Source organism: Trachurus japonicus, chromosome 3, assembly GCF_045865225.1.
Source record: "Trachurus japonicus isolate A0001 chromosome 3, Traja_1.0".
Taxonomy (NCBI): domain Eukaryota; kingdom Metazoa; phylum Chordata; class Actinopteri; order Carangiformes; family Carangidae; genus Trachurus; species Trachurus japonicus.
In genome coordinates, this window is record NC_140909.1 from 3,398,650 (window position 1) to 3,470,557 (window position 71,908).

Sequence of the window (71,908 nt, forward strand, 5' to 3'; positions counted from 1 at the left end):
GTTCAAACACTGCTTTAGTTTCACTTGCACGTTACATAAATGTGTTTATGTCACGACCAAAAGCATTCCAATGGTGTATGGAGGGAAAGTACATCTTCTGTGAGACCGGAGAGAATATTATTGGGACCAATATGCATATGCGACACCAGTCATGGAGACGGTGAGTTGTTTCGGTCGGGACTCAGTGTCCACACTGACTGGGCAATAAGTGCCTGGTTGGTTTACTTTGTCCACTTGTCCACAGGTATTGTCACCTGACTCTGCATCACTTGCATCAGTCATCATCTAACATCATGTCCAAATCACATTGTCCATTTTGGATGATAACACTCACATCCAGCACACTGTACCAAGGATCTGTCCCTCTGAAATGGAAAAAATAAATGTGAAACAAAGGTTTATCTATAAATCATGCTTAGAACAGAATTGATTAAAATTTCTCCAAACCCGGATATATCATCTGGGGGTCCGAGGGGAGTCCAACGCAGAAGGTTTGGTTGAAATCGGGTCGGTGGTTTTGGAGAAAATGACCAAAAACCACACAGGCCTTTTTTTTTTTAAAAAGGCCACAGATTTATTTATTAATTCTATGACTCATGTTTTCGTGGAAAACAAAAGTTATAGTAGCCTTCATGTAGCCTATTTGTTAGAAATGTGAATAACTGTATTCATTAACATTTATATCTGATCCATATAGATAGCCTATGTTAATGTTCATGTTTCTACACATATGTTACATAAACATATCAACATGAATGTGGAAACAGTGATGTGCAGTCAGGGGCAGCAGGGCCAGCACTGCTAGCCCTGTCAAAAATGAAACAATATTTTTTTTCACAATTAAAAAGTGATTCTGAAATGTGTCTGGAGTCAATTACTTGTTCAGTTTGCAACTTTATCCAGAAAACGATTGGTTTTGTGGAACTCAAATCTCCTATGTCCTATAAACGCATCACAGCTCCGTTCCTCGGCTGGGGCCAGCAGTAGTTGCATTGCTACGTAGCCTTTGGTCGAAGCTGGACGCTGCTATTGGGTTAAAATGTCGAGTGACAGTATCATCAGCCAATCAGATTTTAGGCGCGTTTCCATTGCAGGAACTTGGGGGTAATTTTACGGGGCCGGCCCCGTTGGTGCGTGTTTCCACTGCAGGAACCTCCCCCACAGGGCCATTTACAGGAACTTTTACGGGGGCCATTGGAGTCCCTTCTCCAGGATAGGTACTCCGTTGCAGAGTCCTGCATCGGGTCGGATCCCCGCGGGTATCCGGCGGGTACCCCGCAAAAACGGTGTTCAACGGGTGGATCAGCTGTCTTGTGAAAATTCACGGGTCGGGCACGGGCGGAACTCAAATGAACGCGGGTGGGTAGCGGGTGAATGTGTAAGCCTACAGAGGAAAACTCACGCGCAGCTGCATGAACCAGCGTAGTGAATCTTTTTTTTTTTTTATCACTCACGGCAACAACAGAGCAGCATCTTGATGTAAATAAACGATCTTTGGCCGCTGGTGTGACCGCTCACAGCTTTCCCTGGAGTTTAGCCCGTCATGGCTTGACTGCTCGGCTTCTGGGTAAAAGCTACAAACACACCGATGGGATCAATGTAAAGGCTGAAGTGTCCTGCTTTCATTAAAAAAAGAATTACGTCTATGGAGCTATTATTGTTGCAATATTATTTGCAAATGCGTATCTCAATCTGTGTGTGCGTATTCAGATCTGTGTGTGCGTATTCAGATCTGTGTGTGTGTATTCAGATCTGTGTGTGTGTAATATGATCTGTGTGTGCGTATTCAGATCTGTGTGTGCGTATTCAGATCTGTGTGTGTGTATTCAGACCTGTGTGTGTGTAAAAAAAATATGTGTCCGTATTCAGATTTGCAAGTGAAGACAAATCTGCAAGTGCATGCAAAGATCTGTGAATGTGAACACAGATCTGTAAGTGTACATAGATCTGTAAATGTGTAAACCGATCTGTAAATGCGTACTTAGATCTGTAAATGTCTGTCATCACTTACAACTCAGGCAGGAGCTCTCCATTGGCTGTGTTTTTACACGTGAATTTTGCAACACTTCTGCCGCGGCAGATCTGTGATCTGCAAATGTGTAGAAATGAGATTTGTCTGTGACCTCGGTGTTCCTTTGCCCTGAGCTCAGGCTCACAGGCTCACGCTGCCTGGCTGCAGTAGCAGTACCGACCCGGTCCGTGTACGAAGTATAATTCAATTACGTTGTTCACTTTGTACCATGAGAAATGTCGTTTTTACCGGTATTTCCTGTTTGATTGACGTGAGACGTACAACGCAATTCAGCGCACCGAAGTGCCCGCTTGTTCCTTTCTCCAACTTGTACAATGAAAATTGAAAAAGGAAGTCGAGAGCCGGAACCAGCCTTCAAAGTAAAAGCTCCGCGTTTTGATGGCTACAGCAACGGACAATTTAAAAGAAAGAAGAAGAAAAACTCCGAAACGAATTAAATACTTAATTCACAACAAATCGCCTCCTAAACGATTACCATTTACCCCAGTAAAAACGACATTTCTCATGGTACAAAGTGAACGACGTAATTGAATTATACTTCGTACACGGACCGGGTCGGTACTGCTACTGCAGCCAGGCAGCGTGAGCCTGTGAGCCTGAGCTCAGGGCAAAGGAACACCGAGGTCACAGACAAATCTCATTTCTACACATTTGCAGATCACAGATCTGCCGCGGCAGAAGTGTTGCAAAATTCACGTGTAAAAACACAGCCAATGGAGAGCTCCTGCCTGAGTTGTAAGTGATGACAGACATTTACAGATCTAAGTACGCATTTACAGATCGGTTTACACATTTACAGATCTATGTACACTTACAGATCTGTGTTCACATTCACAGATCTTTGCATGCACTTGCAGATTTGTCTTCACTTGCAAATCTGAATACGGACACAGATTTTTTTTACACACACACAGGTCTGAATACGCACACACAGATCTGAATACGCACACACAGATCATATTACACACACACAGATCTGAATACACACACACAGATCTGAATACGCACACACAGATCTGAATACGCACACACAGATTGAGATACGCATTTGCAAATAATATTGCAACAATAATAGCTCCATATACGTCGCTATCATTCTCCGTTCCGGAAATAGCCGCGAAAGAGTACGGCCCCCCCCTCTCTCTTTTCTTTTTTCTTTTTTCTAAAGAGTACGGCTGTACCTCCGTTATCGCCGGTGATGACGGCGATCTCACGGGCAGCGGGTCTTAATATTGACGGGCGGGTCGGATCCGGGTTGTATTCAGAAATAATCACGGGTGATGGGTCGGGACACGGGCTTAAAAACCAACGGGTCGGGCGGGCGCGGGTTTCCAAAATTGGACCCGTGCAGGACTCTGCTCCGTTGGCCCTGAAAAGCTCCTGGGTGGGGCTCGAGGTTAACCCGACACTGATTGGCTAAAGCTAGAGCAGCTCTGACGCCACCAGAAAGCACCAAAACAACCGGCATTTTTAAAAGGGGGAGCAGAAGGGGAGCATTAGCCTAGCAGACACCGCTGTAAACAACAAGAAAACAGCAGGAAGATGTACACAAATGGACCGACGATGAGGTGCAGACATTGATTGCAGTCTACAGCACCGAGGAGATTCAGAGGGGGTTTGAGTCATCGCGGCCAAATGAAAATATCAGCGCACCTCGACACACTGGGGATCCATCACGCTGCAAAACAATGCCGTGAAAAGTTTTAAAAAACGGTCGAAACTGTCGCACAGCGATTAAGCGGTGATCAAAACTCATGACGTGGCCGCGGGGTCCGACTCTGCAGTGGAGACACGGCCACTGAGAGGACCGAGGGAGAGGACGGTTCCTGTAGAAGTTCCTACCCCCTCCCTTTGTGTTGTTGTGTGATTGTTATTGACAGAACGCCCTCGGGCCAGCGGAGTTTCTAGTGCTGGCCTTGGAGAGACGGACTCTTGATTGGTCCTGGTCCCCATCGTTGCAGGTACCAACAGTTTAGATGGTGAGAAACACGTTTGGCTGATCCACCAAGTCCAGAACCAGGACCAGGACCTTTACCAGTCTTACGGTGCGTTCACACCAAGGGGGCAGTTGTCGGTCTGAGAAGTGAAGTCACTTCCGCGTTCAACAAACTGCAATCCCCTCTTCTTCCTCTGGGGGCTGGTGTCAGAAAGCAGCATTCTCCATAGACCTCCATGTTAAAATAGCCGACTTTACAGCTTAAAAAAACATATTTACAGCCTGGTACATTTTATTTTTTTGGTCTCAACCGATAGTTTCTACCCCCGCACACACTCTGAGGGGGGTGAATTTTTTTTGAACTCTACCGTTTTACTATTATTAGGTTTCAAATTCTATAAATAATAATAATGGATTACATTTATATAGCGCTTTTCTATTGTTACCCAATACCCAAAGCGCGTACAGCAACCATTATTCATTCATACCACATTCACACCAGTGGTGGTAAACTACGTGTGTAGCCACAGCTGCCCTGGGGCATGCTGACAACGGCCCCTCCGACCACCACCATGATCATTCATACGCATTCACACGGTTAAGGTTTAAAGTTCTGGCCAATTAGGGCGCGGAAACGTTGAGTGACAGGTCCGGAGACCGCTGCTTCGAGGCCAGTGGGCGGGTTCTCGGCCGGCTAACGGCCGCACCGCTCCAAATATGGAAAGTAGAATCCAACATGGCGCGGCTCAAACCCCCGTAGTAGCGGCACAAAACAGACTCCCCCAAACCAACGGGTGACGTCACGGTGCTACGGCCATTCTCTTTACAGTCTATGGTTCACACCGGACGCGAAGCGAATTTTCGCATTCGCTTTGCTTCGTGTCCGGTGTGAACGCACCGTTAGCTGCCTGCACTAGAGCCAGAACCAGAACCAGTCTCTTCTCCAGTGGAAACTCCACCAGCACCAGGACCAGTATCATTTCTAACTGGACCAGTATTAGTAGTAGTATTAGTACCACTCACCGGCACCAACACCAGTTGTAGCAGAACCAGTACCCGGTACCAGAACAAGTACCGGTACTGTGATAGTGTGAATTCATGTGTGAGTGATTGTGTGATTAAAAGACAGAATAAACAGATAAATACTAATAAATATGTTAGTGAAATTAGATTTTTTTAAAAAGGTAAAACAGTTCATTACAATTATTTGATGTGTTAAAATGATATTAAAAAGGGTTAAAAACTCATAATTCATTTAAGGTATTAAAAATATGTGTTCATGGGTTAAAAATGGATTAAAATGTGTTTAAAAGTACATGTTCAAAGGCAGAAAACTCATAACAGTGCAGTGATGTTAACACACATTTTAAACCATGGGGGGACAAACTTTTGCATGATGCCTCTGTATATTTGTAAAAACATGAAGCTGTTCCATCTGTGTTCAGGTTGTTTTCTGCTTCTTGGAACAAAATTCTCTGCAGGTTCTTCAGATCTGGATCATGGACGGATGTGAGAAGAAGATCTTTCTTTTTTTTGGATTAAAACTAAAGTAGCAGAAGTTGGGAAACCTGTTTCTCTACGCATCTTAACCCTCCCTTTTTATTCTCTCGAGCTAACACTAAAGATTGCACTGTTAAAACTTTGTTTTGTTTTTTTCTACTGAAAACAATGATTAATGTGGATGAATGTATAAAAGTCGGCGACCAAAGGCTCCAACAGTTCCTTCCTCCTCCAAACGGTCTCTTGTCTCCTCTCAGTGGACCCACTAGTCGTCTACAGGCTGGTGATGTTCTCCCTCTCTCAGACAGATGTTTAACAGCTGCATGTGGTTGTGTGTTGTTCCTTAGCTCTTAGCGCCCTCTGGTGGCAGAGATGAAACACTGCAGCTGTCTGCAGTGAAGCCTTTAGGCCTCTCTCTCTCTCTCTCTTTCCCTCTCTCCATTAAGCACTTTTTCTTTCCTCCACACATTGTGTTTCTGAACCTGAAGACAAGTTTAATGAAATATATTCTTTGAAATACGGAGTCGTGTCACATATTTCTTCAGTTTGCAGAGGAATACAAACACATTAGTTTGGTTTTAAACACCACTTGTTTTTTGTTTTTTTTAAACAATATCTTTATTGGATTTTCATTTTTTAAAAAGGACATACAAGAACAAATAACAACAGAGAAGTATGTAAAATGGTACAATGAAACAGAAGTGTACAAACATACACCGTCAGATCTAAATTTTCATAGCTATACTATACACACTTTACAACTGTATATGAATACATTATCATATAGTCCAGACAACAGGAGAAGAAGAGACTGGGTTGTGCTTCCCGTCCATCAGATGCGACAAATCATTGTCCTTCATATAACTGATGAAACAACCCCATATATTTTGAAATACCTCCTGTTTGTCCTTAAAGGGATATTCCGGCGTAAGTTTAACCCATGGTCCAACGCACCGTAACACAGAGTTAGACCCCCCCTCAAGAGATGAAGTCTGCTAACCGCTAGCTTCTCCAGTTGTAGCAACGTTAGCAATGACCGCACGATAACAAACAGCGCAGTATACGGATCCACTAGCCACCGATCAAAAAGCCACTCATAGCCACAAATAATGCTCAGAACATCCATCCCATAATACGAGGCATCAAACATCTGTTAGCTTAGCCTGGTTTCTATTGAAAAGAGACAAAAACAACTCACCCACTCTGCTCCAGTTATACGCTATGCAGCAACTTTCCGTGTCCAGCACAGAGTCCAGGCACTGACAACACACACACGTACGAGGCCGACTGGCAGCATAAACATCTGGTTTTAGCATAAACATCTGGTTTCAGCACAGACATCTGGTTTCAGCACAGACATCTGGTTTCAGCACAGACATCTGGTTTCAGCACAAACATCTGGTTTCAGCACAGACATCTGGTTTCAGCACAAACATCTGGTTTCAGCACAAACATCTGGTTTCAGCACAAACATCTGGTTTCAGCACAAACATCTGGTTTCAGCACAGACATCTGGTTTCAGCACAAACATCTGGTTTCAGCACAAACATCTGGTTTCAGCACAAACATCTGGTTTCATTGGCCACCGACAGGCAGTGACCACCAGACTGACCATTGATTCCCCCATATCCTATCTGTGATGTCTGCTTGTTGTAGCCATGGTTACAGGTAGTCAGCTGTTGTAGCCATGGTTACAGGTAGTCAGCTGGCGTGGAGGCGATGACCGAGTGAGGTAGAGTCCTGCAGTTCAAGGATGAATGTGTGTGTATTACTCCATATAATGCAGCTAAGTTCCTGTGTATCTTGCCTGTCAGTTTATAAAAGTTATTATCGAGTGTTCACAGGGAAATGAACGGAGAGAATCACGTAAACAAGCGCGAGATTAGACGCGACGTCAGGACGCCGTTTGTTGCCGGAAGAGACTGTCTGTAATTTAGTGAAGGAGACATCACAGAGTTTGAGAACAATGACGACTGGTTTCATTTCGATGGGCGCCACTATCAGTTAGAGACCGAGTTTACTGAAGACGAGCTGAAGGAAATGGAGGAGAAAAGTGAAAGAGGGACAGCTGCGGTGGAGACTATGTGCTGGAAATGGAGGCTAAAAGTGACAGAAGGAGAGAGCTGGTGGAGTCTATGTGCTGGACCTGGGGGAATCAAGTGGTCAGTCTGGTGGTCAATGCCTGTCGGTGGCCGCTGAAACCAGATGTCTGTGCTGAAACCAGATGTTTGTGCTGAAACCAGATGTTTGTGCTGAAACCAGATGTCTGTGCTGAAACCAGATGTTTGTGCTGAAACCAGATGTTTGTGCTGAAACCAGATGTCTGTGCTGAAACCAGATGTTTGTGCTGAAACCAGATGTCTGTGCTGAAACCAGATGTTTGTGCTGAAACCAGATGTTTGTGCTGAAACCAGATGTCTGTGCTGAAACCAGATGTTTGTGCTGAAACCAGATGTCTGTGCTGAAACCAGATGTCTGTGCTGAAACCAGATGTTTGTGCTGCCAGTCGGCCTCGGTGTGTGTTGTCAGTGCCTGGACTCTATGCTGGACACGGAAAGTTGCTGCATAGCGTATAACTGGAGCAGAGTGGGTGAGTTGTTTTTGTCTCTTTTCAATAGAAACCAGGCTAAGCTAACAGATGTTTGATGCCTTGTATTATGGGCTGGGACCCTGTTTGTACTGTTGATGACGTTTGGTGCTGTTCTGAGCATTATTTGTGGCTGTAAGTGGCTTTTTGATCGGTGGATAGTGGATCCGTGTACTGTGCTGTTTGTTATGGTGCGGTCATTGCTAACGTTGCTACAACTGGAGAAGCTAGCGGTTAACTTATCTAATCTCCTAATAAACGACAGAGACGAGAATAAGAAGAACAGCGCAAAATTTTATTCATTCTTTATTTCAGGAAATCACAATTATTTATATTTAAATAGGAAAAATGACAAAAAGCTAAAATATACAGAAGCGTTGGGGGTTACAATCGTTGGTTTCACAAATTTTTCCTCCTAAACAGAACGTGTGGTGTGATAATATAGTAACATAATACATATTGAACCAGTGTAATGTGGAACAGGTAAACAGCTTCAGAGCAGTCAGTGTATCTTACACAGAGTGAACATCAAAAAAGTGGAAAAATGTCAAACTGTTAATCATTTATCAAAGGTTTTTTTTTTATTCATTATTGCTAAGAAAAAATGCACCAGTGAATTCAGACATCTAGGCTACCATACATACATTTATTTTACAATCGCAGCAGCAGCAGCTCGTTCACCACCGGACGGACGAGATTTAACTTTGTTCCAACCAGAATCCACTGGACTCACACGTAGAGACGGATTTTCTCTTTCTCTTCCCTTTAGTTTAACGTTTGGTGTCGTGTCAGTGAAACGTCTTCATGAAGCAGCAGCTCAGCTCGGACCGCACGAGGACGAGCTTTTATTTCATCTTTATCTGAGCTGGTTTCTCCTATTACTGCACTATCATGTGTGTGTGTGTTTGCATGTGTGGACGACGTGTTATAAATAGTTCTGGTTTGATTATTTGGAGCTCACGCTGCGCTGCTGTCGGTCTGGATACAGGCTTCTTTTGTGCGTTTTGTGAACACATCAAGGTTCATCTTTCTGTCGTTGCTCAGGAGTAGAAGGTCAGCACGCTCTTGTGGTTTCCTCTGATGAGCAGCGTGGGCGGCAGGTCCTTGGTCAGCGCGTCCAGCCAGGCCATGTAGAGGAAGTCGGACACCGAGCCTTTACGGGCGATGGGCATGCTCCTGCAGAGAGTTACACACTGTTACACATCTGTACATTCTTTTTTTATTTTTTTTTAGCCTTTATTTAACCAGGTAAAAGACCCGTTGAGATCGAGATCTCATTTTCAAGGGTGACCTGGCCAAGAGGGCAGCAGCACACGTCGTCAACATTATAAAAATACAAAATACATTACAATATTACATTATAATAAATAAATAGGGCCATAATACAGTAGAGGTTAAAACAAAGTGCAAGGAGCAAGGGAGTCATGGTGACAAGGTTGGTCAGCAAAGGCACCGCTCAATTGATTTTTGTTGTCGGACCTTTAGGAAGTGACGAAACACATTAAAAGATACAAGTTCAGACAATTTCAGTTCAGCCTGGAGGTTGTTCCATGTTGATGGAGCGGCGCAACGAAACGCTTTTTTCCCTGATTCAGTCCGCACTCGAGGGATGTTCAAACAATAAATACCACTGGACCTTTAGGCATATTGATTTTCTGTTCGACAGAGGAGTGAACAGAGGTAAGATTCTGTTCTACTTTTTACTATTTTTTAAAGACATGTTACGTATTATTGTTTGCCCCCCCCCTTTTTTGAGAAATTTTACCACATTTTTCTATAATATTTTGAAAAATTTTACCACTTTTTCTAGAATTCTTGAGTAATTTTACCAGTTTCTTCTCAATTAAAAAAACAAAACACTTTTTACTATTTACTATATACTATTTTTACTTTTACCACTTTTTTTTTTACAGTAGCTATTATTGTTTGACTTTTTTTTTCTTTTGACATTTTACCACTTTTCCTAGAATTTCTTTGAGCAGTTTCTTCTAAAATTTTTATAACATTTTTTTTTTTTAGAAATTTTACCACTTTTTCTGAGAAATTTCACCTGATTTTTCTAAAAAAAAAAAAAAAAAAAGCAAAATTTGTCCACTTTTTAAACATTTTTTAAAACTTTTTTGTAAGAATTTTTACCACTTCTTTTCTAGAAATGTTTTAACTTTTTTGGACAAATTGTACCAATTTTTTTCCAGAAATGTTTCTATAATCTTTCAAAAATGTAGCTACGCCTAATTTAAAGGTACATTGATTGTTTGTGTATTTCTGGTGTGTTGTCCAATGGGGGTCCGTGGTCTAGTTTGTGTCAGTTTTGGGTCCTTGATATAAAACAGTTAGAGAAGCAGCGTCTATGTGATACAAGTATGAACAGTTTACCACCTAGAAAGCAGTTTACCCACTACAACACATTAGTCTACACCACTGGTTGCTAGGTAACATTAGTCTACACCACTGGTTAACACTGCTTTGACAGATGTTTTACTTACACAATGATCAGGTTGGCCGATCTGGAGTTCTTCCTGAGCAGCTCGTTCAGTCGGACCTGCAGGTTGGTCTGTGGAACAGCAGCCATGGCATTGATTAATTGATTGATTTGTTCATTTAAGTGTCATGTACATTACTGTGCCCAGCCTCACATGGGCTGACAAGACACTAGACAACACAAACACAGACATTCAAACAAGTTTACTCATTAATACAGTATGTGTCCATAGACTCATGCAACTAAACTTTCTGCGAGTCCATCTATGTGTTTTCAATCAATCTGGCTACGACATGAAAAACCATCTCAGTTTGACTTGGAGGAAGCGTATTAAAGAGGAGATTTAGAAAACTTAGCCCAAACTCAGAAGCTATGTTCAATTTAAAGAGGATCACTCACTACACAGACCCTTACTTAAAGGGACAGTTCAACATTTAGTCAGATCCTCCTCTCACCATAACCCCTAGCCTATAAATGTCTCTGCCCCCTAGCAGCAGCAGATCTCTTTGCTCCGTAGGTGGGTCTAGAAACGAGCCATAGGAACTTTTTGAGTCTCGAACACCGATTGTGTTCACCAATCACAGCGCTCTATCTGTTTAGAGAGGCGTTGGGCGGGCTTAACGCCATGACGACATACATTTTAATTGGCTCGTCAGGCTAACGTCATCCTGCTCTTTGCTCTGATTGGTCGTAGCGCTACCCTATTGGTGCAGAGGCAGTTTGAAAGACAGCCTTCATCCCGCCCCTGGATTGAGCCGAGGTCTACCGCTCGTTTCCAGACCATACATTTTAGTGATATAGTCTGGCTCGTCAGGCTACATAACCCCTATAGTCACAGCAGTTGATTGATACGTTATTATCTCATAGCGTGGTGAATGTGCAGCTCACAACTTGTCCACCAGAGCGTTGTGGAGTTGTTGGATTGTGTATTTGATGAGTTTGATGAGGGACAGGGGACCTGTACCGTTCACTGAGCAGCTCACGTCTCTGCCCCGCCCATCTCAAAACAACATGCACCGATAACTAAAGGTGATGAACCTACTGCTGTGACTATAGGGATTATAGTGAGAGGAGGATCTGACTAAATGTTGAACTGTCCCTTTAAGTAAGCTTCAAAGCCCTCTGTTTAACCCTCCGGTCAAATTGACCCAATCCGTTCCCTTCCCTCTTTCCTTCCTTTCTCCCTTCCTTCTTTCCACAATCCTTTTTCATTTTCTTATTTCCTTCCTTCCTTCCTTCCTTCCTTCCTTCCTTCCTTCCTTCCTTCCTTCCTTCCTTCCTTCCTTCCTTCCTTCCTTCCCATCGTCCATCCTTCTGCTTCCTTCCTGGACCTAATCTGTTCCCTCCCTCCATCTATCTTTCCTTCATTTTTCCCTTTCTTCTTTCCCTTATAGGCTACTTCCTTCCTTCCTTCCTTCCTTCCTTCCTTCCTTCCTTCCTTCCTTCCTTCCTTCCTTCCTTCCTTCCTTCCTTCCCTCCGCCCTTCCCTCCTTGACCCAGGAGAACAACAGAAGGGTTTAGTTACAGTAAATGAACTGAGGAAATCCATGTTTCACAAAAAAAAGCACCCCGACTCATTCTGGGATGTCATGTCTGTCTGTGTGTGTGCGTGTGTGTTGCTGCGTCACCGTGGCGACGCTGCTGTCGTACCTTCTCCTCGAAGCTGCTGAGCTCCTGGTCGGTGATCTTCCACGGCTGCTCCTTCTGCATGGCCTCGGCCTGAGCCGGGTCCTTGGAGCTCTCGTGCAGACGGAACGGCTCGATCATGTCCTCTAAGTCCTGAAGGCTGCAGCACGGCAGAGGAGAGCATATATATATTTACATATATATTTACATATATAGGACGAATCTCCTTGTTGTTTACAACTACTTCCGGGTAGAAAACCAGCAACAATAGTGAGTAGTATATCTAATTTTTCATGTCACTATGTCACCGTTTAGACTAATCTGATGTTTGTAAAGTTTATAAAACCAATGATTGGACAAACATTACTATTTCTGTGTGCACATTTTTGTAATTAGTCATGGTTATCATCTAGCCGGGCTAACGGTTAGCTACCTGTTTAACTTTAATAACTCAGTGACTCAATAAACGCTCCATGAAAAAATATTTTCTCCAGCGGATATCTGAGTTCCAACATGACTGAGCTAACTGGAGTAGTTTCATGTGGTGTCCCACAACGGGAGGGTTTTAACAGCTGACGTCCTGCTGTTAGCTTAGCTACCGCCGTTAGCTTAGCTACCGTTAGCTTAGCTACCGTTAGCTTAGCTACCGCTGTTAGCTTAGCTACCGCCGTTAGCTTAGCTACCGTTAGCTTAGCTACCGTTAGCTTAGCTACCGTTAGCTTAGCTACCGTTATCTGTCCCTGTCAGCTGAGCCACTGATGCTTTCTAGACACTGTGATTCCCCCAAACTGAATAAATACAACACATAGCAACACAAAACACACACACAGAAATAGTAATGTTTCTTCAATCATTTCAGATTTGTCTAAACGGTGATAGGGCGTGAAAAATATGATATATAGCTAAACTCTGGTTCGTTACTATTGATCTCATTCACATTACAGCTGGTTTTCGACCCGGAAGTAGAATGTAAACAACAAGGAGAGTCGGTCTATACACATACTACATATACATATATTTACATCCTCAGGTCGTGTGTACACGTGAACGTGTCAGACTGTGGTTACCTGTGAGCGTTGGGACTGAGGTGGATGTCGTCGATCACCGTGATGTCGGAACATTTGATTCTGAATTTCTCCAACAGAGACTTCATCCTGCAGCACAGCACAGCACAGACAGTGGTTAAAGGGACAGTTCAACATCTTGTCAAATTGGCCCACTCCCATAATCCCTGTAGTCAAAACGCTCTGGTGGACAAGTTGTGAGCTGCACATTCACCACGCTATGAGATAATAACACAACGTTACCACACAGAGTTGTTTTAGAGGGAAATTCATGCAAAACCACTGATGCACGTTGCCTTCAGGGACAGTTTTTCATCAACAGTCTCTGCATTTCCCTCTAAAACAACTCTGTGTGGTAACGTTGTGTTATTATCTCATAGCGTGGTGAATGTGCAGCTCACAACTTGTCCACCAGAGCGTTGTGGAGTTGTTGGATTGTGTATTTGATGAGTTTGATGAGGGAAACCAACCAAGAAATCCCATAATGAGCCTCCTCTGTAGCGTAGCTCTGAGGAGCTCACGGCTCTGCTCTGCCGTTCTAAAAACAGCTTGCACCGACAATTAAAGGTAACAAACCTACTGCTATGACTATAGGGATTATGGCGATGGGCCAGTTTGTGTTCAAAATGTTGGACTATCCCTTTAACCTCCATGTAGAGGCTGGTTATTCATACTTTAGTTATGGTCTGTTCTGTTATTAAATCTAATAATTCACCGAGACTTTACAGCAGCTCTGTGTTTAATGTTTAATATCTGTGTTCTCTTCAGAAACAAAGGATTATTGATTGATTATGTGACATCATCTTATCATTAGTTTATCATCATCTTATCATTAGCTCGCTGTGTTTATGAGCGATAAAGACACCGGTTCTTATCATTCACTTGTTGCTGAGCCTCCTGCTCTATCTGACTTCGACACGTGAAGCTCTAACTCGTGTTGTTGAGTTGTGTATTTATGTGACTCACTCCTGCTTGTCCAGCTCGCTGCGGTCCGGCTGCCCCGCGATGAAGATCCTCAGTTTACTGTCCTTCCACTTCTTCCTGGTGGTGAGGATGTAGGGCAGCAGCAGCGTCAGACCTGAGGGAATCAATGCCTTCCTTTAGTTTCTGACTGTAGCTTTGATTTTAAAGATTAGTCACCCTTTAATTTACAGGCCGTTAATTACGTGATAATCAAGGTCAAGGTCAAGGTCAAGGTCAAGGTTTCTTTATTAATACCAGCTGGTAAATTTGTTGTGCAGACAGGCACTCAGCAATCTCAGTATAAAAAACAGCCACACACAGACATCATGACACACAAATCACAAACAGAAAAAGACAATATAATCAAAATACATGGTCAAAGTAATAGGAGTAGAAATAGAAAAGTGCTTCTACATAGAAAAGTGCTTCTACATGTCCCTACACTGCAAAAACTCAAAATCTTTCCAAGAATATTTGCCTTCTTTCTTGTCAAAATGTCTCAATTTTAGTCAAAACTAACCTCTTTCCACTTACATTACATTACATTACATTTACACATGCTTTATATTCTACAAAAAAAGTTCTGTAGAATTGCTACCAATAGCAACCACTTTGAACCCTCTGCCCCTCTCTTCAAACAGCTCAATATCTTACCAATTTTTAATATAAACATATATCAAACTTGTACTTTCATTTATAAAATTGTTTATATGCCTGTATCATTCTCCATGCCTTGTAAAGATTTTTTTCTGACTAATAGTGATGTTCATAAATATAATACTAGACATGCCAAAGATTTACACCTTCCTATGTTTCGTACCAAGCTTTGTCAATTTTCTGTTAGATATAAAGGGGCCCAGCTTTGGAACAGCCATATTCAAATTGTATTTCAATCCACCTCCCTGCAGAATTTCAAACAAAGGCTCCGGTCATATCTGATGAACCAAACTCATACCTGACTGCAATTGTCTGTTCTTCTTCCACTATAGGGATTTTTTGAGCACAAGTGCACACGCATGCACGCACACACACACTTACACATACACACTCACATTAATTTAGTTATGTTCTATATTGTGATTTTTGTAATTACTTTTGTTTTCTGATTTTATACTTTTTATATTTTGCTTGTTTTGTTTATTATTGTGGTCTCTTATTTTTTGTTTTTATGAGGTGAGATTTCTCTTATAAACCCATCTGGGTTTCTTTAATCTCACCTGCACAACTGGTTTGCTGTTTTTATGCTGTTTTTTCTTCTTTTGTCAATTGTGCAAATAAATAAAATCTAAAAAAAAATCTTAAAATAAGACTCATCACCTAAAAATGTATTTGTTTTTAGACAGTTTTCACTTGTTTCAAACTAATTTTCAATTGAAATAAGTAGAAAAATCTGCCAGTGAAAGCAAGTTTTTTATGCTTGTAATGAAAGAAAAACTTGATCCACTGTCAGATTTTTCTACTTATTTAAAGTGGAAAATTTGCTTGAAAAAAGTAAAAAGTGTCTAAAAACAAGCTACTTTTTAAATGCGATGAGTCTTATTTTAAGTATAATGAGATTTATTTTGACTAGAAACGACATTTTGACTAGAAATGAGGCAAATATTCTTGGTAAGATATTGAATTTTTGCAGTGTAGGGTCAGCTAGGTTCAATATGAACAAGATCACCTTGTGGCTTTACTATTCAGCATTACAGTTGCTGTGGGTATGAAGCTACTTCTGTCCCGTTCTGTCCTGCCCTTAGGGGCCACAAAACAGCAGCCAGAGCGAAGGAGCTGGAACTCGCCGTGCAAAGGATGTGAGCAGTCATTAGGAACAGCGCTGGCTTTACGCTGCAGCTGTGTGTCGTAGAGGGCTGCCATGGTAGGTTGAGGCTCACCAATTATCCTACCAGCCCATTTGATAATCTGATTCAGGGAATTTTTGTCCTGTAGTGACAGATTACCAAACCAGGAGACCAGGGCAAAAGATAACACGGACTCGATAAAAGCTCGATAAAATAGCCTGAGCAAAGTTTTGTCAATGTTAAAACTGGACAATTTCCGAAGATAAAACAAACGCTGATGTCCCCTCTAACACACTGCTTCACAGTTTAATGTCTTAATGTCAAGACACAGCCAAGAAATAACAAATAATTGCGTCATAATGTCTATCTGAGCTCTTTTTAAGAACTTTAAACTTGATCTATTTGATTTGATTTTACTTTTTTATTCTTCTTTGCTCCTGCTTTTAACTCTGTGTTTTTGTTTTTATGCTGTATAATGCTGGTAAAGCACATTGAATTTCCTTGGTATGAAATGCGCTATATACTGTAAATAAAGATGCCTTGCCTAGAAATAGCCCAGAAGTAACGGTCAATTTCAAAGACTAGGTGGGGAAAAATTTTCCTCCCCCAAAAATGAAAAGTATGAAAAGCATGTGTAATCTTTTTCCTTTATGAAAACCATGACATTACTGGGAAATTGATTTTTATTTCTTGGCATTATCACGTAGTTAACGGCCTGTAAATTAAAGAGTTACCAAAGATTCTCATGAAATCAAACCTCCTGCTTTCTGTGTTGATGTATTGATGCTACTGCAGGTGTGTGTGTGTGTGTGTGTGTGTGTGTGTGTGTGTGTGTGTGTGTGTGTGTGTGTGTGTGTGTGTGTGTGTGTGTGTGTGTGTGTGTGTGTGTGTGTGTGTGTGTGTGAGAATGGGACTTATACACTCACTGCTAAGTCTCCAGTGTCTCAGTCCATCACATCTACATCCATCCATCTATTCATGCACTTTATCTATTTAAACTTGCACTCGCACTTTAAAAACCGGGCCTTTATAGAACTCATGCTGACATTACTGCACTTTAGATTAGATTAGATTAGAAAACTTTATTGATCCCCAAGGGGAAACTGCTTTGCCACGCAATAAAAACACAAACATCCACTTAACAAACAATAAATGTGTCTACGTATGAATGTTTATATGATGTGAATCACTGTTTGACTCTTTGTGTATTTTTTTTTCTTCTTAACTCTACCTCTTATTCCTCTGTCTGTTTGTCTATTACCTGCCAAGGGACTGTGGATGCTGCTAACTCCGACACATTTACATTTGTATACTCGTACTGATGTTCATTAATGTGTATTGTCCCTTTAGAATAAATAAATGAATAAAGTTGAACCAACACTGACCTCCGTCGTCGAACAGCCACCACACGTCGATGGTTCCTTTAGGCTGCTTCTTCTTGAACTGAGCTCCGGCCTCGACCAGCCGCTCGTTCATCTGCATCACCTGGGGGGGAGGGGGGCCGCACACCGACACTGGGGGAGGAAGAGAGGGAAGAGAGGGAAGAGAGGGAAGAGAGGGAAGAGAGGGAAGAGAGGGAGGTGAGGAGGAAGAGTCGTTTCTAGACAGAACTGAAGAGTTCAGCTGCAGAAACCCCACACACTGCAAAATCTTTCCAAGAATATTTGTCTTATTTCTTGTCAAAATGTCTCATTTCTAGTCAAAACTAATCTCTTTCCACTTAAAACAAGACTCGTCGCCTAAAAATTAACTTAGATCATAGATCTTAGATCATTTTCACTTGTTTCAAACAAATTTTCACTTGAAATAAGTAGAAAAATCTGCCAGTGAAAGCAAGTTTTTTGTGTTTGTAATAAGAAAGAAAAACTTGCTCCACTATCAGATTTTTCTACTTATTTCAAATGAAAATCTGCTTGAAAGAAGTAAAAAGTGTCTAAAAACAAGCTGCTTTTAATGTGATGAGTCTTATTTTAAGTATAATTAGATTTATTTAGACATTTTGACTAGAAATAAGACAAATATTCTTTCTCCTTTAAAGGGACAGTATGTAGCTTATTAGGCTTTTCATTAGCAAAAATATTGCTTTCATAAATACGTATTTACCGAACTCTAATCACAACCGCACACAAATGAAAGTTGTCTCGTAGCTCAGAATGAGTTGTTTACAAAATTCATGTAAAACCTCTGATGCGTGTTGCCTTCAGGGACAGTTTTTCATCAAGCAGTCTCTGTATTTCCCTCTAAAACAACTCTGTGTGGTAACGTTGTGTTATTATCTCATAGCGTGGTGAATGTGCAGCTCACAACTTGTCCACCAGAGCGTTGTGGAGTTGTTGGATTGTGTATTTGATGAGTTTGATGAGGGAAACCAAAGAAATCCCATAATGAGCCTCCATAGCGTAGCTCTGAGCAGCTCGCGGCTCTGCTCCGCCGTTCTAAAAACAGCTTGCACCGACAATTAAAGGTAACGAACCTACTGCTATGACTATAGGGGTTATGGCAATGGGCCAATTTGACTAAATGTTGAACTATCCCTTTAAACTAGTGATCAGTGTGGTTTAGGAAGCATGGATGTTAATTTGACAGAAAAACCATAAGAACATTTGACAGGGAGTTATAGAGGAGGGTTGCAGACGCATCAACACACATCAACCAGTATAACGTGCAGTGTGTAGTCAGCAGTGTGTAGTGTGTAGTGTGTAGTTAGCAGTGTGTAGTGTGTAGTCACCAGTGTGTAGTGTGTAGTCAGCAGTGTGTAGTGTGTGTTTACCTCGGGTGGTGAGCACCTGCTGAGAAGAATTCCTGGACTTCCTGAACAGTCCTCTTCCCTTGGTGGGCATCATGTCTCCATCCAGAGCCTCCTGCTCCCTCGCTGCCTTCAGCATGTCCTCTACACACACACACAGAGACATTATGGTCTGCATCACTTCATCATCAATGTGCACTACAACATTTTGCACAACGACTTATTTAGTTGTATTTTGTATATATCTTTATTGTATTGTATTTATAGTATATGCATATTTCCTTTTTGCACACTGCAAAAACTCAAACTCTTTCCAAGAATATTTGTCTTATTTCTTGTCAAAATGTCTCATTTTTAGTCAAAACTAATCTCTTTCCACTTAAAATAAGACTCATCACCTAAAAATTAACTTGTTTTTAGATCATTTTCACTTGTTTCAAACACTTTTTCACTTGAAATAAGTAGAAAAATCTGCCAGTGAAAGCAAGTTTTTTGTGCTTGTAATAAGAAAGAAAAACTTGCTCCACTGTCAGATTTTTCTACTTATTTCAAGTGAAAATCTGCTTGAAAAAGGTAGAAAAGTGTCTAAAAACAAGCTGCTTTGTATGTGATGAGTCTTATTTTAAGTAGAATGAGATTTATTTTGACAATAAATGACATTTTGACTAGAGATAAGACAAATATTCTTTGTAAGATTTTGAGTTTTTGCAGTGTATACAGTTCATGCGTATCTTTTGCACTAGAATATTTCAATTCATTCTATTTTTATTTTTCATTTTTATGTTATTTAAATTCTTAATTCTCTAAATTCTCATTCTATTCTATTTTTTTGTACTTTTATGTTTTCACCTGACACCAAAACGAGTTCCTCGTGCTGTAAACTGACCTTTACTGCTCTGGGCAATAAAACAGTTCTGATTCTGATTCTGATTCTGATCATCAGTGTGTAGTCGTGTTGTGTAGTTGTTGTGTTGTTGTGTAGTTGTGTAGTTGTGAGTCTGTGTCTGACCTTCAGCCTCCACCAGGTGCGACAGATCGAGTCCCTCCTGCATCCGGAGGATCAAGGTGCCGTACTCGAAGTCGAAGGCGTCGCTGTGGGACAGAGGAGGACGACGTGTTCATGACACCGCAGCTCTGCACTGTAAAAACTCTAAACCTTTCCAAGAATATTTGTCTTATTTCTTGTCAAAATGTCTCATTTCTAGTCTAAACTAATCTCTTTCCACTTAAAATAAGACTCATCACCTAAAAATTAACTTGTTTTTAGATCATTTTCACTAGTTTCAAACTAATTTTCACTTGAAATAAGTAGAAAAATCTGCCAGTGAAAGCAAGTTTTTTGTGTTTGTAATAAGAAAGAAAAACTTGCTCCACTGTCAGATTTTTCTACTTATTTCAAGTGAAAATCTGCTTGAAAGAAGTAAAAAGTGTCTAAAAACAAGCTACTTTTAATATGATGAGTCTTATTTTAAGTGGAAAGAGATTAGTTTTGACTAGAAATGAGACATTTGGACAAGAAATAAGACAAATATTCTTGGTAAGATTTTGAGTTTTTGCAGTGAATGACAGTATGTTTTGATGTGTTAGTGACTTACTGCAGTATTTTAGTGACTTACTGCAGTATTCCCACGTAGCTCTCCACGGCCTCTCTTCCAGCCGTCTTCCAGTTCCTCTTGAATCCCATCATCAGGATGTTGGGCCTCATCCGGCCCAGACCGGACGCCTGCAGAGATCACAGTATAGATGAAAACACAGAAATATTAGAGATAAAATTACATTTAGAGCCAAAAATATATTTCTATTGGGTATTTATCTACCCAGTTAATTGTAACATAAGAAAGAAGCATCGAGTATTTATAGATACACTGCAAAAATGCAAAATCTTACCAAGAATATTTGTCTTATTTCTAGTCAAAATGTCTCATTTCTAGTCAAAATAAATCTAATTATACATAAAATAAGACTCATCACAAAAAATAGCTTGTTTTTAGACACTTTCTGAAAAGATTTTTCAAGCAAATTTTCCACTTTAAATAAGTAGAAAAATCTGATAGTGGAGCAAGTTTTTCTTTCTTATTACAAGCACAAACAACTTGCTTTCACTGACAGATTTTTCTACTTATTTCAAGTGAAAATCAGTTTGAAACAAGTGAAAATTATCTAAAAACAAGTTCATTTATAAAACGGAAAGGTGAAATCCAGCGATCTGATTGGTTGTTAACCGTGGTATAATGAGCATACCACGGCTACTATTCTAAAGCCTTATCACAGCGTAGGCTATCACTCCGCCTCAGGCACGTATCACTGGTATGAATGGAAGTTGTTGTCATGTATCCATGACAACGGACTGTTGCAGTCCGTAGCAAAAGACAGTTGATGTTTTTACGATGTTAAAAATGTAGTAAAGTATTGTAATTGGCATGTTGAAGGTGAACTTTGACCTCCAGAGGGTTAACAATGGTAGAGGGGACTGAGCAGTGACAGAGCTACTTGGAGCTAACGTCTGGAGAGGTGGGACTATTTTTTCACAGTGAGGCTATTTTATTTATTTCTGGTTGAATAAAACTACATGAAATTGATTGCGTATCCCTCTTTCATATTGCCTTTATTGGTAACCGTTTTATAAAAGCAATATATCACTCCAGTCCGTGGTATATGCTCATTATACCACTCCAAGGGGGAACAACGCCCCTTAGCCGTGGTAGAATGAGCATATACCACGGCTTGTCGTGATATATTGCTTAATTATAGGTGATGAGTCTTATTTTTAAGTGGAAAGAGATTAGTTTTGACTAGAAAAGAGACATTTTGACAAGAAATAAGACAAATATTCTTGGACAGATTTTGAGTTTTTGCAGTGTATAGGCCTGTAACTGTTGTTGGCCAAGAGACTCATTGCAGCTGCTTGGAAAGAGGTGGATGGACCAAGGATGGGTAAATGGCTTTCAGAATTAACAGCAACTCTGCCCTTAGAAAAGATCACATACGGTATGCAATCAGGGGTAAACAGCCTACATCTGATCACATCTGGGCCCTTTAGAAAGTTTCTGGAGAATAAAGACTTGTCTGGTTTGGTGGAAAAAGCCATAAGTCGCCATAAGACATGAGTTCTGCACGGTTTTGAGTCCCAGTGGTTATATGTAGGCTATGTGTTATTATTATGTCTGGGAATAAATAAAGATATTGTTGCAAAAAAAAAAGAAGATAAAAACCCAGAATCAGAATCAGAGTTCTTTAAAAGCTGCTCTCTTCATTAACTAAAGGAAGAAAAGAAAAGAAAAGAAACTCAATCTGCCAAATGTCGTCTGAGAGACGTTTTACTGCCACGAGTTAAATCTGAGCACACTGCAAAAACTCTAATCTTTCCAAGAATATTTGTCTTATTTCTTGTAAAAATGTCTCATTTCTAGTCAAAACTAATCTCTATAAGACTCATCACCTAAAAATTAACTTGTTTTTAGATCATTTTCACTTGTTTCAAACTAATTTTCACTTGAAATAAGTAGAAAAATCTGCCAGTGAAAGCAAGTTTTTTGTGCTTGTAATAAGAAAGAAAAACTTGCTCCACTATCAGATTTTTCTACTTATTTCAAGTGAAAATCTGCTTGAAAGAAGTAAAAAGTGTCTATAAACAAGCTGCTTTTAATGTGATGAGTCTTATTTTTAGTATAATTAGATTTGTTTTGACTAGAAATAAGACAAATATTCTTGGAAAGATTTTGAGTTTTTGCAGTGCAGATCTTCTTCCGTCTGCAGCGACGGCGACTGGTCGTCCAACGCAGCGTTAATCAGTTATAGCTTTTAATCTGCAGCGGTTTGAAGAGAGTCCAGCTCTTATCTGCACGCAGAGAAACGCAGAGAAACACGGCGCCATGAGACCGTTCCCTCATTAACCGCATCCTTATAGCAGCTCCCAGGTCAGTGTCATAACACAGCAATAGATACTCTGTGTGTGTCTATGTGTGTGTGTGTGTGTGTGTGTGTGGCAATAAAAGCTGTTTCTGATCAGAACTCCCCGGTTACACATTAATCTCAGTGTTAATGTGGGTCAGTCTCATCTTTTTACCGTCTTTGGTCAGTTAACTGCTGGTTTATGTATGTTTTGTGTAAGATGTCAAGGTGTGTTGTGTTGTCCTATAGTCCTGCCTCTTGCACTTTTTTACCTTTTGTACTTTTTATCGTCATTGTTTTTTATGTCTAACATCAACCTGCCAATGCACTGCAAAAACTCTAAATCTTTCCAAGAATATTTGTCTTAGCCTATTTCTTGTCTAAATGTCTCGTTTCTAGTCAAAACTAATCTCTTTCCACTTAAAATAAGACTCATCACCTAAAAATTAACTTGTTTTTAGATCATTTTCACTAGTTTCAAACTAATTTTCACTTGAAATAAGTAGAAAAATCTGCCAGTGAAAGCAAGTTTTTTGTGCTTGTAATAAGAAAGAAAAACTTGCTCCACTATCAGATTTTTCTACTTATTTCAAGTGAAAATCTGCTTGAAAGAAGTAAAAAGTGTCTAAAAACAAGTTGCTTTTTAATGTGATGAGTCTTATTTTAGGTAAAATGAGATTTATTTTGACTAGAAATAAGACAAATATTCTTGGTAAGATTTTGAGTTTTTGCAGTGTGGGACTTGGGATGGAAATTAGCCACTTGGCAACAATCCCACAGATTTACATGTCAATGTCCATCAATATGTAGCTACTGTTCCCATTTAAAAAATAAAAAATAAAAAAATAAATGTGAAAGACGTCGTTGCCACCGACCTGCAGCAGCGTCTCGGCTCCTTCCCTGAACTCGTCACACGCCACGGCAGCGTAGAACGCCTTGCGCTTGTTCTTCCTGAGCCACAGCTGGTTCTTCTCCATCCCAGCGTTCATCTGCTCCAGAGCCTCCGACCGCGGGCCCTGAACACACACACACACACTAAAATTTTAGTTTTTTTTTTACTTGAAAAATCTGGTAAAATTTCTCAGAAAAAGTGGTAAAATTTCTAAAAAAAAAAAAATAAAAAAAAAGTTTAAAAAATTTTAGAAGAAACTGGTAACATTGCTCTAAGAAATTCTAGGAAAAGTGGTAAAAAAATTCAAAAGAAAAAAGACAAACAATAATAACAAAAAAAGTGGTAAAAGTAATAGTAATAGTATATAGTAAACAGTACAAAGTTTTTTTTTTTTTAATGAGAAGAAACTGGTAAAATCACTCAAGAATTCTAGAAAAAGTGGCAAAATTTTTCAAAAAATTTGGTAAAATTTGGTCAAATTTCTCAAAAAGGGTGGGGGGGCAAATGATAACACAAAAAGGCGTAAAAAAAAAAAAAAATCTTTAAAAAATAGTAAAAAGTAGAACAGAAAATTTGAGAAGAAACCGGTAAAATTTCTCAAAGCAATTCTAGTAAAAAGTGGTAACATTTCCATAAAAAGTAGTGGAGCCTTGAAGCCTGTCAACCCTCCCACTTTGAGAACCATTGACATTTACTTTAGTTAGATAGTTTAGTTGTACTGGCTATACTGAAGTATTTATGTATTTTCAGTGAGTATACTGAGTAAACCTGAGTACCACATAGACTACACCACTGGTGTGTCTGATACTTCACAATGAACTTCTAGTCTCAGGTATCAGACGTCGACATTTCCCTCGTTTCTGTTATTTCCAGGTGACGAGCGGATGGTTGATATTTACATAAAGATTTAAGGACGATGAGTTGAGAGGATAGTGATCTCACCACGAACACTTCTGCGGTGAGACAGAGGCCGTAGGTCTTGGAGAAGGAGTGGGCCAAGTCCAGCAGCGCCGGGCGGCTGCGAGCCGAACCGGTTAGAGCCAGAATCTGAGGCCTGAGGCACAGACAGCAAGGTTCAGGTTAGAGCTGCAACCATTCATCAATTCATCCAACAATAATCCATTTTAAAATGAATCCTCAACTATTCTGATAATCTAATAATCAGTTTGAGTCGTTTTTATAAAGAAAAAAAGCTCCAGATTCTCTGATTCCAGCTTCTTCAATGTGAATATTTCTGGTTTCTTTGTTCCTTTATGACAATAAACTGAGTCTCTCTTTGGTTTGTGGACAAAAAAGACATTAGAGGACGATGTCGTCTGGTGGTTTGAGAAACACCGATTGATGTTTTTAGACATTTTTTACCATTTTATTATTATTATTAATGGTTTGAATAATAGACAGATAAATCGATAATGAAGATAACCGTTAGTTGCAGCTCTAGTTGAGGGTTTAGGACTTTACCTGAAGTTCTTGACGTGGTCCTCGACCCCGGACAGAGACAGAGCGTTGCTGACGGCGCTCACGAAGGTGACGGCCTGAGTGGACGAACCCCAGTTCACATCTGAGGGAGGAGCAGGGAGGACAGGTGAACGGGTGAACGGGTGAACAGGTGAACGGGTGAACAAAAACATTTAAACATTTCTAGAAAAAAGTGGTAAAAATTCTCAAAAATTGAAAAATAAAAATTGAAAAAGTGGTAAGATTTCTAAAAGAAAAAAATTCTAAAATTTCAAAAAAAAATAAAAAAATAAAAAATTCTAGACAAAGTTGGTAAAAATTTTCCTAAAAAAAAGAAACAAAATTCTAGAAAAAGTGGTAAAATTTCTAAAAAAAAAAAATTTGAAAAAGAAAAATTAAAAAAGTGGTAAGATTTCTAAAAAAAAAAAAATCTAAAATTTCTAAAAAAAAAAAAAAAAAAAAAAAAATTCTAGAAAAAGTTGGTAAAATTTTCCTTAAAAGGAAAAAAATAAATTCTAGAAAAAGTGGTAAAATTTCTTAAAAAAAAAAAAAAATCCCCCCCCCCCCCCAAAAAAAGTGATTTAGAAAGATAAAGAAAACTTTAAAAATTTTAGAAAAAGTGGTAAAATTTAAAGAAAAAGTTGAACCTTCTCAAGGACCCCACTTTGAGGACCATTGCCCTAGGGGATTAAATAAAGTAATCTATCTATCTATCTATCTATCTATCTATCTATCTATCTATCTATCTATCTATCTATCTATCTATCTAATAGAGAATAACTTTGGAACTGCTTCTGGTGTGCGGACCTCATGTTTGCCATTTTACAGGTGAACAGGTGAACAAAAACGTTTAAACATTTCTCAAATTTCTCAATTCTCAAAAAAAAAAAAAAAATGAAAAAGTGGTAAGATTTCTAAAAAAAAAAATTCTAAAATTACGAAAAAAAAAAAAGTTGAAAATTGTCTAGAAAAAGTTGGTAAAATAATAAAAAAAAGTGTTAAAGATTTCTTAAAAAAACTTTAAAAATTAGAGAAAAAGTGGTAAAATTCAAAGAAAAACCCCCCTTGAGCCTTCTCAAGGACCCCACTTGAGAACCATTGCCCTAGGCCTATCTATCTATCTATCTATCTATCTATCTATCTATCTATCTATCTATCTATCTATCTATCTATCTATCTATCTATCTATCTGTCTCACCTGGCTTCTTGACGGTGACGTAGATGTAGAGGAGGATCTCGATGACGTAGGTGAGCAGCGCCGCCCACCAGTTGATGACGAACATGACGGCGCAGCAGATGATCGCTCCGAACAGCGACAGCCACATGTTGTAGTATTTATACGCCGGTCTCCAACCTGGGAGGAGAAGGACGGATTAAACCAGAGCAGAGCGGGAGAAGGGACGACGGGAAACACAAGAAAGTCTAAATCTTTCATCAGACAAACTACAGTAAAAGAGCTGTGATGTCCATGTTTGCTGGAACCTACTCCCCAAACGCTTTGAACAAACTATTAGCATCAGAAAATTCTAATTGTTAGTGAAAAAACATCTCTTAAATAGATACATACACTTTATAATACAGTAAGTGCACACTATTACACTGCAAAAACTCAAAATCTTTCCAAGAATATTTGTCTTATTTCTTGTCAAAATGTCTCATTTCTAGTCAAAACTAATCTCTATAAGACTCATCACCTAAAAATTAACTTGTTTTCAGATCATTTTCACTTGTTTCAAACTCATTTTCACTTGAAATAAGTAGAAAAATCTGCCAGAGCAGGTTTTTTGTGCTTGTAATAAGAAAGAAAAACTTGCTCCACTATCAGATTTTTCTACTTATTTCAAGTGAAAATCTGCTTAAAAGAAGTAAAAAATGTCTAAAAACAAGCTGCTTTTTAATGTGATGAGTCTTATTTTATGTATAATTAGATTTGTTTTGACTAGAAATTAGACATTTTGACTAGAAATAAGACAAATATTCTTGGAAACATTTTGAGTTTTTGCAGTGTAAGCATTAGTTAGACATTAAATACTGAGTTCATCATTTATAACACATGAATACTCATTAGTATGCGGTTTATAAACACAGTTAGAAATGTTTTACTCATCATTGATCAGCACTAACTCTATTTATAAACTACATACTAATGAGTATTCATGAGTTATAAATGAAGAATTCAGTATTTATTAATGCTTAACTAATGCTTAGTAATATAGTGTAATATAGTAATAGTGTGTACTTATTAGTGTTACCGAAGTTATGGAATTATTATTAATAAATGAATTACGTTAAAGAATAATATTATTCAGTGAGGAATACTCGTCTAGCTAGTGCGGACTAGTGAGACTTTCCAGTTCCAGTTGCCTACGACTCAATTTGCCCAGAAAAGTAAGGAATAATATCTATATAGATATAGATTATTAGAATATATTATAGAATATCCATCTTAAAATAATGGATATTAAATATAAAGATATACAAATGAAATAATAAAAGAGAATGATGCAGAATGAGTGAATTGGTGAGATTTTGAAGCATTGTTGTATCTCATTTTCATCTTTTTTTTTGTTTTTTGTTTCTCTATTCTCAACGCTAACTCTTCACATTTGCTTTTAATTTTTTGTTGTGATGTACTGGACCCGGGAAGAAAGCTGCAGCTGATGGAGATCCAAATAAAACCAAATTAAACAATGAAACAATGAAAGCTAAAGGCTGAAACCCACCTGGAGACTTGGCCCAGGAGGCGTGGAAGCAGGAGAAGTTGATGAGAGCGTAAGACGCCAAGAAGAAGTTGGAGATGATGGGAGCGATGACGTTGAGGTCTCCTACAAAACAACAAAACAACCACAAGACGCGTTCATTTAACACCTGAGAAGAACTGAAGCAGCTACACTGTAAAAACTCTACATCTTACCAAGAATATTTGTCTTATTTCTAGTCAAAACTAATCTAATTCTACTTAAAGTAAGACTCATCACATTAAAAGTAGCTTGTTTTTAGACACTTTTTACTTCTTTCAAGCAGATTTTCACTTGAAATAAGTAGAAAAATCTGATAGTGGAGAAAGTTTTTCTTCCTTATTACAAACACAAAAAACTTGCTTTGACTGGCAGATTTTTCTATTTATTTCAAGTGAAAATTAGTTTGAAACAAGTGAAAATGATCTAAACACAAGTTAATTTATAGGTGATGAGTCTTATTTTAAGTGTAAAGAGTTTAGTTTTGACTAGAAATGAGACATTTTGACAAGAAATAAGAGAAATATTCTTGGAAAGATGTAGAGTTTTTGCAGTGCAGAAGAGGATGATGATGAAGATGAAGAGGATGATGATGATGGAGCGTTGAACCGACCGATGAGGATGAAGCCCACAGAGATGATGAAGGTGAGGACGTAGCCGCGGAGCGGCTCGTCGTTCTTGCCGTGTCCTTTGGCGAAGAAGTGCAGAGCTTTGTAGATGTTGTCTTTACACAGAGCCTGAGGAGATGGATGATGATGTAATGTCACGTTGATGTTGCCATGGGCAACCTTCATTATGACACAATACTTTAGAATAGAATATCTCAGTCAAAGTAATATCCATAAACCGTAGTAGTACTGAGTAAACATGTTAACATTCAGTTGTTGCTGTGCAAATTTACACTTTGGGAATTACTTTGTTTCAGCGTTAATCTCCTAATAGATAGATAGATAGATAGATAGATAGATAGATAGACAGACAGACAGACAGACAGACAGACAGACAGACAGACAGACAGACAGACAGACAGACAGACAGACAGACAGACAGACAGACAGACAGATAGATAGATAGATAGATAGATAGATAGACAGACATAACCTTATTCATCTCGAAGGAAATTATTGGGCCATGAATAAAGTTATATCTATCTATCTATCTATCTATCTATCTATCTATCTATCTATCTATCTATCTATCTATCTATCTATCTATCTATCTATCTATCTATCTATCTGTCTATCTATCTATCTATCTATTATCTTTGTTGTGTATATTGTCTAGACATTGCAGGATATATTTTTGTCATATATTTTCCTCCTTGTATCCTATCTATTTCTTTAATTAAGTATTTTCTCTGGAGCGGCCTGGCCAAATAATTTCCTTCGGGATGAATAAAGTTCTATCTATCTATCTATCTATCTATCTATCTATCTATCTATCTATCTATCTATCTATCTATTAGGAGATTAACGCTGAAACAAAGTAATTCCCAAAGTGTAAATGAGATGGTTTAATTTTAGAGATCATCTTCCATGTTCAACAGTTTGAAGACTAAATAATGTTACTTTTTTAGTCAATGTACAGTACATTCAAATTAGGGCCAATGGCGTGCATTTTTGGAAATATTGTAGAGAAATTTCTGGAAAAAAACTGGTACAATTTCACCAAAAACGTTTAAACATTTCTAGAAAAACGTGGTAAAAATTCTCAAAGAGAAAAAAAAAAAAAAAAAAATTTAAATTTCTCGCAAAAGTTCGTAAAATTTTCTCAAAAAAATTTTTCTACAAAAAGTGGTAAAATTTCAAAAAGTTAAAAATAAATTAAAAATTGGGGGGGAAAAAAGTGGTAAGATTAAAAAAAAAAGAAGAAAATCTTCTAAAAAAAGTCAAAAAAGAATTCTAGAAAAAAGCAAAGATATAATAATGAAAAAAGTGTTAAAGATTTCTCCAAAAATCTATCTATCTATCTGATAATAAAGAATAACTTTGGAGCTGCTTCTGGTGTGCGGACTTTGTGTTTTGCCATTTCATGTATTTTGATACTTTGTGGAAGTTTGGCTGCTTTTCTATGAATGAATGAATGAATGAATAGGTTTTTCAGAGGTTTTTCATCATCTCGTGGCGTCTCGGAGGAGAAGAACCGACCTGGAAGACTTTGGGAGCGCTGACGAGTGAAGCCAGAGCCGAGGACAGCGTGGCGGAGAAGGTCCCGGCGATGATAAGCGGCCCCCAGCCGGACACCATGGTCATCAGCTGCAGCCAATCAGAGGACAGCGTCAGAGGACAGAACACACACACACACACCTGTGTATGTATATATATATATATATATATGTGTATACTGTATATGTACTGTAGGTGTTTTTACCTGGAAGCTGTTCATGGAGCCAAACTTGCATTCTGCCTTCGGCTCGTAACAGGAAGTGAAGTTCCATCCCAACTCGCAGGCCAGAGCGGACGGGCCCTCGCACTTCGTCCCTATGGGAACCGTGTCGTTGGTGTTTCCTGTGGCGTCATGGACCACGGTGCCGGCTGACCAATCACAGAGAAGAACAGTACTTCTAACTCCTCTGTGTTTTAATTTTTTGGGTGTGTGTATGTATGCAAATGTGTGTTGTTATTATTATTAGCCAAGAAAAAGCCGGTGCATATTCTCATTTGTCCAGGTAATAGTATCTCAAAGGAAATTTTAAATCGAAAGCAACTGGACTTTGTTATTTGTCTCGAAAATAAATAACCAAGTCCAGTTGCTTTCGATTTAAAATTCCCTTTGAGAGCCAAGAAAAAAGGAATTAATTACTTGATAATGTCAAGAAATAGCCAAGAAAAAACGATTAATTACTTGATAATGTCAAGAAATAGCCAAGAAAAAACTATTAATTACTTGATAATGTCAAGAAATAGCCAAGAAAAAAAATTTAATTACATAATAATGTCAAGAAATAGAAAAACAGTCAATTTCATAGTTGTTGAGAAATATCGCCAAGAAATAATGATTGATTGCGAAGAAACAACCCAGAAATAACAGTCAATTTCAAAGACTTGGTGGAGAAAAATTCAGTTTTTTCCAAAAAAATTTCAAAGCATGAAAAGCATGTGCAATCTTGACAATTAATTGTTATTTCTTGACATAACTACGTAATTAATTGTTATTTCTTGGCTACTTCTTGACATGATCAGTTGATATAGATACTTATCAGTAGGTGACGTCACGGTGTGTTCCACCTGGCCGCCGCCATGCTGGGTACCGAACACTGAGTTAACCTCTATTCAGCTCAGTGCAGCCACATCCTCTCTGACCAGAAATGACTGCTGCCTGATGTAGTTTGGATATGGATATTTCTCATTCTGATGGCCTTGCCTTGAAAGCACACACCATTTCTGCTGAGACGATCTTTGACAGCGCGGTGCGCCGCTCTCTCTCCCGTTAAAACTTAATCTAGCTCACCCAGCGGACCTCTCTCTCTCTCTCCTCGTCTCTCTCTCTCTCTCTCGCTCACTGTCTCTCTCCTGTTACTTATATGTGTTTAACCAAATACACGAAAAGCCAAATCAAATCAAAAATGCGTAGCCCACTTCTTTTTTCTTTTTTAACTCACAGACATTTTCATAAAGTAATAAAATATCTGGACATTTTGCATCGTTAACATTGAGACAAAAGGCTGCAGGAATGGAAGAAGAATTCGGCAAATCATCTTATCACGCAAAAAGGCACAACAAACAGGTTTTGCACAATGGTTTGCACAAATAAGTCTTAATATGCGCAACACCTTCTCATCACAATCCACGCCATCTACACAGTTACGTTATCAGCTCAGCTGTTATTAAAACCCAACTCATCAGGACGCGATGACCACCACTCACATTAAACAAACCGTTAACTATTAATCCACACTCAAACCGAGGCAGCAATAGTGTTAACTGTACTCAACAAGCTGTTATTACAAGGTTTACAACAGATATGACAGACAACCTGGGCCGTGTGTGTGTGTGTGTGTGTGTGTGTGCGCGCGTGTGCGTGTATAAGAAAGGGAGGGAGGGAGGGAGGGAGAGAGAGAGAGAGAGAAAGTAGGTAAAAGCTGCTAGCTGTTAGCTACCGTAGCTCAGGCGTCGGTCTCCCGTCAGGTAAAAGCTGCCGTTTATTCCTCAGATGAAGCTCATGTTGAGGCTCTCCGGTACAGTTATCCATCACTGCTGTTGCATTAGCTGCTAAACTGCTGGACGCTAAAACCGAGGGGGCGTCTGTGTGTTTACAATTCACGAAAGCAACGTGAACGTACGTGCTGCTCACACTCAGTAGAGTGAGGCAGCCTCCCTTGGCGTAGGCTACATGTCTCCCAAGCTGTTTAATGACGGTAAAAAATGAAACAGAAAGTAAATATCCTGCATAGTTTCTCTTTTCTGTGCTGCGCTGATCAGAGCGGCGTCCCTACCTAGTGTATTTTACTTAGCAACGATCTGTTAAACAGGAATAACAGACTGTTAAATGCAAAATCAAGATGTAAATAAATATCAGAAATATCAATAAATTATCGGAATACGATATTCAATAGTGCCATGTAATAAAAAAAGGTTTATCCACTATTTTTGTGAGATTTGATGTCACAGCCCATAGACTGCCTTTGGAAGTCGGTACCCAAGATGGCGCTGTGACCGGCTGCGAACGCTGTGTGACGTCACGTGATATCTATCAATATGAACAACACACGGTGGTATAGTTGGCTACTTACAGACACACAGCGCCACGGCCAGGTAGGTGACCCCGGTGATGAGGATGGCCAGTAACGTTCCTTTGGGAATGGCTTTCGAAGGATCCTGTAACACAACACAACAAGCAGCAGCTCTGTTAGAGGAAACGGTGACATCCCAGCGGAGGAAACCTCGTTACCACGGCGACAGCTTCTTTCTCTTCCTGTTCCTACCTTCAGGTCTCCAGAGATGTTGGCTCCAGCCAGGATCCCCGTCGCCGCCGGGAAGAAGATGGAAAACACCGAGAAGAAGGTTTCAGGTTCTCGGAAGTTCGGAGCAAAGTTATTCATGAAGATCTTGCCTGTGAAGAGAAAAAAAAGAGAGAGAGAGATGAGTTGAGGAGCTTAACGAGTAGAAAGATGGATGGATGGATGGATGGATGGATGGATGGATGGATGGATGGATGGATGGATGGATGGATGGATGGATGGATGGATAGATAGATAGATAGATAGATAGATAGATAGATAGATAGATAGATAGATAGATAGATAGATAGATAGATAGATAGATAGACAAAAAACACACACAAAGAAACAAACAATTCTAACAAAAAACAAAAGTCAAATCTAATTGAACCATTATTGCATAGAAAACTACAGCGTCTGGTGTTTGTGTAGAAAACTACAGCGTGTGGTGTTGGTGCATCCACCAGTTCCTAAAGCAGCAGCTCACAGCAGGAGACCAGACACTAGGAGGACGTCTTACTGTTGAAGTTGTAGAAGCCTTTAGATTTCTTGTCCACTGTGGCGGGGATGAAGAGTCCCACGAACACGTTGACGATGGCGACCAGCAGGATGACCAGCAGCACCAGCTGGGCCTACGGAGACACCAGAGGGTCAACACCGTCAAGTCACCAGAGGGTCAACACCGTCAAGTCTCCAGAGGGTCAACACCGTCAAGTCTCCAGAGGGTCAACACCGTCAAGTCTCCAGAGGGTCAACACCGTCAAGTCTCCAGAGGGTCAACACCGTCAAGTCACCAGAGGGTCAACACCGTCAAGTCTCCAGAGGGTCAACACCGTCAAGTCACCAAAGGGTCAAGACCGTCAAGACACCAGAGGGTCAACACTGTCAAGTCTCCAGAGGGTCAACACCGTCAAGTCTCCAGAGGGTCAACACCGTCAAGTCTCCAGAGGGTCAACACCGTCAAGTCTCCAGAGGGTCAACACCGTCAAGACACCAGAGGGTCAACACCGTCAAGACACCAGAGGGTCAACACCGTCAAGACACCAGAGGGTCAACACCGTCAAGTCACCAGAGGGTCAAGACCGTCAAGACACCAGAGGGTCAAGACCGTCAAGACACCAGAGGGTCAAGACCGTCAAGTCACCAGAGGGTCAACACCGTCAAGACACCAGAGGGTCAACACCGTCAAGTCACCAGAGGGTCAACACCGTCAAGTCACCAGAGGGTCAACACCGTCAAGTCACCAGAGGGTCAAGACCGTCAAGACACCAGAGGGTCAAGACCGTCAAGACACCAGAGGGTCAAGACCGTCAAGACACCAGAGGGTCAAGACCGTCAAGTCACCAGAGGGTCAAGACCGTCAAGACACCAGAGGGTCAAGACCGTCAAGACACCAGAGGGTCAAGACCGTCAAGTCTCCAGAGGGTCAAGACCGTCAAGTCACCAGAGGGTCAACACCGTCAAGTCTCCAGAGGGTCAACACCGTCAAGACACCAGAGGGTCAACACCGTCAAGTCTCCAGAGGGTCAAGACCGTCAAGTCTCCAAAGGGTCAAGACCGTCAAGACACCAGAGGGTCAAGACCGTCAAGTCTCCAGAGGGTCAACACCGTCAAGACACCAGAGGGTCAACACCGTCAAGTCACCAGAAGGTCAACACCGTCAAGACACCAGAGGGTCAAGACCGTCAAGACACCAGAGGGTCAAGACCGTCAAGTCACCAGAGGGTCAACACCGTCAAGTCACCAGAGGGTCAACACCGTCAAGTCTCCAGAGGGTCAACACCGTCAAGTCTCCAGAGGGTCAAGACCGTCAAGACACCAGAGGGTCAACACCGTCAAGTCACCAGAGGGTCAACACCGTCATGTCTCCAGAGGGTCAACACCGTCAAGTCTCCAGAGGGTCAAGACCGTCAAGACACCAGAGGGTCAACACCGTCAAGACACCAGAGGGTCAAGACCGTCAAGTCACCAGAGGGTCAACACCGTCAAGTCACCAGAAGGTCAACACCGTCAAGACACCAGAGGGTCAACACCGTCAAGTCTCCAGAGGGTCAAGACCGTCAAGTCTCCAAAGGGTCAAGACCGTCAAGACACCAGAGGGTCAAGACCGTCAAGTCACCAGAGGGTCAACACCGTCAAGTCTCCAGAGGGTCAAGACCGTCAAGTCTCCAAAGGGTCAAGACCGTCAAGTCACCAGAGGGTCAACACCGTCAAGTCACCAGAAGGTCAACACCGTCAAGACACCAGAGGGTCAACACCGTCAAGTCTCCAGAGGGTCAAGACCGTCAAGTCTCCAGAGGGTCAACACCGTCAAGACACCAGAGGGTCAACACCGTCAAGTCACCAGAAGGTCAACACCGTCAAGACACCAGAGGGTCAAGACCGTCAAGACACCAGAGGGTCAAGACCGTCAAGTCACCAGAGGGTCAACACCGTCAAGTCACCAGAGGGTCAACACCGTCAAGTCTCCAGAGGGTCAACACCGTCAAGTCTCCAGAGGGTCAAGACCGTCAAGACACCAGAGGGTCAACACCGTCAAGTCACCAGAGGGTCAACACCGTCAAGTCTCCAGAGGGTCAACACCGTCAAGTCTCCAGAGGGTCAAGACCGTCAAGACACCAGAGGGTCAACACCGTCAAGACACCAGAGGGTCAAGACCGTCAAGTCACCAGAGGGTCAACACCGTCAAGTCACCAGAGGGTCAACACCGTCAAGTCTCCAGAGGGTCAACACCGTCAAGTCTCCAGAGGGTCAACACCGTCAAGTCTCCAGAGGGTCAAGACCGTCAAGACACCAGAGGGTCAACACCGTCAAGTCACCAGAGGGTCAACACCGTCAAGTCACCAGAGGGTCAACACCGTCAAGTCACCAGAGGGTCAACACCGTCAAGTCACCAGAGGGTCAAGACCGTCAAGTCACCAGAGGGTCAACACCGTCAAGTCACCAGAGGGTCAACACCGTCAAGTCACCAGAGGGTCAAGACCGTCAAGTCACCAGAGGGTCAAGACCGTCAAGTCACCAGAGGGTCAACACCGTCAAGTCACCAGAGGGTCAACACCGTCAAGTCACCAGAGGGTCAACACCGTCAAGACACCAGAGGGTCAAGACCGTCAAGTCTCCAGAGGGTCAAGACCGTCAAGTCTCCAGAGGGTCAACACCGTCAAAACACCAGAGGGTCAACACCGTCAAGTCTCCAGAGGGTCAACACCGTCAAGTCTCCAGAGGGTCAACACCGTCAAGTCACCAGAGGGTCAACACCGTCAAGTCTCCAGAGGGTCAAGACCGTCAAGACACCAGAGGGTCAGGACCGTCAAATCTCCAGAGGGTCAACAACGTCAAGTCACCAGAGGGTCGAGACCGTCAAGTCTCCAGAGGGTCAACACCGTCAAGTCACCAGAGGGTCAACACCGTCAAGACACCAGAGGGTCAAGACCGTCAAGTCACCAGAGGGTCAAGACCGTCAAGTCTCCAGAGGGTCAACACCGTCAAGTCACCAGAGGGTCAACACCGTCAAGACACCAGAGGGTCAAGACCGTCAAGTCACCAGAGGGTCAAGACCGTCAAGTCTCCAGAGGGTCAACACCGTCAAGTCTCCAGAGGGTCAACACCGTCAAGTCACCAGAGGGTCAAGACCGTCAAGTCTCCAGAGGGTCAAGACCGTCAAGTCTCCAGAGGGTCAACACCGTCAAGTCACCAGAGGGTCAACACCGTCAAGTCTCATCATGCTGCGTTCAAGACAACTCGGAAGTCGGAAAAAAACGAGCTCCGAGTTGTAAAAAATGAATTGAACGGCGTCAAACTCGAAAATTACAGGTCGGAAACTCTGGTATCATATCAGAGCTCCGACTTTCCAAGTTGACGTCACGACAACATCAAAACATGGCAGCCCTCGTCTTAAACGGTTAGAATTTAGACATTTTAAGTTATTTGTTGAGGTTTGAATGCATATTTTTTGTGTATTATTGCAGTAGCCTATATGAAATACGTTTACCGTATTTCCTCTAATAGTAGCCGGTATCTATTTAATAGCCGGGTCTGTTATAATGGCCGGGGGCGTGGTTTACACGAACAAATAAAGGCCGGCCCCAAATACAGGCCGGGTCAATGGGAAAAAAACAAACAAACAGAAAAAACCTGAATTTCAGTCACTGTGGATGCACTGGTCTCAGGCGGCCAAACACACAAGTGCCAGCAGATGGCAGTAGCTAGATCTGAAGTGCCACATGAACCCACGCTTCAAGGAAACAGTCACTGACAACTCGACCGAAGAGAGCTTTAGCAGCATGGCGTGTCACTACCCGATTTGCGACGCTAAAAAATATAATTAATTGTAGGCAGAATGAAAACTGAGCACGGTAACTGTCAAATTTGAGCACCAGCATGAAACAGAGGAAGAAATAATAGCCTCTCTCAAATATAAGCCGGTCTCCAATACAGGCCGGTTCCCCTGGGCAGCTAAAGTAAATAAAGGCCTCGGCCTCTATTAGAGGAAATACGGTATATTAAGCTGTGATTGTTGCATGGTGTGAAATTGTGTTCCTCGTATGTGACGGAAATAAGGTTCAACTGTTATCAAGGCTGTAACATTATATGTGCACTCATCTGCAGCGTCTCCTCTCCTCCAAAATAAACATCATACTGCTGCATTGATTTTTCATATTCAGCGATGAGCCACAATACGACAAACTTCCTTCAGGTATCCATGGTTTTTTTCTTCCGAGTTCCTGCAGCGTGAACGCAATGATGTCAGAAGTCGGAAATTTCCGAGTTGGGATTTCCGACCTCCGAGTTGTTTTGAACGCAGCATGATCTCGGTCTTCAGAACCGGAACGAGGACCGAGGACCGAGGACCGAGGACCGAGGGCCGAGGACCAGTTCTGACCGGTTCTGACCGGTTCGTTGGGTCTCACCTTGGCCTCCCACTCCATCCCGGCCACCGAGATTCCCAGCAGCAGCACCACCGTGATGCAGCCCACGATCCGGATGTCGTTCATCGGGTCCGTCATGAGGACATCGTAATCCTGAAGATACACAGAGCCGGGTCAGAACCTCAGAACCAGAACCTCTCTACACCTCACACTGCAAAAACTCTAAACCTTCCCAAGAGTATCTGTCTTATTTCTCGTCAAAATGTCTCATTTCTAGTCAAAACTAATCTCTTTCCACTTAAAATAAGACTCATCACCTAAAAATTAACTTGTTTTTAGATCATTTTCACTTGTTTCAAACTAATTTTCACTTGAAATAAGTAGAAAAATCTGCCAGTGACAGCAAGTTTTTGTGCTTGTTATAAGAAAGAAAAACTTGCTCCACTATCAGATTACTTATAAAATGTAATTTCTAGTCAAAACAAATCTCATTCTACTTAAAATAAGTAGTGATAGTGGAGCAAGTTTTTCTTTCTTATTACAAGCACAAAAAACTTACTTTCATTGGCAGATTTTTCTACTTAATTCAATTGAAAATTAGTTTGAAACAAGTGAAAACTGTCTAAAAAATACTTATTTTAAGTACAGTATAATGAGATTTGTTTTGATTAGAAATAAGACAGATATTCTTGGTCAGATATTGAGTTTTTGCAGTGCATCATCAGAGCGTTAGGACGTTACGCACCACGAGCAGCTCCACCACCGTCTCGGCGAAGCCCACCACGTACATGGCCACGGCCACGGCGTTGGCGAAGGCGAAGATGAGGCCGATGGATCCACCGAACTCTGGACCCAGACTACGAGATATGAGGTAGTAGGCTCCACCTGAGGAGACGCAGCAGGAGAACCGGGTCAGATCGGGTGAGATCGGATTTCACCCGGTCACACATGATGATGTAATGATGTAACGGTGGACTCACCTCCTCTGACCACCCCGTTGGTGCAGATGGCCGACATGGACAGACCTGTGATGGTGGTGACCACGCAGCTCAGAGCAATGACCACGATGCCCAGACCTGAGGACGAAGACACGGAGACACGACAGACCATCAGGACTTTAGACTCATGTCTTTTTTTTGTATTTTTGTTGGTAATAAGGAAAATGAGATGGTGTTAATGTGTCTGGCATCAAACATCATGACAGAGACACAGAGACAGTCCAGGTCCTGGTCCTGGTCCATCTGCTAATGGTTTGTGGTTTTCTCACTACAAAAATTCAAATATCTTACCAAGTAAAATTGTCTTATTTCTAGTCAAAACAATCTCATTCTACTTAAAACAAGACTCATCACATTAAAAGCAGCTTGTTTTTAGACACTTTTTACTTCTTTCAAGCAGATTTTCACTTGAAATAAGTAGAAAATTATCTAAAAACAAGTTAATTTTTAGGTGATGAGTCTTATTTTAAGTGGAAAGAGATTAGTTTTGACTAGAAATGAGACATTTTGACAAGAAATAAGACAAATATTCTTGGAAAGATTTAGAGTTTTTGCAGTGCTCTGCTTCTAAACCCGTTTAGTTAGGACCTCTGAACCAAGGCTCCACCCCCTCCCTCCTCAGCTCTCAGGCCTTCGGTTTCATCTGCACCGGTGTGAACCACCAGACCTGGTCCAGACCTGGACTGGATCTGCGTCTCTCTGCAGGTCCTGTAGGACTGTAGGACAGTGTGCTGTACTCACCCCAGCCCGCCTGACCGAACACCCAGGACAGACGGATGAACAACATGACGCCCCAGATGTTCAGCATGCATCTCACCTGTGGAGCAGAAGAACCGTTAGAGTTCATCGTCGTGGTATCGAATGTGGATTTCACAGATTTCTGCTCTTATTCCTGTCGAGACGGCAGAAACTGTAACATCTGTCCCTGGAAGATGAAGGCCTGACTGTCCTTACATTCATTTCATATGTGCTACTCATTTACCCCTCTCCTCTCATCTTTTTATCTATTCATTAATATTTATAAATATAGATATCGTTTGTGCTCATGAAATTGAAAAACCAAATCATCATCATCATATCATCAAATGCTGCAAACTGGAACGTTAAAGTACGAAACATTAATTATCATCAACGCAGCAGCTTCAACAGCTCCTCTTCCAGACTCTTGCCCCCATTGGCCCCCAGTTGGCCTCCATTGGCCCCCATTGGCTCCCGTTGGCCGCCATTGGCCCCCGTTGGCCTCCTTTGGCCCCCATTAGCCCCAGTTGGCCCCTATTGGACCCCATTGGCGCCCGTTGGTCTCCATTGGCCACCGTTGGCCCTCATTGGCCTCCATTGGCCCCCATTGGCCCCAGTTGGCCCCCATTGGCCTCCATTGGCCTCCATTGGACCCCATTGGCCTCCATTGGCCTCCATTGGACCCCATTGGCGCCCGTTGGTCTCCATTGGCCTCCATTGGCGCCCATTGGACCCCATTGGCTCCCGTTGGCCCCCTTTGGCACCAGTTGGTCTCCATTGGCCCCCATTGGCCTCCATTGGCCTCCATTGGCACCCATTGGTGCCCGTTGGTCTCCATTGGCCCCCATTGGCCTCCATTGGCACCCATTGGTGCCCGTTGGCCTCCATTGGCCCCCATTGACTGATGAGACGGTCTGTGGGGGTCTGCACATGTACTTAACCAGTCCTATTATTCTTTGCACCTTGTAGTTTGCACTAACTACTTTAAATTGTGTGTCCTGTATGTTCAGTTAGTCTGTAACTTTGTGTTTTGCTGCTGCTGCCTACCCCGAGCAGGTCTCTCTTGTGAAATGTTAATAAAATAAAATAAAAAAATTGTCCCCCATTGGCCTCCATTGGGCCCGTTGTCCTGGTGGGGCCTCTGTCTCTCCTGGTGTGAGTTATGTGAGTGACCCTAGCTGCTCCTATAAAGCCGAGGGAGTCGGTATAACTCACCAGGACGCCTCTTATCCAGCCGAACTTTAAGGCTCCTTGGTTCTTGACGGGGGCGGGGTTGGACTCCAGGTCGTCAGACGGCGTCCCGTCGCTGCCCTCGCCATCGTCCTCCACCGTGTCCGGGACCGAGATGGCTCCGTTCTGTTGGAGAAGGAACAGCAAACATGAAACATGGCAGGTTGTTTGTCAAGGGTGATTGAGCTTAATGTGAATTTGTCTCGTGTGGACACTGATCCAGAGTCAGTCCCTGGGAATCAAACACACAGAAGAAGACAAACTTTGTTTTCACTCTTGTGTGAAGATGAACAGAGAAATATTAAATAACCAAATGTCTGAGTCAGTGTGTTTCATTTCTACTGAGAGAAACGGCCGTCGTTGTTATAAACTGGTCCGTTACCATCCGGGGTCATTCAGGCTTCATTCATAACAAATGACTGAATGTGTCTGTGTTAAATGCACCACCGTCATTTTCTGTTGGTTAAATCAAGTCATGAAGTTAATTTTATTCTTTGAGTCGACTAATTTCACTTTTCTCTGATGAATCTGAGGGTTTTTATATAAACCACTGGTTCATGGTGAACCATCGTTTCTGCTGCGGTCGACTGTTGAAAACAATCCCAACCTACTTCAGCCTATAAAACCCAAACGACCTCTGACCTCGACTCTTTTGCAACACAGGGCCGTGGTATACGACCGCCCAATAAAAAGCACTAAAACTCCTAAGTGTGTCAAGTTTGTTGATCACAGTCGCTGTCACAAACCACTGAACTGCTGAACCATTACAGAAAACAGTAACCCTTTAATCTACAGATACGTGATAATGTCAAGAAATAACAAGTCATTTCATAATAATGTCATGTTTTTCATAAAGGCAAAAGATTACAAATGCTTTTGTTTTAACTTTTTTTGGGAAAGGCCAGAATGTTTCTCCACCAAGTCTGTGAAATTGTCAATTACAATCAATTATTTCTAGACATTATGACACAATTATTTGTTATTTCTTGACATTATCACATATTACTTAACGTCCTGTAAATTAAATTGTGACCTAAAAAACTGCAGAACATCTTATTTCTGAGAGCTGGACAGCAGCAAAACAAAGACTCAGGTGCAGAGTCAGAGAGTGACGTCCTGCACAAGGTGAGTGCACTGCAAAAACAATCTCCCCAAGAATATTTGTCTTATTTCTAGTCAAAAACAAATCTCATTCTACTTAAAATAAGACTCATCACATAAAAAGCAGCTTGTTTTTAGACACTTTTTTTGTCTTTCAAGCAGATTTTCAATTAAAATAATCTGAAAGTGGAGCAAGTTTTTCTTTCTTATTACAAGCACTGCTAATCTGCTAATGGTCTGTGGTTTTCTCACTGCAAAAACTCAAACATCTTACCAAGTAAATTTGTCTTATTTCTAGTCAAAACAAATCTCATTATACGTAAAATAAGACTCATCACATTAAAAAGCAGCTTGTTTTTAGACCCTTTTTTTTGTCTTTCAAGCAGATTTTCACTTAAAATCATCTGGTAGTGGAGCAAGTTTTTCTTTCTTATTACAAGCACAAAAAACTTGCTTCACTGGCAGATTTTTCTACTTATTTCAAGTGAAAATTTGTTTGAAACAAGTGAAAATGATCTAAAAACAAGTTAATTTTTAGGTGATGAGTCTTATTTTAAGTGGAAAGAGATTAGTTTTGACTAGAAATGAGACATTTTGACAAGAAATAAGACAAATATTCTTGGAAAGATGTTGAGTTTTTTCAGTGTGAAGGACGAAGCTGCAGCAGAAACCAACCACCACCACCACCAGCAGGAGAAGAAGCGGATGATGATGATGAAGTCCTCTCTCTCACCTTCTGGAAGACGTCATGCAGCTCCTGCAGCGACGGCCGGACGGCTCGGTGGCCGCTCACGCTGCCGGCGTTGCGGTAGAAGTCGATGTTGGGAACTCGGTCCAAGGTGTCGTGGCCGAAGGCGCTGACCACGGAGGGCCGGACGGTGCGGCGCTCCCCGTTGTTGGGCTCCTGGTAGAGAGGAGGTTCATCCAGCGTGGGGTCGTAGGCGCTGTTGATGTGTTCTCCTCCTCCTCCTCCTCCTCCTCCGTTAGACTTGAACCTCTCCATCCTCTCAGACAGAACAGTAGTTGTGGTTGTGGTTGTTGTATTTGTGTTTGTTGTGTTTGTCTCTCTCATCCAGCTGTGGCTCAACACAGCAGCAGCTTCTCCTCACACCCTCAGATCTCCTCTGTCTGAGCTTCTGGTAAGTAAACTCAGCTGGACTCAGAGGACCTACCTTTATACCCAGCAGGCCGAGCTGTCCCCTATTGGCTGCTCGTCTGGATCAACCCTCAGAGAGTCAGAGAGAAGGAGGAGAAGTGGTGGACGAGGCCGGGGTGTCAGATATGTCCTTGCTCCATCCCCAAGAGGACACAAAGGCACTTGCTTAACGATTAACCAAGTCATAAACGCCGAAGGAGAGATAACGGCCGCTGGCTGCCGGAGTTCAGAGGAATTGATTACTAATATTATTGTGTGAAGTGCAGGGCCAGAGCACATGTTGTTCTGTGGTGAACTTTATGGGCCCATGCTGGTATTTCCTCAGACCTGACGATGCAACGGGCCTTCGGATGAATCACAGGGAAACTTCCACTCACTACAGGTAAATAAAACCCCAGAGTAGGAAAAGTTTCAAGGTTGCAGAGATTTTTATGATTCTATGATGAAGCAAGAAACAGATGCAGTTAATATGAGATGAGATGGTATTAGTTTAATAACCAATAGGATATAATTAATACAAGTCCTGTGATAAGGAGGGAAACCAGTCTTATAAAGGAGCCATTAGTGCGATCTGACTGATGAACTATGACTGGATAAACTTTATCTAACACCGGTCAGTGCAGAAAGAGAAGCAGACGTGTTCATGAGGAAAATGAGTTAATATGAGAGCGTGGATTACAGGAAGCAGCCGCAGGCGCTTCTCCTCAGCCACATGACTTCTAAAGGGCCTTTAAAAGACTCTTAACACGTAAACTTCCTTATTACTGATACACCACGGTGATTTATGCGCCCGCTGAACGGCCCGCTAATGACTGCAGCTCTGACCTTGGATGTGTTTGCAGCCCGAGAGGAGAAAATAAATACTGTATACTGCAGCACGAGTTTATAATGTACAGAATGAAAGTTGCACAATGTTTATGAGTTCATTTCTACCAGAACAACACGGATGGAACACAGTGAAAACTTTCCAGATGGGATGTAACGACTCGCATCCGTCTCTCTGTTGCAACATGATCCGACTGTAAAGACTCGTTTAGACAGATCATGTTGGTTTTAATGCTCAGAGTTGCACTGCAAAAACTCAAAATATTTCCAAGAATATTCGTCTTATTTCTTGTCAAAATGTCTCATTTCTAGTCAAAACTAATCTCTTTCCACTTAAAATAAGACTCATCGCCTAAAAATGAACTTGTTTTTAGATCATTTTCACTTGTTTCAAACTAATTTTCACTTGAAATAAGTAGAAAAATCTGTCAGTGAAAGCAAGTTTTTTGCGCTGATAAGAAAAACTTGCTCCACTATCAGATTTTTCTACTTATTTCAAGTGAAAATCTGCTTGAAAGAAGTAAAAAGTGTCTAAAAACAAGCTGCTTTTTAGATGTGATGAGTCTTATTTTATGTGTATTATAATTAGATTTGTTTTGACTAGAAATTACATTTTGACTAGAGATAAGACAAATATTCTTGGTAAGATATTGAGTTTTTGCAGTGTAATTCGACTGGTTCCCTCTGAGCTGCTCTCAGATCAGCTGCATGTGCTGCTCCAACCAAAGGAGCTCCAAGAGGCTGAAAGAATAAAGATAAATCAAAATCCCTCTGCAGCTTCTTATCAAAGCTCTGCTCTGTTTAGCAGCAGCAGGTGGATCGAGGCTTCATCCTGCAGCTCAGTCACAGCCTTTAAATGCTCATGTGTTCATCTACCAATCACAAAGATCTCATTTCAAATCCTGCACGATGCGTTCAATGTGTGTGCTCTTCAGTTTCAATCTCAATATTTGATGTTTTAAGAGTGTTTGATTGTAAAATCCTTTATCCGACGATCTGAAGTCATATTTACATGCAAATAACCGGCAGAGGTAAAGAGGCGATGGTAAAAGTCAATAATTAAACGTAATAGCTTTCTAATCATTAAATAACTGTAATAAAACATTAATGCACGTCATGACGGGTGATGGCTGAGCTCCGCGGCTCCACGGCTCAGTCTGCGTCTACAGCCACAGGGAGTTGGTTCTTAATGCAAATCCACCAACACTGGAATTTATAGGAGGAGCAGCGAGTTTCTGTCACAGCAGACGATCCATTATCCATTCATCCATTCACCCATTCATCCATTCATCCATTCATAACATTATCTATCTGCAGCCCGGCCCAGCTGAGCTGCACTGCAAAAACTCACAATCCTACCAAGAATATTTGTCTTATTTCTAGTCAAAATAAATCTCATTCTACTTAAAATAAGACTCATCATATTAAAAGAAGCTTGTTTTTAGACACTTTTTACTTCTTTCAAGCAGATTTTCACTTCAAATAAGTAGAAAAATCTGATAGTGGAGCAAGTTTTTCTTTCTTATTACAAGCACAAAAAACTTGCTTTAAGTAAAAACTTATTTTAAGAGGAAAGAGATTAGTCTTGACTAGAAATGAGACATTTTTACAAGAAATAAGACAAATATTCTTGGACAGATTTAAAGTTTTTACAGTGTGAGGGTGCTGCTGCTGCACTGACAAACTGTATTTGCATGAGAGAATGAAGTGACATAAAGATTCAACCATGAAATTAAGTCTTTTTCTTTTTAAATAATAATAATAATCTCTATCTGTGTCCAGTCCGTTCTCCAGCTCAGTAATAAAGCAGCTGTTGTATCTGCAGGTCACAGTGAATCAAGGCCACTGGGAGCCGGCGAGGTCCGAAGACCAGAGCTAATAAACCTAATGACTGATAATCCACTGATGCTAAGGTTCATGGTGACTCACTGGTCCACTGCTGCAAAGACTCTAATCTTTCCAAGAATATTTCTCTTATTTCTTGTCAAAATGTCTCATTTCTAGTCAAAACTAATCTCTTTCCACTTAAAATAAGACTCATCACCTAAAAATGAACTTGTTTTTAGATCATTTTCACTTGTTTCAAACTAATTTTCACTTGAAATAAGTAGAAAAATCTGCCAGTGAAAGCAAGTTTTTTGTGTTTGTAATAAGAAAGAAAAACTCCACTATCAGATTATTTTAAGTGAAAATCTGCTTGAAAGACAAAAAAGTGTCTAAAAACAAGCTGCTTTTTATGTCTTATTTTAAGTAGAATGAGATTTGTTTTTTGACTAGAAATAAGACAAATATTCTTGGTAAGATTGTTTTTGCAGTGCACACACCTTGTGCAGGACGTCGCTTTGTTCTGCTGCTGTTCAGCTCTCAGAAATAAGATGTTCTGCAGTTTTTTAGGTCACCCTTTAATTTACAGGACGTTAAGTAATTTACTTGTTTCTAGATCATTTTCACTTGTTTCAAACAAATTTTCACTTGAAATAAGTAGAAAAATCTGCCAGTGAAAGCAAGTTTTTTGTGTTTGTAATAAGAAAGAAAAACTTGCTCCACTATCAGATTTTTCTACTTATTTCAAGTGAAAATCTGCTTGAAAGAAGTAAAAAGTGTCTAAAAACAAGCTGCTTTTTATGTGATGAGTCTTATTCTAGATTTGTTTTGACTAGAAAGACAAAGATTCTTGGTAAGATAATTGAGTTTTTGCAGTGTGCGTTCTGTACATCCCATAATAACATCCAGTCCTCAATACCTTACTGACAGTGATTTATATACTGCTTATCATTTTCAACATCGTTAGAAACAGTCAGAGTTAGAGTTGCTGCAACTGGAGGAACTCATTATTCATTATGAAGACGAAGAGAAAGTGGGACCACACACACACCTGCTGCCTTATGTGTGTGTGTGTGTGTGTGTGTGTGTGTGTGTGTGTGTGTGTGTGTGAGTGTCTGATCTGAGGTCAGTGGGATTTGAGGCCGAAGAGGAGAAACTAGAGGTGCGATAAGGAAGTCCCACAGGTGACAGAGATAATGGAGCTGTAATGATCTGCATTCCTGACCAATGATGCGTTGAGGGGTGTGTGTGTGTGTGTGTGTGTGTGTGTGTGTGTGCGGTGGCCGTCGGCTCTACAGATCTGGATCTTCTTTATCTCCACCGACTGTCAGAGGAAACCTGAGTGTGTCTCTTTCTGCAGCTACAAACCCTGATGATGTGTCGCTGTCGCAGCTTTAATGAAGCGTTGAGGCTCCGCCCACTGTCGTCTCATTCATAAACCTGCTCTTTAAATACTAGACACAGCTTACGTAATCTAATTCAAAGTTCTACAAATAACCCATTATTCAAAAGTGAAGTTACACAACATTTTCCTGAAATTTCACCTGTATGTGATGAATGTGAGTCAACAGAAGCAGCTGATCTGTTGCACAAACTGCAATTGCAAGGCTACTGGGTTGACATTTTCAGTTTATTCTCAAACATATTTTAAGTAGGCTACACAGATATAACCTGAACAGTCGTAATGATGGCTTACAACCATAATCCAGAACAGATCTAATCATGGCGCGATAAATCATAGTTAGAGCATCTCGATCAGCCTCTGCTTCCCTTGGTGTAACATGGGGTGACCAACTGTCTTCGTAACAAAAAGACACACCAGAAAACATCCAGATACCTCCATGCTGCTCGTATGTAATGTCCCTCTGGTATTGAAGCCCCAAAATGCAAAATTGTCCCAGTTCGTCCAAATTTGACGAACCGGGAAGAGGAGCTTTGGGAAGCTTCCGCTACAAAACAAGCTTGAAATATAGACTTATTTAATTTTTTTCAGAACAATTTCTCATTTCGGGGCTTCAATACCAGAGGGACATTACATACGAGCAGCATGGAGGTATCTGGATGTTTTTTGGTGTGTCTTTTTGTTACGAAGAAAAGTGGTATCCATTTGCAACCGTCATATGGACATGCACTGCTACGCCGAGACCCCCTGTAACTCAGAGAAGCCACGGATCAATTTTGGGTGAACTATCCCTTTAACCCAGGTGAGGAAGGAGAGAGTTGGGTCAGATCATACGTCATCACCAGTCCTGCCTGTCAGAAAGAGAAAGCATCCCATCATGAGCCAGTGAGGTGTTAGCTGCTGCTGTGTGTGTGTGGGTTTTAAACTGTTGCATAAAGCTCATTTAACATTTAACATAATTAGAATCTGACACCGTGTCCAAGGGACAAGAGTTTTATCAGAACAGACCTGATACTGGGACTGTAAACCTGGTTCTGTGGACTACGGTACTGCTACGTTACGGTATCCCCCTTTAATGTTAATGACCTCTGCACCACACCCTGCTCTGATTATACAATCTGGACCAGAGCAGAGACAAAGACAGATGCAGTGATATCACCAGTAGGACTTTAAATACGTTATTAGAGCTCCATTAGCTTCAGTGCAGCGATCACCAACTCTCTGGGGCTCAGAGCTTCATTAAATACACACATAAACTCCCTTCAGTTTCCCTCTAAAGCAGGGGTGTCAAACATGTGGCCCGCGGGCCAAAACCGGCCCGCCAGAGGGTCCAATCCGGCCCGCGGGATGAATTTACCAGATTTTAAAATTACATAGAAGACAGAAGAGGCATTATGTTGTTGAAATTGCATGTATTTTTCTCAAGAAATTTCAGGTTGGTCATAATATGTTTTGTAATAGGATAGTTCTTTAATGTAAACATCTTAATAATGCGCTTCTTTGCACTAAAACAAAGAGAAAAGTTTAGAGTTCTTATCATTTATAGGATATTATGCTATTATTTTACCAGTCTGGCCCACTTGAGATCACATTGCACATAATTTGGCCCTTGAACTAAAATGAGTTTGACACCTCTGCTCTAAAGAGAATAAATACACCAATCTGTGCTGTTGTTATCAAGGATATATGACGATTGTTATGTTATCAAGACTTAATGCCAAGGTGGCGATAAAAGAAATAAAGCTGTGGTTGCAGATGAATCAAAGATAAAGATATCAGATTCAGGGCCAAGTTGTTGTTTTTGTTTTTTTACAGTGTACTTTAACAATGACTGTAACAATGTCAGGAGGCGTGGCCTGTCAGTCTGACCGAGGTCCAGCTTCTGGCCGTGGGTTTGTTGTAAAGACAGTATTGATAACATTGATAATAAAATATTGAAATCAGATCCATCTGATAAATCTGAATCTACAAATGTAGAAACTTCACATTTTTACTGACAGTTTTGATCCATTGGAGCAGCTGCACACATAACATTGGTGTTAAAGGATGCATTTGCCATACTGACTTGCATTGACTGGTTATTATTGGTTATTATTAAAGCAGAAGTAAGCGATCCGGTCGTTTTGGCTAATGCTGCGTTCCAGGCAGGCTTTTGAAACCGTAAATTACAGCTTCAAGTCACAACTTACGACTTAGTAGCGTTCCAGACAACCCACTCGTGTTTCTCCGACCTGTTTTACCTGTGAAAGTCACTATAACGGCCACTCGTAACTTCTGACCCGTGAAGTCGTACCAGATTGAACTGGTACCACTTCACAGGTCGGAAAAACACGAGTTACGAGTTGCCTTGAACGCACCATAACTTCCTGTCAGCAGATGGAGTTAGCAGCCCCCGCCCTCGTCATGGATCTATTGGTCCTCGTCCCTACGTCACCACATTCAGGCGCATCCCTTGGCTGCACACACAGAGAGGACTGCCCCTTGGTGGTTATATTGGGGTGCGCAGTGTAAATGCACTGTTAAAAATGTTTGAGTTAAAATAATGCAGTAAAATAGATTATTAGTTGATCACAGGGTAAGCCTTTGAATAAAAGTGTAAAATGTCAGTAAAATTGTGAACTATAAAAGGAACTGTTAAACTATGCACTGTATAAAACTTGTTAAAACATTTGATTTAGTCAAAAAAGTCTGAGATACAGATAATTAATGGGTTTACTAAATTGAATTGTCATTTCATTTAAAATCCATTTCATATTGTTTAAAGCTACTGGTAAAATCCTTTTCATTTTATTTGAAACCACTGCTAAAATCCTTTTCAGTTAAGAGAGTGGTTGAAGTTAAAAGCTAAAGTGGCGGAGGCGCCTATAGTCTTGTGTGTGTGATATTTAACAGTGCTATACTGGTACAGTCATTCTAATTTTGGATGTGTGTTTTTTTCTAAGGTTTTTCACCTGTGCCAAATGTGAAATAAAAGTCAAGAAGTTAAATGCACCGAGTGAAGTCCAGCGTCTGGTTTTAAAGAGTTTGGAGCCCTTCCCTTTCAAGTGTGGGAAAGCTTGCACCGACAAAACATACATACACTTGACAATGCCGTTCTCTCTCCTCATTGGATAAAGGTTGTAGGATACAAGGAAAGTTTTCTCCTGGGCTCAGAGCAGAGCAGAGTGACTGACAGACCCGTGTTTCAGACCAAACACTCTATAGAAGTGATTGCTGTCGGAAGATATAACTATTTAAGACTTAGATTAACACAAAAATATCGCTTACTTCTGCTTTAAAGCTATTCCCTGTGTCTCTGTGCGGCTGCAGCGTTTTATCTGTGGGATGTAACTCACAGGAAAACAAGTGTCCATGAAGGAAATGTACTATCTATCAGTTTATTGACCTGCTTTCTCATTGACAGAGGAATACGTGTTCATGTTAAAGGTTAACTTCCCTGCTATGTTCCAGGTCAACCTGACAGCTGCTTGTAATTGAAAGTTGTTGCAATCTCTCTCCTTGTGATGGAGCCGCTGCAGCGTCTGAACTGAAACCAGCTGCAGCCGGATCACAGACTACATCTGGTTGGAGCAATAGTATACAGACCCCTTAGCGCCACCTAATGGTTGGCTGTAAAATTGCAACTGCACAGTCTGGACCCGCACTATGGTTTTTTGACAGGACAAAATCCAAATAAAATTTGTCGGGTCCGGGCTACTTTTGGGCAAATTTAGGCAATTCTGAGCAACAAACAGGAGAATAGGAAGACCTTATAATGTTCAATTTGCACCAGTTGCGGATTGAACCCACAACCTCGGGAACCAAAGACCGTTGTCTATCACACTGAGCTAATTGACAAGTGGCAGTTCAACAGTGGCTTCACAAATTGAGTAAGCCATTCACTGTCGTGTAGGCAGATTTGAAACCACAGTAAAAAGAAAAATCAGTTTTTGACGTAATGATATATATTTGTTAAACATCTACTGTGACTCTAAGATGTTAGGAGCCTTCGCACATGGTCCAGTCCAAGCTATTTGGATTTTTAAATTTAGAAGCTTGCTGTGGTGCCACCATTAGGACAATTGTCTTGTGTTTCGTGTTGAGGACATCTGACATTTTGATCTGTCATCATCATCATCATCATCATCACCCTTGCTGGGTCTCGAACCCACAGCCTCTGACACCAAGAACCAACTCTTAACTCGCTGAGCTAATTGGCTGGTAGTGAGACCTGCTGTGTAGCTTCATTTATCCACTCAGGTGAGTCAGTGCCCGGGCAGCTGTTGTGATGAAATGGTCAAAATGTCAGAAATTCAGTCATCTAAACAAAAATCTGATAATACATAAATTGCATCTTGACAGCATGGAAATGTTGGTGATTTGTTTTTAATGATAAGTGTTTTGCTTCATAAGAGAAAATCCACTCTCACATTGACTGCAGTTGTTCCCATGAGAGCAGAATTCAAAATGTTCTAGAAAATTCAGTTTTTGAATTAAAATTCTGATATTTGCTAAACTTCATCAACCATGATTTTTTTCAGGAAGTTTGAAAATGTATTTATCAAGAATTTGATGGTATATATTTACAGTAGTGTTTACAGTCAAACGTTTTCATGCACTGTAGGCTCAATTTTTGATTAATCAAAAATCTGAGAAACAAGTTTTGTGGAGGACAGTCTGGAGATGCTCTGTAGCAAGTTTGGTGTCAATTGACCCTTTGTCAAGGCCCCGCCCCCCACGGTTACTGTTGCTAGGTTGGACAAACAATGGTCACGGAAGGGTTAACTCCCATTGGAAACCATTGAAAATTAGGCAGATTTAAATTGCTTGTAAGGAAAATTTGAATTAACTTATAGATCAGAAAAATAGTGTCCATGATAGAGGACAGACGTGGCTCAATAGCGATTGAACGGGCATTACCTGACTTTTCCGAAAAATGGGGAAAAACTATTGTTTTGGTCACTCACTAGTAGCTAACGACGCTAGCTAACGTTAGCTACTAGCTAACGCTTAATCTCCGCCGATCTCCCGTTTTTCCTTGTAAAACTTCACAAAGTTCAAAAGACATTAGTAGCGGTAATGTTACGTTTGCTAGATAACTTTGAAGGTATTAGATCTTCTCTGTCTATGAACATGACCAGAGAGTGGACTGGAGGATGAATGAGCTTCAATAGCACTTCAGTACAGAAAAACAGGCTCACTTCTCATGAGGACTGCACAACAACAAACAAACAAAACTTTGCAGTTAACCCCTGACCTATGCCTAGAGCTCCCCCTAGTGGACCACCCCCAAACCCTATTATTAAGCTAAACTAAATACATAACAGAAGTAGTATACAGTAGCCTACATAGGCTAAGTATGTTTATTGATGTCTTGTGTTTGGGGAATGGGATAAAAATGACTCCAATACGTTCCAGATATTGTGAGTTGCTACTGCAGGAACCCCAGGCACATTTTAACCATATTGAAAAATTATAAAGTAGTTTTTGCCGAAAAACTTGCTGTCTACCTATCTCGTTTCATAGGGTTTCATTCCAGGGTTGTCCAACCTTAGAATGTTGCGCAACACGTGACATGGGGAGAAGCGCTCTGATTGGTGGAACAGCAGACCAATCAGAAGGCCAACAAAGGGTCAATTGAGCAAAAATTGTGGGAGGAGATACATTTTAAAAGTTTTACAGTTATTGAAAAAAACAGAGTGATGGACTTCATAATTTGTAATAAGTTTAAGTGGACAAAAGTTTCAGCAGTATTGAGGCTACATTGTGGTGAAGTTTCAACACTGTAGCATCTACCGTTGGTTTGGTAGGAATTTTTAAAGTTTTTAAATTTAAGGGTCATTCTTCAACTACGGGCAAATTTGGTCTTGAAAATATATATATACCGTATATATATATATATATATATTGAGACATTTTTTCAGATGTTTTACTTCTCAGTTATGTATAGAAACACATTCTGATAGCTGTTGTGATAAAATTATTTAGATAATATAAGATTTTTGACATTTTAGTCTAACATTAAGTGGAAAGCGTCATTTCCATCACACCACAAAAAAGTTGTTTTTCCAAACAAAATTATGAAAATAACACATTTTTCAGAGCATTTATTGAAATTTCAGCTGCATAATTTCCAAAACTGCAAAATATTATTAGTTTGACTGTTAATTTTTATGAATTTTATGTGAAAATGTGTAATGTGATGGAAATGACAATGTGTGGTGGAAAGGACTTCACGTGTTGGAAATGACATTTGACATACAAATTGCTGAGTCACCTCCAAAAAAAGTGATGGAAATGACTGTTGTGGAAATGACATTCTGTCACATTTTTAAAAAAATCTCATGCTATGTTGGCATGATGATCTCAGCTTTAAAGCTATCAATAAATGTACACAAAATACACAATATCAAATTATTTTTTACATTATTTGTACATTCAAAGGAAATATGAGCTGTTTGGAAATGACGACCAATAAACATACTCTTTGTTTTCAAAACATTAAACCTTGATTTTCTCTACTTTCAGTTCCTTCCAGGGAGCCAACTCTGCTCTCCAGCATGTGCTCTCCTAACAAAGACTGTTGGAGTAATTAGAACTATACTTGACCTTTAAAAAACATCCCTAAAGTTACATTTTGTGGCGTGTGGTGGAAATGACTGAGACCTCAAGGGACAGGTGTTCTTTTTATCAAAAAAGAAAACACTAATATATCTTACAATACATGATACATTTCATTAAAATAGGGATTTATGTACCACTTGTCTATAAAGTTACTATTAGATCACAATTAAATTCAACATTAAGAGGGATTGAATGTCACAAATCTGGGCCAGGGACAATGGGAATATAGTTAAAACAATACATATAAACCTATGATTTATATAGTAAAATTAATAAGTTATCTATAATTAATTTTTTCAAAGTTCCTCTTGATGTCATGTAAGTGTGCCAAAAATAAAAAACAAGAAATGTGTTTCAGTTTTTGTTATATCTGCCAGGGACACAAATTTGCCTGTAGTTGAAGAATGACCCTTAAACGCTTATTGGGGGGGGGGGGGGGGGGGGGGGGGGGGGGACATGTCCTTGGAGTTGAGTGCATCTGGCATGGGGTTGGATGTTTCTGTAAAGTTTGGTGAGTTTTCGCCCATGGGAAGTATGACTTCCTTGGAAGAAGAAAGAAAGAAAGAAGAAGAAGAATTCCTCGGAATACAATAGTGTCCTGGCAGCTGCGCTGCCCGGACCCTAAAAACGGGATCTAATTGTTTGTGAAGCTTGGAACACTTTTAAACTTTTTTTAATACCTAGCCTAATGAAATAAATGTTCTATTGCATATTGGTTTTGTTGCTAATGGATACAGATATGACATATACGAAATATGGACAATATGGACGGCAGTAGGAACGTGAGTATCGAACGTGAATCACATTGTTCGTTTAATGTCATGTTGAAACTGTAAACTATCTGACAGTGTGGGCCAATTACATTTTATATTTTATGAACACGTTGGCCCACACACACTTAGCCTATTATTGAAAGTTTATAACTGTTGAATTTCTTGAATTCTTGAATATCTTGGCATTTACTGTATGTATGTATGTTTTATTTGTAAATAAATATGCCATTGGGCTAACAGTAAATTCTCAAACTGTTGATTAAATAAACACTCATGTATCTCTTATTGATTAGTGAAAACACTCTGCGGCCAGAGGGAGAATTAAAACAGACTATTGATTCTATTGATGTGTCTGTTTGAGCTGTTTTATTTTATTATTATTTTAGTTTTAAAGACATCTCCTTCATTTCCTGTCTTACATTATTGGACCAACTGATTAATCCAGGTGTGTCTGACCATTGCTGTGAGGTCAGACACACCTGGATTAATCAGTTGGTCCAATAATGTAAGACAGGAAATGAAGGAGCTGTCTTGTTTCAGGAAGTAGTGGAGCTGTGCATAGAGCCCAGTGTGTCTGAAATAAAGTGTATCATCATCATCATCATCATCAGCTCTGTGTTCAGTCCCATAGACATACTATAGTACAGTCACACCTGAGTCGCTGCTGACACCTGCAGGTGCAGCGCCGCATGTGACGTCACACGCTCAGCTGTTAGCCTCCTGCAGAGTTAGCAGTTAGCACTTAGCCGTTAGCAGCAGTTAGCAGAGTTAGCAGGTCCAGTATGCTGCTCAGCCCGCTGGCTCGGCCGCTGTGCTGCTCCGCCCTGGCCGCGCTGAGGCTGAGCTGCTCGGACAGAACTGGAGCTCTGGACCAGAGAAGAACCTTCAGAAGAACCGTCCAGATTCAGAACAAAGGTAAGAGACCAGACAGACAACCTGAAAACACCACAGCTGCTTGTTGACATCTGAGTTTAGCCTCACGCTGCGTTAGAGACATGCCACATGCCAAAATTATATGCATAAAATGCTCCTTTTTCATTATGATTGTTGTCTCTAAATTGTTGTTGTGCCCTCTGTAACGCCTCGAACGCGTTAAAGTCATGGATGTATTATATTATCATGGTTAAAGTCGGAAATCTGAGTTCTAACTGGGAGATTCAGAGTTCCGAGTTTTCTCGAACGCAGCATTAGCCGTGGGCTAGGCTAGGCTAGGCTAGGCTAAGGGTAGCGTTCAGTAACGTTTACCGGCCGCTGTGACGATGTCTGTGGGGAAACGACTGCACCTCTGCGTCCGATTTATTCTATATTGTGTAAATTGAAATGAAGAGAGACTTTAACGTCCTTTAAAAATGATTTTCTAACGTTATGTGATCAGGCGGAAGCTACTGTTTACATCGGCAACTCTCGCGAGATCTTAGTGACAGCCGAGTCCCCCTGAGTAGTGCCGAACCGGTTGCCATAGTTTCAGCGCATACTAACTGACTTTTCTCCTGCTTGACAGTTTATTCAGCTGAACACTGCTCTGTAAATTACTTTAATAATGTTAATGTAGCGGTTAGCTTAGCTATTAGCCACGTAGGCTCAGCTAAGTACCAGAAATAAACAACTACAGTACAGGCGGCCCCTTTGTGATAACGTATGATTAGAGGAGGGAGTGGAATACGTCAACGCGGCCGCCATCTTGGTACGGGGTAAGCCGTGTCTACTTACTGCACTAGTCAACAGAGGCAGAGGTCTATCAACCATTAAAATCACCATAACTCACTGAATATTCAACCGATTTTCAAGCCGTTTGGTTTATTATAAATGTCAGATGATACGACAACAAAAAATGTATTTTTTTTTTTTTGAAAAATGTGTACAATTTTTTTTATGTATTAAACATACACTTACATAATCAGACACACACCCACATGCATAAATACACTGACATTTGTTCTACAAGGGTCTGACTGCTTGTCAGACGTATATTATGCATTATGTCTATGGTCAGAAACCCCGACCCAAGATGGCGGCGCTATTGACGTACGCTGAGAAGCAGAAGGCGGCATCTAAATCTGTGAGAGGAGGGGCTAACCGAGCGCGGGAACTTCAGTTCTTTTAAATACAGAGGCGCGAATAGTCCGCGGCAAAACAGGATAATCTCTGGTCCAGACTTGCTGCTAAGAAACTCGTCGCTTCTTTCTCCCTTCAGACTCTTTTTTACCTTCCTCTCCCTCCGTGTTTTAACTGTACCATGCCTGTCCTAGAGGTGACCGACGCCGCCGCGGTGTCTCCGTCCAAGAGGCAGCGGCTGCAGCAGGTCCAAGCCCCGGAGGAGACGCCTGTTCTCCGGTTCGCTAAGCTGTCTGAGCACGCTACTGCTCCGACCAGGGGCTCGTCCAGAGCTGCAGGATACGACCTGTACAGGTGGGGCTTCTCCTCTCTTTTTTTGTTTTAACTTTTTATTTATATTGTGCATTTAATTCATATATATATGATTAATAAAGGAACGAAAGATAAAATGCAAAACTGCAACCGATATAAGGTGTTACAGTCCTGTCTTCTAACGTTACACTTCCTCATTGGGAGACACTACAGGTGAATAGGGTAAAAAATTTAGCAGATATCACCATGAAACTTCCCAAGTTTATTACTCACATTAAGACAAATATTTTTTATATTACAAGTTTTGTCAAATTTTATGTTTAAATATGTAAATGAGTCAATATCTGATGAAATATGCACTAATAGATATAAGGTGTTACAGTCCTGCTTCTACACCTCATAAGGGGAGACACTACAGGTGAATAGGGTAAAAATTTTAACTAACACATATCATGAACCTTCCCAAATTTATCACTCACATGAAGACAAATATTTTTTGTATTACAAGTTTTGTCAAATTTTATGTCTAAATATGTAAATGAGTCAATATCTAATGAAATATGCGCTAATTTGCATATATTTCCAGAACAGAAATCTGAACAATGGATAAAGCTGCTTTGTTTTATTTTGTTGACATATTAGAGTCTTTAGTTTTTACAGAGGAGGATTGTGGATATCTCTTTTTATCACTCTGTAAATGAGAAAATACTGTCACCAGCCCTAAAACATCTAAGGTCTCCATGTTTTTAGTAATAAAATGTTGTATAAATGAGGCTGTGAATGATATATCAACAATCCCCTCTGTAAAAACCTTCAGAATATAGAAAGGGATCAAAGTGGAAAGTTTGGTGTCTGGAAGTGCTGCTGAAGTGGAGATTTCTAGCTCAAAATTGATCAGTGCATGAAAAAACAGTGTTTTTGCCTGTAGTGTCTCACCTTAATGACCTAGATTAATATTAGGGTCAATGATGGGATGCAACCCAATGTCAAGTGGTGTAACCAGTATTTTTTCAAGAAAGAATCTGACTATATACAGGAAAACATTTTTAGACTCAAATGTGGAATAAATGTAATTCATTTTTGCAATGTTTCTTGACAGTTTCTACATAATTTGTCACATTATTTGAGCAGGACATAAACCTAAAACATCGCTTTCCTTCCAGTGTTGTCAAATACATTAGAAATACAGAAAAAATCTACTTCAATTTAAAGTTTGGTGAAGAAAACCTTTTTTTCCAATAGTAGACCTACACTTAAATCCACTGTCGGTGGATAAAATATTTAATACTTTTCATTCTTTTGTGGTTACACCATTTGATATTTTCAGGGCTTTCTTACTAATGTTAAAGGTTCAAATGTCATAAAACCAACATGAATTCAAAATGTACATTTTAACAAATCTGATGCATGCTTTTCAAAGATATTTCTCTATTTCTTATCTTGCCAACAGTGCGTATGACTACTCCATCGCGCCCATGGACAAGGCCGTGGTGAAGACCGACATCCAGATCGCGGTTCCTCACGGCTGCTACGGGAGAGTGGGTGAGTGATGATGAACACTCTTTACTTCCTCCTCCTCTGTTTCTTTGTTTGTTGTTAATAAAGTTGTTTAATGTTTTTATCTGACTGGTTTCTGTTTCTCCTCCTCAGCTCCTAGATCTGGACTGGCAGCTAAAAACTTCATCGATGTTGGAGGTGAGTGACTTATTATTATTAGTTTATTTTACTACCAGGAAATGAAAGTGTAAAGTGCATGAACAGTTTCAACTCTTCATCTTCATCATCGTTTCCTCTTCCTGTCGTCCATCTTGTCTCCTCAGCCGGAGTGGTGGATGAAGACTACAGAGGAAACGTGGGAGTTGTGCTGTTCAACTTCGGCAAAGAAACGTTTGATGGTGAGTTGAGTGAATGATCATCTGCAGTAACAGACACTAAAACCGTTAAAGACCGACATTATTCTACACTTCAACTCATCAGTGGCCTCAAGTTTCACCTTGATCCGTGCACACACAGGTGTAATCAAATCCTGCCAATAAAACCCCCTAAAATAATCATATAATTGCAGAGAATAAAACTATCTACTAGATTAAATTTCATTTGCAAGCAGCCAGAAGTAATATTTTTAATGTGAAGCTGGTTGATAGTTTGCTAGAGGCCGGAGGAGGAGGAACGACACAGAATAAATGTGCTGGTAGGATTTAGATCTGATCTGAGAACTGAATTAAATTAGGTCTTTACATGTTATTAATGACAAGGTGTGTTATGTTCATAAAGCCTCTGCAGGCTAACTGTTAGCCTGTCATAGCCTTTAGCTGCATAAATCACAACTTTTCATTAGTTTCTCTGTCTGGTAAGAAACAGCTACATGAATGATAAATTGATTAATAAGCAACAATCCTGTTAGAATAAACGTGTTAACTGATTAACAACAAAATAAAATGCACGACTGAAACATCTTTTCCTACTGTAACACATGGGAACAGCAAAATAAAGAGGTAAATTAACTTTGTCCTTTAGTCAAAGGTAATGATTTTGCACTCTTAATCTGCACTGGGACACATGCTGACTTTTCTTTTTGCTTTAAAAAAATCCACATCCAAAACCACATGTGTCAAATTTTTTTGGAAAGTTACAGTATTTAGGAATCTTTAGGATTAATTAATTAATTGTGGCGTTTAATACCACGATTCATTGTGAAAACAAGTAATTGTGACATCCCTAGTTCCACATGTTTCATTTTTTACCACCAGGGGGCGTCGGTGTTTCACTGAGTCTCTGAGACCTGAGGTCGACTCAGCTGGTTGTTTCAGCTCACCATCACTCTGCTTCAGAGTTTTCTGTTTGTTTTCATTTAGATGAACGATGAGTTAATTACTTTGAAATAATATACAGCTACTCCATAATGTTGTTAATAAACCAGCTTCTCTACATGTTGCTATGGCAGCCATTGATCCCAGTGTCTATTGAACTCCAACACCAGCACCTCACTCTACTGAGCTGCTCACCTGAACCTAATCAGATTTAATGAGAAAGAAAGATTATAAATAAATAAAAAAAACACTGCTGCGATTAAAAATTGGGATTATTCCACCAATTTTTAATTCTAAACTCTTCTACGTTTAAAAAAGTAGTGTTGTGTTGTTTTAAAATGAATATGAACTTGTTTTCTTTGGTCTGAAAACACCAGAATATTTTTGTTATTTTGACCTGTTGCCATTTTCTGCAAATAAATAAATAAATGCTCTAAATGACAATATTTTTATTTCCAATTTGGGAGAAATGTTGTCAGTAGGTTATAGAATGAAACTAAAGTTCATTTTACTCAAACACACAGCTATGAAGAGTAAAACCAGAGGAACTGATCATTTTGAAGTGGTCTCTTCATTTTTTCCAGAGATCAGCAATTTAACATCTTCACAAAACACAAAGGAGGAATCCCGTTGGTCGTATTTACCTGAGTACTGTGGAGTCTGATTAAGTGTAAATTATCTCAGGTGTTGAGGCGGGTGAACTCACATCAGACGCTCCTGTCGATAACAACGGTTTATTAAAGGTTTTTATCGTCCCAGATGAACGAGTCGACTCCAGAGAGCTGAACACGTCCTGAGTCTGTTGCTGCAGATGTTTCACTCCTTCGTTTCTCTCTTTTTCTCCGTCTCTCCAGTGAAGAAGGGCGACCGGATCGCTCAGCTGGTGTGTGAGAGGATCTGTTACCCCGACCTGGTGGAGCAGGAGGTGAGAGACCTATGGTAACCACGGTGACGTCACCGTGATGTCACGGTGATGATGTCACATTTGGCCCCATTCACATGGAGCGCCTGAAAACGCATGCAAAACGCCAGCTGGGGCGTTTTGCATGCGTTTTTCAAAGCGCTTCTGAGCTCGCGTCTATGGTCGCGTCTGCCGTTACTAAGCAACCAAAAGAACCTGTCACATTTTTACATTTAGTGGTGACGCTTCTGTCATTTAACCAGGAAACACAGAGCTGATCAGATTTCAAGCACCGTGAATCACTGCTCGATCTGTCTGTCAGTCTGAACGGAGGACTCACGGCCGTGTGGAGAGGAGGGAGGCAGACGAGACGTGAACTCACCACCTTGTGTGTAATAAAAGTTAAAAATGCGGTTAAATGTGCTGGTATCACACTGCTGCTACGGCCGCTATGGAGTGGGAGGGGGAGAGGGAGCTGCTGAAAGAAGAAGCACTGAGAGCCGGGCTGCTTGTTGCTGCTGGTGAAGCAGGTCCGTGCAGCTGATTCTGATCTAGGGATGCTGCACATTTTGAATTTTTTTTCTGACCGATAACCAACACTCGTTAAACGATTATTAACCGTTAACCGACAAGATTAAGATGCTTGCGGTGCACGGCAAAAAAAAAAAAAAAAATTATCACTCCAATTTTTTTTTTTTTTTGGCCGTTAAATACACATGTGCGCTGCGACAGAGCAGCGCCACATCCACTGAGCTCTGTCTCAGCTGATCGTTGCTCATATGGAGGTTAGATCGTCCAATGTAGAACTGTTTTTAAAGTGCAGCCAAACAGGCTGAAGGAGCAGCAGAGCTCCTCTGACAGCTGCTCTGTGGAGCTGCAGGTGAACAGGCTGGAGAGCAGCCACGTCCTCTTTTTTTATTTTTTCTCTCAGCGCCGTAGTTACAGGTGATTCACATCTATGTCCGTGTAGCTACATTTATTGTCTGACCTTCCTTCATGGGGGCTGCACATACTGTCAGCAAAGATATTCAATAAATGGAAAGATACTCCATGAGCGGCTGCTCCAATGATATGAAATGGTTTACACTTCCTGTCTCTCTAAGTGGGCGTGGCCAACCGTCACCCCATCTCGTCTGTGTGGATTTATACAATTTTTAGGTAGATGAAAGTGAGATATTTATATTTTCTTATGATAACATTAAATATTTACACTACTAACAGTAATATTTAGCATGCCAAAAATAATTTAAATCATTTTCACGGGAGTTCGCGGCCGTTTGTTTGACGTTGCCTAGGAGATCGGTGCCAAATCTGGCGAGAGTGTGTCGTAGAGACAGAGACAGGTCTGGAACAAAGTGGATTTTCTCCGGATCTCTCCGTCTGAAAATTACCATTTTGGTGTCAAACTGTTCAGAAGAGATGTGGCTTGTGGAAAATGAGGCCAACATTTACTTCAGTGACTGTGGGGAGAAAGGACAGACCATAATCTGTGTTCACGTTCAATTGTCCCATTGGAGTCAATACACTCTATGCTGCCTCTGGTCTCCCTAAAGGGGCGTGGCCAAGCAGAAGCCTAGTGACATCATACAGGAAGCTGACTCGTCATGGAAGGTCTTGGTTTATAAACCGTCTTTGCTGTCAGTCCTCCTGTGGAACTTTTTGCTGTGAAATATGACTGAAGGCAGTGAACTCTGCACGTGTCGACACGCCCCGATGAGTTGACGACATAAGGACCTAATAATAATAAAAAATAACCGATAGTATTAATCGGTCAAAGTTCTTGTTATCGGCTAATGGTTAAACGGTTAATCATGTGCATCCCTATTCTGATCACATGACAAGCGGTGCGCGTGCGGCATTCGAAAAAAGTTGAGATATTTTCATCTCGGTGCGCCTCGGGACGCGCACGGGAAAAAAAGGCGCGTCGGCGTCGCTTTGGATTTTGCGCACGGTTACATTGAAAACAATGGAAACGCGCGCGCAAAAAGACGCTCCATGTGAATGGGCCCTTAAACCTGGTAACCACGGTAACCACGGTGATGATGTCACAGTTAACCTGAACCTCCTCCTCTGTCCCGTTGTGTTTCAGACTCTGGACGAGACGGAGCGCGGCGCCGGGGGCTTCGGATCGACCGGACGCAACTAGAATAAAACTGTAAATGTTGTTATGTTACATAAATTAGGTGCTAATGATAATAAAATATTGTTTTGTACGTTGGAGTCTGGGTTTTTATTTATTATTTACAGGAAGAGACTCCAAGAGAACATGTTTAGAGCTCTGGGCCAAGTTCTTCAAAAGGTTTAAACTTTATCAAAATGATCTGGAAATTGGAAAGTCCCTTATTTTCCCCTCCAGGATCATGGAATCCATCTGGACTTTTACCACAGTTGTTCAGAGGTTTAAATCTGATCGGATTTTGGAAAATAGATTGGATCAAATCTAGAAAATGTTTTTTTTTTTTTTTCCTAAACTAAAACCAGTGATCCAGTTTTAGTTTTCATCTGGATCAAACCCTCAGTTTGTGTTGTTCAGAACTCTATCCCAGCAGTTTGGAGGATTCAGGAACTAATTGGGATTTAGATTAAAAATAAAGAACATTTATCAGACATTTACTGATTGATTTATATTTTGCACCTGGTTTTTAAACTGTTACAGTGAACAATTAAATAACAAATTATAACATTTATCAATGATCAAATAACTTTTGATCATTAAAAAAATTAAGAACCCTAAATGTTTTTCCTAACGACTGGACATTTAAATGAAATCTGAAATTCTAATTTTGAATTTGGAAACACTTACATAATGTATTTGACTAATGTATATTTGCTTTTTCGTTAATTTGATTAGGTCTGATTGTTGAAAAGACACTGAAGAAACAAAAACCAGCTCCTAAAACAACAGAAACCAGCTCTGAGTGTCTCATGCTGCTGCTCTACCTGTTGTCTACAGACCTTCAGCCTTCAGTCTGACACACAGTCACATATAAAACACTCAGGATCTAGATCTGATAATCTAGAAAAGTTTGTATCTGGAAAATTGGATTAAACTTCATTAAATGTTAAGTAGTTGGGGGAAAGAACACATTTAGGGTTTTTAATTTGTTGAGTTTTCCTGATCCTCCTCAAAAGTTCTGAACAACACAAACTGAGGGAGATTAAAATTAAGACTCGATCACGTGATCTGATCCGATTTCAGAATCTGTTTTCGATCCATTAACCAGAACCTGATCAGAATTAAACCTTTTGAACTGTTGTTCAAAGCAAAATTGGATTAAACTTAATTTAAATGTCCAGTAGTTGGGGGAAAAACACATTTAGGGTTCTTAATTTGTTGAATGATCAAAAGTTAATGTCATTTATAACTATAATGGTTTAAAAATCAGGTGCAAACTATTATATATAAAATAAATGTGATAAATGTTGGTTATTTGACCAGTTTTAATTGAATTTAAATCCCATTTAGATGTTCTGGACCAAAGTTTTCCTGATTCTACTAAAAAGTTCTGAACACAAACTGAGGGTTTGATCCAGATTTAAAACTAAAACTGGATCACGTGGTCTTGTAGGATTTTAGGAATCCGTTTTCAAGATTTGATCTGATCCATGATCCAGAACCTGATGAGAATTGAACCTTCTGTACGACTGAAGAGCTGATGATGATGTTGTTGTAGTTGTAGTTGTAGTATTTTGCTCCTCCACTGGGCGGCGCTGCAGGACCAGAGAGAAGCTGTGAACACACGGAGCTCCACAACTACTTCCTCTGGTGAAACAGGAAACTCTGACGGCAGCTGAAACACTCACAGCTCATGTTGTCCTGCTGTTGTCCTGCTGTTGTCCTGCTGCAGCTCAGCTCAGCTCAGCAGAGATAAATATACTGTATACTCTATATATATAATATATACTCTATATATAAAAGGCAGTGGTGTAGTCTATGTGATACTCAGGTTTACTCAGTATACTCACTGAAAATACATAAATACTTCAGTATACCCAGTACAACTAAACTATCTAACTAAAGTAAATGTCAGTGGTTCTCAAAGTGGGAGGGTTGACAGGGTTCAACTTTTTTCTGGAAATATTTACCACTTTTTCCTAGAATTTTTTCACTTTTTAAATAATTTTTTGAACACTTTTCCTGGATTTGTTTTTTGAAAAATGTTACCAGTTTCTACTCAATTTTTCTGTTTTTACTATATTTTAAGAAATTTTACCCCTTTTTGTATTATTGTTTGTCCCCCATTTTTTTGAGAAATTTTACCAAATTTTTCTATAATATTTAGAAAATTTTTACCACTTTTCCAGTTTCTTCTCATTTATAAAATATACTATATACAATATACTACTATTTTTACTTTCACCACTTTTCAAAAAAAATTATTGTTTAACTCTTTTTTTTGTTTTTGAAATTATACCACTTTTTCTAGAATTTCTTTGAGAATTTTTTTTTACCAGTTTCTTCTAAAAATTGTTAGACTTTTTATTTTTTTTAGAAATTTTACCACTTTTTTCTAAAAATTTTAAACTTTTTTGTTTATCTTTTGTGAGAATCTTTACTTTTGACTTTTTTTCTAGAAATGTTTCAACTTTTTTGGGAGAAATTGTACCACTTTTTTTCCCAGAAGTTTCTCTATAATCTTTTCAAAAATGTACGCCTAATTTAAACGTACATTGATAGTTTGTGTATTTCTGGTGTGTTGTCCAATGGGGGTCCGTGGTCTAGTTTGTGTCAGTTTTGGGTCCTTGATATAAAACAGTTAGAGAAGAAGCGTCTATGTGATACAAGTATGAACATTTTACCCACATAAAAAGCAGTTTACCCACTAACTACAACACATTAAGACTACATTACACCACTGATAAAAGGTGAAAAGCACAGCAGTGGATACATTTACACCAAAAATATGTATTTATTGTGAATTTACATCTAAACCCTCACTGATGTGAACAGAGAACACAGACTGGTGTCAGGCTGGTCCGTGGCTGCAGCACTGATTGTACTGGTGAGAGAATGTGTGGCCACGAAGACCTCAGTGCATAATCATGAAGGCCCAGGTTTGGCATCATCAAATGTGTGTGTGTTCGTCGTGTTTTTGTGTGTGTGCGATGCATGTGTCTGTGTGTATTTGTGCATGTATACACAGTTTACAAAGGAAGTAGTTGGTCATTATAAGCACCATTACAAACCCCTCTATTCCAGGGGCTTCCTCTAGTTTACAAATGCTTCATAGATTAAAAAGTGGCATTGATTATTACAGTATAAACACAATTTACATGTAAGTATAGAGGAGAGCAGACAGGCTATGAAGCTTAGCTGTTACTGTTACGGATGCAAAGACATGAACCTTCAGAATGGCCGATGATGGGATGTATCTTGGTGACTACTGAGTTGTGTTTAGTAGTAGTACAGTGCATTCAGAAGTCTATGTGTGGTTGTGTTGCTAGCACCAGTAAATATGAATTATTCTAGTCAGTAGGAAAAGATGGAAAAGCATAGTTTAAATATGCAGTAGGAGTCATTCAAGCTCAGACATGGCTACATCTCAACAGTCCACAGCGGCGTCCTTCTCCTCTCCTAACTGTGCCTCAGGATTAAAGGGAGAGTTCAACATTTATGTCAATTTGGCCCATTGCCATAATCCCTATAGTCATAGCAGTAGGTTTGTCGGTGCAAGCCGTGAGCTGCTCAGAGCTACGCTACAGAGGAGGCTCATTATGGGATTTCTTGGTTTCCCTCATCAAACTCATCAAATACACAATCCAACAACTCCACAACGCTCTGGTGGACAAGTTGTGAGCTGCACATTCACCACGCTATGAGATAATAACACAACGTTACCACACAGAGTTGTTTTAGAGGGAAATACAGAGACTGTTGATGAAAAACTGTCCCTGAAGGCAACGTGCATCAGTGGTTTTACATGAATTTCCCTCTAAAACAACTCTGTGTGGTAACGTTCATGTATTCTGTTCTGTCTGTTTTTAAATCCCGCCTTGGCTTTCAACACCCAGTAGGAAGTTGACTTCATTTATTTTATTTTAATGATTTTATTTATTTGATTTTACTGAATTTGATCTTGTATCTCTTTTATCTCACTGATTTTAATTTTGTTTTATCGTATTTTATTTTATCTTATTGTGTCCATTCTTTTATTGTGCTTCTGTTGTGTTACTTATTGTATTTTTATCTTGCTGTGCAGCACTTTGGAAACCTTGTGCTTGCGAGTTGTTGGATTGTGTATTTGATGAGTTTGATGATGAGGGAAACCAAGAAATCCCATAATGAGCCTCCGTAGCGTAGCTCTGAGCAGCTCACGGCTCTGCTCCGCCGTTCAAAAAAAAACTTGCACCGACAATTAAAGGTAACGAACCTACTGCTATGACTATAGGGATTATGGTGATGGGCCAGTTTGCCAACATGTTGAACTATCCCTTTAACGTGTATGGGATGGAGGAAGAGGAGGAGGAGGAGGAGGAGGCGTTATCTCCACGTCGGTCGTTGAAGGGGGGAGGACAAGGAGCCGGTCTCAGACTGTCGGGACGGGACCTGAGCTGAGCTGAAACTCTCGTCCCTCGCAGCTCTCTGCAGTCACAGCCCTGATTCCACATATCATTAGAAAAACATCAGTTTAAACCCCCCCAACCCCCCCACTCCCACTCCCACTCCCACTCCCCCCCACACGCTCACAGTGCTTCACACGGCCCACGCTGAACTCTCTCATCCTGCCTCATCCAGCTGCTCCTCTCCACCACCAACACACACACTGGATAGAACCAATCTACTTCCTGGTAGAAAACCAGCATGAGAACAATAGTGACAGACGAGAGTTTCACTATATTTATCTACTTTTTCATGTCACTATATCACCGTTTAGACTAATCTGATGTTTGTAAAGTTTATAAAACCAATGACTGGACAAACATTACTATTTCTGTGTGCACATTTTTGTAATTAGTCATAGTTATCATAGATTAGCCGGGCTAACGGTTAGCTACCTGTTGAACTTTAATAACTCAGTGACTCAATAAACGCTCCATGAAAAAATATTTTCTCCAGCGGATATCTGAGTTCCAACATGACTGAGCTAACTGGAGTAGTTTCATGTCGTGTCCCACAACGGGAGGGTTTTAACAGCTGACGTCCTGCTGTTAGCTTAGCTACCGCTGTTAGCTTAGCTACCGCCGTTAGCTTAGCTACCGCCGTTAGCTGTCCCTGCTTTCTAGACACCGTGATTCCCCCAAACTGAATAAATACAACACATAGCAACACAAAACACAGAAATAGTAGTGTTTCTTCAATCATTTCAGATTTGTCTAAACAGTGATACAGTGCGTTCACACCGGGCGCGAGTAAAATATTCGCCTCGCTCTACTCGCTCGAGTTTGCCCGCTGGAATATTTGTTTTTACTCGCGGCATTCGCGCGAATATTTTGGGCGAATTTCGTGCTTTCGCTTCATTCGCGTCATTCGCGCCGCCGGCACAAATTCGCATCCATTTGCGTCTGTACATTGACTTTGTATGTAATCTTATTGCGCGAAAAATTCGCCTCGCGCCCGGTGTGAACACGCTGATAGTGGCGTGAAAAACATGATATATAGCTAAACTCTCGTTCGTTTACTACTGTTCTCATTCAAATTAGGTGCTGGTTTTCTACCCAGAAGGTGATTCGGTCTATTGTTATGATATGTAGAATCATCTTTGGCAAACTAATGACACCCCCCCTCCCCCCCTTCCCCACCCCCCTCCCTCTAAGTCTCTTTGGTGGCGAGCTCTTCTCCTCCTCCTCCTCCGTGGAGCCAGGAGGCGTTGCTACCGGCAACACGTTTCCCGCCTCAGTCTTGTGACGGTTAATGCAGGACGATCTGCACCCTCATCTTCAGTACGTCCCCCAGCTGTCCCGTGAGGTAGTCTTTATCGTGCCGGTCCTCCAGCGCCGCTAGCTCCTTCTTCCTGTAGAGCGTCAGGCTGCTGATGTGCAGCTCGTACGCCCCGGGCGGCGGCGGCGATGATGACTTCTTCTTGCTACCGCTACCACTAGCGCTACCGGCCAGGTGCAGGTAGCTGACGCCGTCGCGCTGGTTGATCTTGAAGTAGCCGTCCTCGTTGCCGTAGTCGATGCTGTAGCGCACGTGGTCGCTGAGCGTGGACAGCGCCGGCGTGAACTGCAGGATGTGGCGGCGGCCGCTCAGGTCGCTGATGTTCAGGTGCAGCTGCAGCGTGTCGTCCACGTCCACGCTGGCCAGGCTCAGCTCGCCGCCGTCGCCGCCGTCATCGGCGTCGCTGTCGCTCAGCTGCAGGACAAGAAGAGGACGACAACACACAGGTCAGACTGAGGCGCTGTTAGCACGACAATGGTCGCGCGAGAAAGCGACAAAATATTTTGTGGGATGTTTCGTTTAGACAGCGTTTAAAAAAGTGAAACAAGCCTCCAGAGTTGAAACCTTAAAGGGATATGCCAAAAAAAAAATTCTGTGTCTTGCCTCACTCCTGAGTCCATGACCAGCAGATAGACACCATCCTTTCGACTGTGCGTGCAGTAACCATGGAGATAGAGCCGTATCGCCGTAATTAGCTTAGCTCAAACACTGGAAGTGTATAGGTAGTGTTAGCCTGCCTCCACCTAAAGTCGCTAATTAGCTTAGCTCAAACACTGGAAGTGTATGGGTAGTGTTAGCCTGCCTCCTACCTAAAGCTGCTAATTAGCTTAGCTCAAACACTGGAAGTGTGTAGGTAGTGTTAGCCTGCCTCCTACCTGAGCTGAAATCAGCAGTCAGAAGCTGATTTCATTTTAGCTCTAAACTCTGTAAATATTTCACTTTATCCACATTTCAAACATGTTTAGGTGAGAAAGTAGCCGTTTAGATCAGCAGTGTGTCGTTAATTTGTCTAAATACCAGCTGTTTACAATTTTGTTGGGACGAATTCGGCGCTACTCAAGCTAGCTGTTGTGACCAATGCACTTCCTGTTACTTTGACAAAATAAAACACCCGTTGCCCTTTACATACAGAAAACCATGACGATAGAATTTGTGCTTTTACTTTGAAATAGGAAGCTAACCTACCCTCGATGTAGCTAGCTTGAACCAAAATAAAGCATCTTTGCTTGAACCCTCCGTTTTGACCGATCTCGTCCCGTTAGCGGCATTTGACCGCTCAAGATGCCTTACCGGAGAGTTTTGTAGCTCTGAGACCAAGATCGGCCCGCCGGTTTCCGTTTAGAGTTGCTGAAGAGTTTCTCTGATGACTTTAGGTGGAGGCAGGCTAACACTACCCATACACTTCCAGTGTTTGAGCTAAGCTAATTAGCGACTTTAGGTGGAGGCAGGCTAACACTACCCATACACTTCCAGTGTTTGAGCTAAGCTAATTAGCGACTTTAGGTGGAGGCAGGCTAACACTACCTATACACTTCCAGTGTTTGAGCTAAGCTAATTAGCGACTTTAGGTGGAGGCAGGCTAACACTACCTATACACTTCCAGTGTTTGAGCTAAGCTAATTAGCGCCTTTAGATGGAGGCAGGCTAACACTACCTACACACTTCCAGTGTTTGAGCTAAGCTAATTACGGCGATACGGCTCTATCTCCCTTGTTACTGCACGCACAGTGGAAAGGATGGTGTCTATCTGCTGGTCATGGACTCGGGAGTGAGGCAAGGCAAGAAAAAAAAATGTATCCCTTTAAGGGTTTGTAGAGCGACCAGTCACGTTTTCTAATTTATGTGTGATTCATTAATTAAAACTTTGGTGAGAAACTGGGAAAAAGGCTGAAAGCAACATGTTGGAGAGACGAGACCTGTTACAGACAGACTACAGACAGACTACAGACAGACTACAGACAGACTACAGACAGACTACAGACAGACTACAGTCTATTTACCTGTGTGTCCTCCAGTGTGTCCTGAGTGGAGTTGACGCTGCGTCGTCTTCGTCCCTTCTTGTTGTAGCCGTTGATCTTACACTCGTAGCAGGCTTCAGGAGACAGAGAGTTGTCGTCCTCCTCGGCCCCCGGCCCTCCGCTGGGGAAGCCCATCCCCGTCACGCAGTGGCTGCAGCACAGACACACCGTCACAGACAGTCGGTCACAGTCGGCCACACACGGCCACAGACAGACAGACAGTGAGTGCGTTTACATGCAGTCAATAACCCTTTCATAACCGGAATATTAGCAATAAGGTTGCGCACGGCCATGTAAACACCTATAACCTTTTTGAAAAACCCATCCGGTTTTTAAAAACCTGAAAAAGACCCCTGGGTTACTCCTTTTCTAACCCGAATATTTGGTCATGTATACGCCCATCGGGATCTCCCCATTGAAAGGAATATTAATTTGTGTTCTGCGCATGATGGAATCTAGGTACTTGACCTACAGGAACTACCGTACACTGCAAAAACTCAAAATCTTTCCAAGAATATTTGTCTTATTTCTTGTCAAAATGTCTCATTTCTAGTCAAAACTTCATCACCTAAAAATTAACTTGTTTTTAGATCATTTTTTCATCAAGTTTTTCTTTCTTATTACAAACACAAAAACCCTGCTTTCACTGACAGATTTTTCTACTTATTTCAATTGAAAATTAGTTTGAAACAAGTGAAAATGATATAAAAACACATTAATTTTTAGGTGATGAGTCTTATTTTAAGTGGAAAGAGATTAGACTAGACTTGACTAGAAATGAGACATTTTGACAAGAAATAAGAAAAATATTCTTGGAAAGATTTTGAGTTTTATGTAAACGGGTTATTCCGAATGTTTCAGAAACCTGAATATTAACTGCATGTAAACGTAGCTAGTGTCCACAGAGACTGAGACAGAGACAGCCTTACCCCTGTCCGGCCCTGAAGTATCCCGTTGGACATCCACACAGGTAACCTCCGTCGGTGTTGGAGCAGCCGAACTTGCAGGGGTTCCCGGTGGCCGAGCACTCGTTGATGTCGGAGCAGCCGCCGCTCGTCTGCTCGTAGTTGAAGCCGGTCGGACAGAGGCAGCGGAAACTTCCCAGAGTGTTGTGACACGACGCTCCGCCGCAGATCTGACTGTTCAGACACTCGTTCTCATCTGGACACGGGACACGGGACAGGAAGTCAGCACAGAGACACAGAGAGATGGAGAGATGGAGAGACAAAGACACAGAGAGACAGAGACACAGAGGCTGTTTCCGAAACCGCATACTACCGTACTGCCTACTACATACTGCGTTATATAGTGTATACTGCATACTGAATGTAGGATTCAGTCTGCTACTTCAACAGACCGACACCGTTCACACCGCAGTAACAGTATACGAGTTTCCCAGAATGCATTTTGCGGCAACCGGTAGCAGTAGCTGTAAAACAGGTGAAAAGCTGTTTTATTTCCCACTCTAGCGCTGTTATTATGTAACTTTATGTAACTTTTATATGTTTTAATGTGAGAAAGTAACTGTTTAGATCTCAAATCTACGGCCAGTTGATCCAAACGACGGCTGTTTAGAAGTTTGCTCCGATGTTTTTCAGAGAAGTGAAGCTCTGCAGCGACCGGGACATCACAGAGACAGCAGCCGGTCTGCAGAGCTGCTCGGCCGGCCAACCTCCGTCATCATCCCGGGGGAGAAAACTATCGCTAATTAACTTACCCGCAGGTTTTTAGAGGTTTACCACCGGCTGGTTACATTATTTCTAGGAGATAAATGTTG

The 71,908-nt window shown here is 41.0% G+C and overlaps 3 protein-coding genes across 4 annotated transcripts in view; 1 reads left to right on the plus strand and 2 right to left on the minus strand.

Moving 5' to 3' along the window:
* Positions 1–9,048: 9,048 nt before the first annotated feature.
* slc12a1 (solute carrier family 12 member 1) lies at positions 9,049–42,576 on the minus strand. Its single transcript, XM_085805278.1, has 26 exons — positions 42,307–42,576; positions 40,458–40,598; positions 39,246–39,321; positions 38,487–38,582; positions 38,252–38,391; positions 37,549–37,659; positions 33,159–33,270; positions 32,624–32,751; positions 32,432–32,516; positions 30,070–30,233; positions 29,847–29,954; positions 28,313–28,436; positions 27,685–27,786; positions 26,160–26,315; positions 24,965–25,064; positions 24,446–24,557; positions 23,487–23,627; positions 20,337–20,443; positions 19,730–19,812; positions 18,745–18,864; positions 17,360–17,488; positions 14,194–14,305; positions 13,231–13,317; positions 12,188–12,323; positions 10,542–10,609; positions 9,049–9,231 (listed from the first exon to the last, which is right to left on the minus strand). The coding sequence occupies exons 1-26, from the start codon at positions 42,574–42,576 to the stop codon at positions 9,096–9,098; spliced, it is 3,144 nt and encodes a 1,047-aa protein (XP_085661404.1). The 3' UTR covers positions 9,049–9,095.
* A 12,339-nt stretch (positions 42,577–54,915) lies between these two features.
* Positions 54,916–62,447, plus strand: dut (deoxyuridine triphosphatase). Of its 2 annotated transcripts, XM_085773069.1 has the most exons (7): positions 54,916–55,071; positions 56,406–56,565; positions 57,974–58,065; positions 58,174–58,218; positions 58,344–58,418; positions 60,188–60,258; positions 62,324–62,447. In XM_085773069.1, the coding sequence occupies exons 1-7, from the start codon at positions 54,939–54,941 to the stop codon at positions 62,378–62,380; spliced, it is 633 nt and encodes a 210-aa protein (XP_085629195.1). In that variant the 5' UTR covers positions 54,916–54,938; the 3' UTR covers positions 62,381–62,447. The 2 variants fall into 2 exon arrangements, with proteins under 2 accessions (XP_085629195.1, XP_085629196.1); XM_085773070.1 differs by lacking the exon at positions 54,916–55,071 and having other exon boundaries at positions 56,374–56,565.
* Positions 62,448–67,992: 5,545 nt separating this feature from the next.
* Positions 67,993–71,908, minus strand: part of LOC146989430 (fibrillin-1-like) — a 169,644-nt gene continuing 165,728 nt past the window's right edge. Inside the window, exons 37-39 of the mRNA XM_085773007.1 lie at positions 71,061–71,292; positions 70,114–70,282; positions 67,993–68,527 (exon numbers count right to left, since the gene is read on the minus strand). Coding sequence (XP_085629133.1) covers positions 68,084–68,527; positions 70,114–70,282; positions 71,061–71,292 — 845 coding nt within the window. The 3' untranslated portion in view covers positions 67,993–68,083. The remainder of the gene's footprint in view (positions 68,528–70,113; positions 70,283–71,060; positions 71,293–71,908) is intronic.

Excerpts from the sequence above, each read along its gene's own strand:
- slc12a1 (XM_085805278.1), bottom strand. The coding sequence starts at position 42,576 with ATGGAGAGGTTCAAGTCTAACGGAGGAGGAGGAGGAGGAGGAGGAGAA. Across the intron at positions 20,444-23,486 it reads GAGCCGAGACGCTGCTGCAG|GCGTCCGGTCTGGGCCGGAT; the intron begins GTCGGTGGCAAC and ends TGATCTCTGCAG. Across the intron at positions 18,865-19,729 it reads GCACCTGGTGGAGGCTGAAG|AGGACATGCTGAAGGCAGCG; the intron begins GTCAGACACAGA and ends GTGTGTGTGTAG.
- dut (XM_085773069.1), top strand. The coding sequence starts at position 54,939 with ATGCTGCTCAGCCCGCTGGCTCGGCCGCTGTGCTGCTCCGCCCTGGCC. Across the intron at positions 58,219-58,343 it reads AAACTTCATCGATGTTGGAG|CCGGAGTGGTGGATGAAGAC; the intron begins GTGAGTGACTTA and ends TTGTCTCCTCAG. Across the intron at positions 60,259-62,323 it reads CCGACCTGGTGGAGCAGGAG|ACTCTGGACGAGACGGAGCG; the intron begins GTGAGAGACCTA and ends GTTGTGTTTCAG.